Here is a 72,089-nt window from a genome sequence, read left to right as displayed (position 1 = left end):
GAATGCACAGGTGCTTTTATAGTAGTACAAGCATCAGTAGCTTGTATTTCAATTACCTTCCTCGAGCAAAAGTAATATGAACTTGTTGTGCTTAATCCAGTGCGTACTAAAGTTGTTTCTTTTGCACTGGGCAAGTAACTTGATGACTGAAACGTCCATATGGGAGCATCCAAATTTCCCTTGCATCCTTTCCGTAGGCAACAGGCGTTCATAGCAACGCGAAACACCAAAAAAATGCCGAAGAGGTTCAATATAATATTAAATAAATTAGACTTTTTATCTTGGAAATGCAGTTATCATGCACTAAACAACAGTCTACGTTTTTATAGAACTAGTGCCCTAAAGCTTCTATGAAAAATTTCGCGATAATCGATTGATTATATCAGTCTGATTTTGTATTGACATAGGGCTACTGCGGTATTGGCATAAAACGAAAAGTGAACCAAGCATAGATAGTGCTAAAGTTCAGATTATTCGTTTTTAGAAGGGATCTAGAACTTGAAACTTGCGACAAATTCAAGCGGTTTTTGTCTATTTTTTGGAGAAAATAAAACGAATGATACATTTCTGGCTATCATCGTATATCGTTTTGGACTCGACAAAATTCGTGTATTGCGCCCTCTTAAAGTTCGTGACCGTTTAAGAAATCCACTTACCCGCTCAACTGATGCACCTATGACCATATGGCTTTTCGTAATCCGCAATCGCTCAGTCCTGTCTCTCTCGTGTTCCGCCAGACACAGGAGCTCGAGAAACAGCTCGCGGTATTTAAAAAACTCATAACCTCTAAAAATAGCCTTTGTCCTTCATGCGACCTGTAATTAGCCCAAAAAATCTCGAAACATAAGGGAACAGATGAAATTTAATAAAGAACTACCATAGGGAGCAGAAGCAATCCATGCGCACCGCAGTACTCTTTAGGAGGCCACTTTTTTGTGTGGGAAAGTTTACGGCACCCTTGGGTATAGTCCGTGGTTCACCCATCCGCCTAGAACCCGTCTTTAGAGTGGGGCGCAATCCCCAGCGAGAATAAATTCCACGGGGGACAAAGGTGGCATGTTTCACACTCCAGCGATTTTTGTACGCGGTCCGTAACGCCAAAAGACCAATATAGCTATGGCGATATTACATGGCGACAGCATTAGCGGTACTAAGGGAAGCACGGAAAGGTCAACATGTTAATTAGAGCTTAAATGCATATTGTCTCGGCATCATTCTGCTCGAAGGATATATTCAGCAGAAGGAATTAGCTTCGATTGTTTAATGTAATAGTAATCACTACTACGAAAAAATGATGGACAAGAAAGGTAAGTGTGACTGCAAGGGTACGGTAAACTAAACAGTGTTCGTGGTCACGGAATATTGGATGGCTTTAATTGTTTGTGACTACAAAGACAAATTTCTCAATTGCATCGTACTTGTTTATTCTGAAAAAAAAGACGTTCTTTTCACAAGGGGTACAACAATTTCCATTCGGCAAAAGAACGTTTGCTAATTTTCACTGGTGAAATCCCTGAGCAGTCAAATATAACTGGACTTTTGAACTTAAAATTCTGGAATCCCGCTCCTACATGGCATAATAATAAGAAGAAAATAGTACTTATTGACTATTTAGCTCACCGCTCACACTGTTTAACGGCATTTTTAATCTATCATTCATAGTTTCGTGCAACGTTGGTTTAACCAGTTACCACTACGTTTTTAGACATCAAAACTATGATCACAACTCGGATACCGATTCTTTGATTTGTAAATTAATAGGCATTGATGCCTCTGAAAATAGCAAACGATTTCTGACAATTTTTAAAGAAAATTAGCCATATCCATCCTATCCCGCACCTCTTATAATTAGGATTACAGTCTCATATACGTGTGCTCTATTTTTCAATTTCGATGAATTACGACAATATTTCTTCTTCTTCATCGTCTTTCAGACGGTGTCAGTTATCTATCTATTTACTGTACCTAGGCTCTATTTTCCTACGCGCTATTCGGTCCCCACACACACTCGCATAAATCAGCTGAAACAAAAACATTCTCTTGAACAAATTGATAGGCACATGCATTCTTGCGTACATTAACGCACGCACCCAACTATCTCGCCAATCTTTTCAATAGGAAATATCCCTGAGGCTAGGTTGTGCCGTCCCATGTGCGGGATATGAGCAAGAAGCTGGTCACGGCATGAGTAGGGCAAGCCGCTTACTCAAATGAAGTCCACGTGCTGGCGGAGACATCCGTTTTACCAGCAAAACTGACCCGTCACACTCAGACAAATGACCGTCCGCTGAGGGGTTTGGTTTGTCGTTTCCACAGACGATAGTTGCGGCCAAAAGAGACAGAATAAGGACAAAGAAAAAAAGACTTTTTTTTGTTGAGATGCCAACTTCGAGCGTTTGTACCACACCAGGCTACTGTTGCTAGTGCCGCTCCTGAAACAGCAGACTTTTACCGACGAGTGGCGGCTCTCGCAGGACGGACAAAAAACGTCCACCGGCAAACGGGAAAGCACAAAGCGCATGGCAAAGTAGACGACGACGACGACGACGACGACGCACAAGCACGAATGAATGCACAGCGGCCGCAGACCTCTGGTTAAAGAATGCCAGTGTAAGTTGGGCTATGGTCAGGACCAAATGTAGCCTGCAGAGCATTTCCCCTGCCTGCGCGATTAAGGCCTTTTCTCGCTGCATAACACAACGAAATGTAGCGCACCGAGCCTTGCCGTACTTACCCATGGTGACAGCCGCGACAGCGACAGCAACAATGCTAGGTCAGAAGCGACCGTAAAAGTTGGCTCTGAAAAAGGTCAAAAAGAGGAACCGTTATGCATTTATCGTCAGTAGATTATAGTAGGGTAGACTGGCCAAGCCGAGCCTATCCAGGGTGACCCCTAGGCAAACAGGAAAGATCTTGAAAGAACACTGCCGTTGCGGAGGAAAGGTCTTCAGTTATCTATACGTTGGCAAAACTAGACATCAGTGACTTGTAAAGGATAAAAAGAGACTAACCTTTTAACAGTTTCCTTTGTGGAAATCTCTTTAGGGGCACGGCATACAATCAGCTAGCAAAACGAAGGCGAGAACAGAGAAAAAAGCAACGGAAGTAAAAATCAAGTGGCGTAACAGGCTTAGTAGAATAAGTAGGCCAAAAGAAAAGAGAACAAAGGCTAAATCAATTACTCATATAAAGACATCGCAATATTTGCACGACATAAGACAATGCTTTTGTCATAGAAATGCGTTGTAGTATCCGTCTATGTTGTATAATGGAAAAGCTGTCAGGTAGGACTAACGAATAACAATAGATTTTTTTTCAGTGTTGTTAAGCTAGTCACGGTTAGACACCATTTTTTGTAAGGAGTCAATTATTGTACTACTTTTGTATGTCATAACGGTATATGCTGCCATCTGTTAGTGATTGAGACTTCCGCGATACGCGATTACGTGTTTAGAGGCATTCCGACCCATCAATAGTCCGTCCTAACAGCAGTAGATTACGACGCGCCTTTATAAAACGCGAAACGTAAGTTACACTCATAGACACGTGAAGGACAATGCGTAATAATAGCAATACGATTTATTCCATTTGATTATATGTTCTAATTGGTATCATATCTGGATAACGCGTGTTACATGTCTAACAGAACCGATAATTAATGACAAGCGTATAGCACTTTATGCCTCAACTGGTCCTAACAATCAATCAGCCAAAACACGATGACTGACAAACTGCCCCTGGTGCCAATATTTCAATACAATTTTTCTAGATAACGACTTTATTTAGCTTACACCAGGGCTGATGTCTGCTCAACAATCCTTCGATCGAAGCTAAGAATTTTCTTGGCTATTGATACGACAAGGCGACATATTAGATTGCGCTAATTTTATTTTCGAATGAGCTTCTCCCCAATTCTCGAACATAGATCGAGATCGTCCACCATGTTTGGTTTCCATTATACCATACGTGAGCGACTCCAATTCGAAAATTTTGCTTTTGGTCACGAAAGCAACTCTTGACCAGCCACCGACGGTGTTTATGTCCTTCGATCATTATAGTGCTCTCATATATTTGCAATTTATAGCAAGTGCTATAATCTTCTTCAATACTTAACCGAGTTAGGATATGATTATACGCATATTGCCCCCCGCATAATACTTGCGGGCGACTGCGTCTAAACGATTGATAAGCTTTGTCGGAGGAAAAGTGTCGAATCACTATTAATTTTTTAGAAGATTTCTATATCAATTGCCCTTACGACCACTACGACTCGGCTAACATTTTTTACTTATTCCGTTCAGTCTGCGATGAAGATATATATATATACATGTGTGTATGTAGATAGATGTCTTCTTTGGTGTAAGGACGGTTGCAGAATTTAGAAAAGACGAATGCGAAATGCGACAAACGAGAAAACTATTAGCATAAAGATCTCGAAATTCGGCGCAGTCACCGAATGATTCATAACGTTTTGTCTGCCATACTGTCGTAACAAAAGGGGATGGGAGACGGGCGATGCAAAAAAAAAGATACAAATTGAAAAAAGCTGCTTGAAATAATGATAGTACCTCACTAACAACCGAACATTATAGTAAAATATATGCCAAAAAAGATCAAAGTAATCGGAAGATGCCATCTTCATGCAGGACATTTTCATCTTCAGGTAGAAGATCTACCAAACATAGTAATTTTGTTTGTGGTAAGCATCGGCAAGCCGACAGAGACACATTGGCTACAGGGTATGTTTAACATACAAAAGGCAGTCACATCCAAAAATAGTCGCAAGCGTAACTGAATCCAGTACGGAGCAAGTTGCAGCCAAAAGTCTCAAAACAACATCCCCTAAAGAAAGAGTGCTGCAGTGCAGTGCTATCAAATTTATAATGTCCGGCCTTAGACAAGGGATTTGGCTACTGCTGCATTGATCTCTATAAATATGCGTCAGTTTTCAATTACCTCGCCGTCTAATGTATCCCTGGCGTAATCTGTGCCCAGTGCAATGCCGTAATGAGGTCGAACGGCCGTGATGAGTTACGACACGTTTACGATATTTAGGCTTCAAGCAACTGCCACCTATCTATAAAAGATATTGGTTTTATGAAAAATAATTCGCAATGGTATATAAAATATTAAATAGGGTGCTTAAAGTAATCACAACTGCATGCAACAAGCTTCCGAATTCGTTCAAAGTAGTCTTGAAGCAAGCCTCTGTGATATATAAGGTTTAGAATAGTGTTGCTATCTGTCTCTTCAATCGCAGTCGTCAATTACCCTAACGGGTAAATCGAAATTTACCTGCGTGACTTCACAATATCTAGATTTAAGCAAACTTTTTGGGCTTAAAGGTAAATTGTAGCTGATGTGCAAGTATGCCGCCTGCATATACTGTACATCTACGCGCAAGGTGACTGCCTAAGACGTGCGCAATATGTACCTATGTGCTTGGGCTTATCTGTCACAAAAAGATAGATATCTTTTTGTAAGATTTATTTAATTTAATAGATAACAATAATAAATAATTTAATAGAAATATATATATAATTGAGCACGTCAATGTAAATTCTAAACACGGCTATATACTTGCGGCTAATAGAGTCGAAATAAGATAGCAAGGACGTCCCGTACTGGATTGCGATACTATGATAAGCAAAGCAACTAGCTTGTCTGAAACGCAGTGCAACCATCAATGATTAAATCTTTACTACACCACGAAAATATCTATTGATAACCGGAGGTTAATAACTAAGGGCATCCTTAAATCAAACACGACAGCAGCTGAGTTTCGTGCAAAAGATAGCGCATGAAATAATATCGGGTGTACGACTACGTTAAAAAAACGACACTCAATCAGTCGCGTTCTGCTAGTTTTTGAAGAGGCTAAAGCTCTTCTTCGTGTACAAAACAACATTATCACGACCTGTCAGGTAAACGCCGCCCCACTTTCGACGGTAACAGGCTTTTAGCAGGGCACGATGTGCTATCGTGGTTTCTCGAATAGACGACCCGCACAGACAAACTATCCTTATATGAAATACTTGTGTCCCCAGCAGGTCGGCAATGGTCTGTGCTAAAATCCCTATTTAAACAAGCACGATTAGTACTAGACCGATACTATACATCTAATGTATAGCCTGACATACAGAGAAACTGGGCAGGTAGCACTTGGACGCGAGGCTGACGGGCCACCAGCGTGTCCGAAAGACGCCTAGATCCTAAAATTTACGTCAAATATTCCACGTAATGCTAACATTTGCGGTAGGCGAAAAAGACGCCAGAACAGAATCAAGGTAAAATACGCATTGAGGTATTTCACGATATCTCTGCTATGCACTTAGATAATAAATAAGTTAGGTCGGTCTTGCAACGATTGCAAAGCTACACCTAAGTCGTACCGCACTTCTAACAAGCAAATTTAATTCGTTTGTTAGAAGTGCTATAAAGCTAAAAACGGAGAGAAATTCGTGTAACGCATGTGGAAGACGTAGCAATATTGGGGGGTAGTTTGCCAACGTTTGAGGGTCATAATTTAAAGGTTAAGAAAGTGGAAGAAACTGTCCGCTAAGGTGGCATATGTTGGTTGAAGTCCAGCTACTTTTCGAACAAAGAACAACTCTAAAAAGAAAGATCGCTGGGCTTTTTTAAATGCTGGATCCGATCAAATTAGGTTTGAATTTGACAATTTTGTTTTCGAACATTGATTCTTACGCCTAAAGCTTGATTGAACTGGTCCATAACTAACCTGAATTCGCGCCCGTGGTATAATGCAAGTTACAAACTATCGGCTGTTATACTGCGCCAGATGCAACAATTACTCGAGCGTCTTGGCCGGCTATGGAGCCATTCTATCGTCTTTTAAAAAGCTGATATTTTGTACTCCAGGAAGACAAGTTAGTGATATAAGTGGAAAAGGAATCATATCGTTAAATGCGAATAGAGGAGAAATCAACAGTGTTCTCCAAGCCCTTCAAAACGAATATTATCCCACAAGTTGTATCTTTACGAGCTGGTACATTAGAATGAACAGAGATTTAAGATGCACGAGAAGATCATTCTTAGTGTTTGAAGTACAGAGCTTTTTGAAACGACGCCAGCTAAACAAGAAAGCAGGACAAGGTCTAATCCGCAATGAGCACTTAAAATGACATGTCCGCTCATGACACGCCTACTTAATGCCTGCTTACGGCACACCAACAAACAAGATAGAGTCATACCCCCCTAAGCGACATATTGAAGATAAAAACAATCGACTTGATTAATCTTTAGAGAGCAGGATTACAAAGAGAGGCAGCTGCTCTGTCTCATTGCATCATGCATTGGCTGACGAGGTTCTTGGAAGTTTGTTTATACATTTTAGCATCAGACGCTATTCACTGTGTTCGTAGATTTCGACTCGACGTTTGACGTGACTCCGAGAAATAAAATTTAAGTAAAGATTACAGATCAAAGCTATTCACACAATAGGAAAACTCACAGAGCGTAGATGCTGGAATGACCAATTTAACAATCCAATCAACTGACGTTACTCAAGGTGAGAACCTGGGCCCTCTGCTGCCATTCCGTGTTCCGTATACGGCGAAGACGTAAAAACATTGCTGAATGCCGATCGTTTTTTAGTGTCCTGAAATAATCGACCTTGTGTCAGGCGGGCTTTCACTAGGCTGTTTTGCTACGTGCATGTAGCTGGATTGTTGATTAACATGGATAACATAGATCACATGAAGTTTCACGGTAGACGCCACTATCCTGTTCCGTGAATAGCTTCAAGTACCTGAGAGTGATTTTGCCCCCGAGCATTTGTGAGCGGTGGTTGCACACATGCGCTCTCGAGACTTTCCTGCGCATGCTGCTAGTCTTGTCGGAAATAAAGGTGGCCCCAAATGCTTTCGATAGAACCGAAGTTTCTGAAGTGCGCCATGAGCCTGCACCGTTTATCGCTTAACAGGTATGTCTACCTTCTAAATAACATACCGTATTTTATGGGGGAAGGGAAAGAAAGATTCAGGCTCTCCATTATTTTTGCCTACTCGGAATTCATCAACACATGCGAGGAAAGGATGGCGGAGATTGATCCTGACTGATTAATGAGGCCTGGAAAGGGTCGGACGAAACAAGCCTTTACATGTTTTGCCGTGTATCAATTTGATCACATCGTATGTGGGATAGCGAATTTTCATTTATTATAAAAGATCTGGCATAATATGCCTCAAATACTACGCGACATCAGCAGTACCATCGTTGGCCAGTCTCACCAGCCTTAAAATTAGACGTTCCTCATGAGACGCAATCGTATTTTCTTAACACGAATAAATTTAGACATAAGTATGAATAATGTTCATAGTTTGGTAGGGACCAATTGTTACTTGGACTAAACAGGAACTTTAACCTTCCCCTAGCATTTCTTAAGCGTTAAGCTGTGACCAAGGGTCACACTGCGCGTACCTGTGTTCTGTTAAAAGAGACCGTGTCTAATACAGCGAATCTAATGTTACGTACCGCTTTTGCGTGCTGCACGCGCAGCAAGTAAAGGTAATGGTCAACGAACGAGATGTCGAATGGCTATCGCAAGATTTAAATCTATATTTTGGGCTACTAAAGCGATAAAGACTGGGTTACATCGATTCTCAGCTTCTCTTTTCAGTATTAAGAACCTGAAGGGAGGTACATACTATAAGAACATCGTACATGCGTTTGTAGATAGTGTTTTTATTACGGACAATATTAAACTTAACTTTGTTAAGATAGAAAAACAATGTATTCGACGTCCCTTAGAGGCCAGAGGTATAATCTGCGTTAAGGCTAGGAAACTGTGGCTACCAGAACATGTATGATGCTATATAGCATGTGCTACTAGATAGATAATACGCGTTCCCCTGCTTGCTTTGTTACTAGCTCATCCTCGTGTTCTGTTTTTAATCGGAAGGGTCTTGCTGGTATATGGGTCTTGGCTGATGTAAGAATCTCCTGTCGTTTTCACTACTATGCTCAATCGTAGCACTAGAATGAACCTGTGATACTCGTTTAGGCGTATACCTTTGATATAAATGAAACGTTCTTATTATGTATATTAGGTACGGTGTGGAGTCGTGTAAATGCCAGTGTATATACCCTTCAGGTCACACCTATACCTTCTATTTATGAAAATGAACAGCTCTAGCAAACTACAATCAAGTGCCCTTCAAATGAGAGTACACACTACTTAGACCAAATACGTCGAGCTCGATTTCAAACAGGTGTTAGCGATGTGTAATTCTGAAAATTAAGATAACTTGTAATATGCAGAAGTTATATGAACGCATATTGTAAAATTGTAGGTACATCTAAGCAGTAGATTTGGAAGTTTGCGCACATCTCGCAGTGTCTAGTCCTAGAAGCAGTGGCGTACGTATGCTAATCTCGACAATGTACCTGCGTAAGTCTGGTTTTAAAAAGTGCGCATTGAACTTCCTTGCGGTAAAAGAGTAGATAATTCAGCAGCTTTTTGAATCTGTACAAACGTAATATATTAAGTCGATGCAATTGATGTTTATTTTAATGCACGTATTAGATACATACTAAAAATAATTCACCATTTATTCACAGAATATAGAAAACACCTATTTGCCGTAGCTGATTTAGGCCGAGCACGTTCTGCGTCTTGGGGAGGAGAGAATCACAGTTGGGCCCAACAATTGTTATTTATAACTTAGTATTTCACTCATAAACCTTGCAGGCAGCAACACTCTGCCTGAAGAAATATAGAAATAAAATTCACAAAAAACCACACACAGAGAATACGTTTTTCTACCTATAGAAACATTAAGGAAATAAACAAAATGTCCTCACGCAATTACCGCTCGCCAAGATTTTTCAAATTTTTTTTATTTATCCTAGGAGAACGACAAAAGAAATAGGTCTACAAAGGTGAGCTATCCTCGGTGGTTCTACTTCTACAGCTTGCCTGTTGTGTTTTGCACTCCTTTTTACGGCCTAAATGCGGCTAGAGCAAAAGAAACAAGTGGAGTAGGGTTTTTTGAGCCTGCATTTTTTCATCTACCTGCAACAGTCAATTCATAAAACAACTGTATTCGATATACAATAATAGCAGAATGACATTTCAGTAATTTATAGCAAATAACACAATTACTTGAATGTTACTGGTCTCACAGATTGTCTCGTAAATATAGTGAGGGTACTAAAATACGTGGTACAGATCGAATTTAATACATTTGCCTTCTCAGATAAGATTTGGCTAATTTTTTTTGCTACTTTTATTTGCTGCTATTTTGCTATTTTTTTTTTTGAAAATCGATTTACTACATCTATCCATGATGTCTAGATTTTCAAAAGCCTTGCCAAGATACGACGCCGAGTTACCATACATGTTATATGTACATTTTGCAACGCGTTTAATTATTGCAAAAAAAAATGCCACTGAAAGATACCGAGCAGAGTAACGGAGAATACATATACACGAACTTTCAAAAACTAAAGAATACAGTCTTGAATCGAGCCCACAAATCCAATATACAACTTTGTCTTGTGAGCCCCCCTCACATGGTTGTCATGGCGTTGAAACGCGCATTAGTATCGCTATCGCTGTTCGGTATTCTACTTACTTTTAACATATTCAGAAATTGTAATTGTTAATTAAATAGACGAGCGAAAACACTGTGCGATAAATATTCGACAAACTTGCAGAACACGAATCACTCATAGCTATTTACGGTCCATGAATAGTTGATCAGAAAAAAAAAAATACACAAATGTGAAAAGGATTAGTCTAACTAAAACGTAGAAACCAACACTAAAAGGGAGGTTTTAAGACGAACACAATATGTTCATTTACACTCAGTCATCAGGCAGCGTTTGGCGGAATTTTTAAAAATAGCTGGCAAACCTGTGAGACTATCTCTTATCGATTCCCTGTGCGTCTGCTCTATGCCAGTATTAAAAACATTTCGTCCGTCCTGCGGGGTAATATGCAAGTAGAAAGCATGCTTTAACTCATTATGGCAAAAGTCGAAAGTTGGTACCATAAAAACGTAGAAAGGCCTGACTGTGTCAAGCATTATCAACCGTATTAGGATTAGGGTGAAAAAAAAATTAACACTGAAGGCAAATCATGTTGCCAAAATTTTGGTGGGTATCAAATGAAGAGGGTAATAGCGGGAGAAAATGGGTGTGGGCCTTTACCGATTTCGAAATACGAACATCTGGAACAATATAAAAACTCTTTTAGATGATCGATACGCTCTAAGATAAACAACACTATCATTTAAACCCTGCGCATCATTTCGCAGCATCGTAAACAAAACAAATATGAATATTTTTTTATTGATTTTAGAGTCACAATACTTTTGAGTATGCACTCATGCCATCGCCAGTTCGGGACATACCTACCCAGAACTTAAAAAATTAAAACAAGAAGCTGTTTATATCTCACATACATGTTATATTCTATCCATGTACGTACATGCGTTCTCCATAATGGTAGCTCTTTTGTACTGTTCTAATTCTGCTTTTCTTTTATTCACCTACAGTAGCCTGTTAAGTAATTCAGTCGACAGAGATAACGATATAACACAAGCCTTTTTCTGTAGGAACTTCGATTCTGTATTTTGATCCTATTTACCATCTACCTGCTAGATCGGTCAGAAAGTAACTTCAGCGTACGCATATCATTGCTTGTATGAGTCCCGTACAAAGCTCAACCTGGGCAACCGTAGGATTCGAGAGAATTTAAGACGCGTGCTTTACTCTGAACTTTCACAGTACAAATGCATAGTGCGATTGAACGTAGCCTATAAACTGAAAAAAAATTGAAGGAACGAGCGAGCGACCGACCGAGCAAAGTGAGCTTGCCGTGAGTTTACGAAACTTTGACGACCTATAAAATTCTGACAGATCTTCAACTGAAACTCCTGGACTGTAAAACAGAAATGCCGCGCTATCGGATCCACGCTGTACGGCGTGGAGAACAGACCATCTAAAGCGAAAATACGAAAATGGGTCCCTTGATGGATTGCTTTCATCAATGTCTCCGAGATTAAGCCAGAGACTCATCTGATGCTACGATATCGGCCTTTTCTAACAGATAGCATCGCATGAAGTTAACAGAGAAAATAAAATTATTTTATGATGGATCGATTATTACCTAAGTATGTATAGATAATAAAAAAAGAATATCTTTTGACATCTGGGGATAAAATAAGATGACGACAGCGCTTAGATTCGCATAAACGCAACAAGATACCTTGATATACCAATTTATTTTGATACAGTTGCATGTATCTGAGACTGATTTGTTCATTATCTGAGTTTTACCAGCAATTACCCACATAGTTTCAGTCACACTTTGTTTTAATTTAAATGTTCCTTAGGAGCTGACAACAGCGTCGTCAGAACGTCTAACTTGGATTAGAGCGGTAACTTAAGCCATTTAAATGTTTTCAATTTTACCAGTTGAAACTACCAGTTAAACCAGTGGTGATCTATCAGTTCAGCACGGTAGGTCTAGTGGTATCACTTACATCTTAATTATAATTCTGCTAGCTCAAAATGGCAAAACCGGACTGGCCTAAGTTAGACTTTCAGACGGTATTATTATACGGAAAGCTTAAATAATGTATGTTGCTATGGGCTTCTGTATGAGCTTTTTTTAGTAAAGAAGTTATACTGCATTAGAAACAGAATCCAACATTATTTTATGAAAACGCATCATTTGAAACCTTTTTCTCTAGTTTTATTTATCATTCATGTATACTGTACATGTTACAGATATGTATAAGATATACCATGTCATAAATTCGTAGACCTCGTATTATTTGGGATTTTTTTATAGGATAGTATGTAATCTAAAACGAAAGGTCTCTTTTAGAGCACCCAACTTCGGGGTTCCTTAATTTTTTGCGAGAATGATCTTATGAAAACAAGCCGCACATCTACCAACCCCCTGGAAACGTATAGGCTAAGTAGCAGCTCGCCATTGTGAGTCGCATTGCGCAATATATTGTGCAAGTGCGGAGTCTCCGAAGTAAAGATTTTCAATTAAACTAAAATGGTCTTCATTAGGTAATATTTGAACAGGTATAGGCAGGCATCTTCTAACCTGGAGGGAGCTGGCAAGATCCTGCGCCTGCTTGTGGAATTCTGGCGCATCGAATTGCCCCACAATAATGTGAATATTTGCCTTGGTATAACAGCTGTCAAGCGGCGGCACAGAAAACCTCCGAGCCTATATCAAATGAACAAATCGAGCAACGATGGGATAAATAAATACATTGGTTTTGTTATTAATGTAAAGTAATATCATTTTAGAAAATTATCATATGAAAATGGTGTAGTTTTCCGAATTCACTCAGCCACAGCTAAAACTAGCGCCAACTTCTATATTATGAATGATCTTTATTTTTTTCGAAAATCTTCGTTAACCATCAGCTTGAAAACATTTCGATAGTAACTTAACAGCAGGCTCTGGGTTTAAACAAGGACATAACGCGATTGGAATGATCAAAGCCAGAGTTGGTACACAGGTATGTTATTGCTTTTGTTATATAGTGCCTAATGAGAAGAATTTTCTCTATCAACTAGTGCTCCTTGGATCTCAACAAACAAAAGAGGACACCTCGAGCCTGTGTGGTGTTAAGTCACATTAAAATTATAAACAAATTTAGGCCAAATGAAGAATTCACGGACGTACCTGATCTTCATCAAGCTGAAGCTTAATCCCAACTGAGGTGTTAACAATATTCTGTAATGAATATATACCCGATACACAGAATACAATACAGATTCCTTCTAGTGTCGTAAGCTTCCTCAAAGCATTGAGTATTAAGTGGGCTCCTGCGCTATGTCCTATAGTAGTCAATGTAAATGAACAAGAAAAAGGAGATGCTTCTTGTAGATAGGCGTGCGTCTAATAATGAACCTTGCACTCTGTCAGATTTGCTTTGCGATCAATTTATTTCTTCCTTTATATTGACGTAGCGATTCGGTCAGCTTGACTACTTTTGGTAGTCATTACCAAATTCAGATCAGCGAAATGTGTAGTACCCATAAACTTTGGAAATATAATAATATATGTACGCATGATTTTTCAGGCCTGCTGCTCGGACGATGCGTCGGTGATTTCTAACGCGGCAAGAAATGCGGGTATTCTTAAGGCAACAAGCGAAGTTTGGGTAAACTTTCAAGGCGCCAAATGACCACAGAAAGGACAAACCGCTATCCAGACCCTCATGAGGAACCCTTGAGAACAGCGCCCGAAGAACATTTTCAAGGTCGTGCATAGATTGTCCACATATTGCCATGTGTATTTTATTTGTATACTTTCAGACAGCAGCACTTCAATCAAATGATTTTTACTAAACTTAAAGGGCTAGAATATTTCGTTTTTTTTTTGCTTGTCATGGCTGATATTTCAAATTCGTACCGTACTCATGTTTGCCTTTCACTAAGCAAGTGCCTTACCAGCAAGATATATCCGACTTGTGGGAAAAGTCTTTTGTACTTTTTGGATACCAGCTACCACGTCATCGATGCAGCACGCAAGGTCCTCTGCTTTACCGGCCAGTCGGTAACCCAGTGAAACCACGCTTATTCCATGGCTATGCAGTCCGTTAGCGATGAAATTATACATGTGCCGGTCGCCTTTTACATAGTTGTCAAATGTAAGCAAAAAATGTATCGGCAGTTAGTTATTTGTTAATTCAACCTAACTTAAGAAGCTGACCATCATAACTTGTTTGCCTAGTACAAAAGCAAAATCAACGATGCCACAAAAGTTAACGCACGGGGATCAAGTAGAAGTCACACTGTTAGATAGTAGAATACAAAATTTTATTGGTAGAACACACATTCAAACTTTCTAGTACAAAGAAATAAGTGTTGTCAAGCATTGCTTCAGACGTTTGGTTCCCAACGTAAAACGAGGTGTGTCTAAGTAAGCCTAATATATATAATATATAAGAAATAGGCTAGATGATATCCCAAGACTTACTGCTTCCTGTAACTTTTTTCGTTAGCGGGGTGGCCTAAACGGTTAAATCTGTAAAAGAGCAAACCGGAGATGGCTTGCACAAACCCCGCCAGTGACATATAGTACACGACTCGTAAGAATAAATAAAAAAAGTGAAGCCATTTTTGTAAGAACCTTTTTCAGACGAGTCAGCCGAACTAATAGCAAAGCTTTTCCTCATGTATATTTAATAAGTATTTTGATTCTTAGGGGCGAAGCTATTGCCGTCAGGCATTACTTCATCTAATGGACGCCCGCTTTTAGTACTAAGCGAAGTGTTCCAGATGGCCTCACATGTTTAAAACCCTGATGGGCAAAGCCGTAACCACTGCGCCATTACAGGGTCAATATAGTGTTTCGGAAAACATACAGACGTTTCAAAAACAGAGATATGGTTTTCTTTAACCTTAATGTTGTCCATTCGCTGCCAGAATATTGAAATAAATCACTGCTCTTCCACCTCGTTGACAACAAAAAGAAATTTGCGTCCACAATAGGCGCATGATATCAACAAACATAAGGCCCGTGGCGAAAAAATACGTCAACGATCCATACGAATACTGGCCCTATATAAGTCAAACACCGAAAAGACAAACTTCACTGGCCTGCTAACAAGTCATAGGCTGTTAACGTAAGCTATAGTGCGAGCTCATTTCGAAAATTACAAAAGATCAATTTCTTCTAATTGTTTTGTATGTAAAACCGCAAATACACCATAATTTCAAAGTAAGAGGATCTATGAGTGGTTCATACGGCTCTCTAGTGGACAAAAAGTCCCTGCTCAAAAGTCGCGGGGCTTCGTAATGTACTGCGCTAAATGAAAGAACTATTTTTCGTAAGCTTAATTCATATTACAAATTATCGGATTTTCGTGTGTCATATATAGCCAAATAAAGCGATACCAATTTACTTATAGGATAATTTGATATTATAGAAAAGATATCTCCCATATGTCAGTTAGGAGCGAGATCAAGAAACGTACCATTTTGTCGGCATATGAGCAAAGGACGGACACAGCCTTATTTTCTTCTATTTTAGAACATTTTCCAGCCGATTTCGCCCATATTCCTCGCTATCAGAGCTGTGTTAGCACCCGTATAGTGGACTCAAACGCTATGGTGAAATTCGAACACCTTCGCTGCCTAGTTGTTTGTGCGGTTATTAAAAAAATTTACTATCCGCTAAAGGAGTACAAGCTTTGACTAAGGAAAGCTCTGTGAATTTGATGTTATTACGTAGTGCAATATCCTGAAATGGCCAATAGCTCAATACGACCACAGCTGCTTTAGTTCGCATATTGAATACGAAATAATATCTAGTCTATGCGAATGTATGTGACCATTAATGTAATAAAAAAAATCCCAGTTAAGCGAACCTCTTATTACGCGGACAGCTTTGTAGTAGTAACAGTAGACTCCACGTATGATTATAGTCCACTTAACTACGTAAACTTAACAGTTAAAACTTAACAGCTATATAACTAACACCTTCTATGAAGTAACAGCAAAAAAACATTTTGCATGATAAATATATTAATATGTGGGTTTCGTTTGCAAAAAGTTTGTCCTCGGAAACCTAGGCGCGGAAGTTTGGTACGCCGCCTAAATTATAGCTTCGCGGCGGCCGAGGTGCGCCTCGCTGATTGATGCGCACGTTTATCAACAGGGTTTTACTATGTATATTCCTGGAATCGATACTTTTAACATACGAGAACTTCGGCGTGCCAGTTTTAATTTATAGGTGGACGAGAAAATCCATAGTATGTAAGTCTTTTATGCCGAATCACATTGGGAACCCAATCAGTTCCTCAATCGGTCAAAGGACGCAATTATTTGATGAACTGCCGAAAATGCTCGAGTATATACGGTAGTAAAAGAAAAAAACGTATAAGACATAAATGCTTTCCTATATTATCAGAGCTTTTAAAAAGGTATCGAATAAATATTGTATACATAATTTAAGAAAAAAAAAAAAGCTTTTTTCAAAGGGTAAGCAACAGTACTCTCGAATTGAGTAACTTTGTCTGTGACAGAAGAAGAATAGAAATTGTAGAATGGTCTTTCTGGTCAAACGTGACCGCGCCATATGCAGCTTTTAAACCAAACAATTAATTAAATCAAATAGAAATGTAATTAAATATCTTATAGAGATTACTGAACTAGAACTGAGGGCTGAACAATGATTTTGGCTAACTGTCCACTGTGCCGTTACTGCAGTATTTATCCGAGAGAAAATATTCTATCACTCCTATACGAGTCCATTGCATTCCCCGAGAATGTAATATAATTACTAATTTTTTTTACCACTTTAATATGAGATAGTTGTATAGCAAAGTTCACATACAAATCTCTAGGTAGTTACTATCAAATGCAACCTTTGTTCTTTTTTGAAATAATTCTTTCGGCAAAACAGGTCCGACTTAAACAATAGGAAACATCCTACCTTCGATCCAATACCCTCCGTGAACAAACACAAGTATTGCATTTCGGTCTTCATGGGGTTGTATGCTCCGCATTATATTCAACCCCTGCCTTTCGTCTTCGCTGTAGGAGACGTACTCCACTGAGTATGAACGGTTGGCCTGCTTATACTGAACATCGCACAAATGCAGATATCTGCCAGCATATGTGAGCCGAGTCAGGACTATGTTAGAAGTATGGCAATAACCTAGAAAACACTAGAATCCTCAAAATTTTATTCAGTATACCGATCGCTACTTTTCTTAATTGATATTGAGCGTGATTAGCGCTCTCTTTCTCTTGGCGTAAGGAAAAGTACGGTATTTTCCGTCTTGTAAATCGTTGAAGACTAAATTTATAATACGCTCTACCAAATATGCTGAGATAAATGTCCTAGCAGATTATTAGCTTTTGCGGTCTCGGCAAGAACAATTGTAGACGGACCTAGTATTATTGAAGGCATATTCTAATGTAGGTCAATCAATAAGAGCATTTGAAAACTTATTATGGAAGGAAATTGAGCCTACCTTTGGATTCTGCTATCACCCTTTAAATTGAATCCCCACCTCGAAGGCATACATCGCTCCTCGGCGCTAGCATCAAACCCTGTCGAACTCATCTAAAATTAAACCGTTTATAGCATGTTACGTTGACATAATATTTAATGGTGAATCGGATGAACACGCACGGATAGGATCTGAGAAAGCCTTTCATTAAGAACGATTCGAGTCGTTACCGATGTATGCGAACCAGCAATAAGTTCTCCAAATGAAAGCGCTCTCCGTATCATTTTTACGCAAGGCAACTGCGATAAATGTTGAAAAAAGCTCGTGAGGTAAGAGGTTATGGGTGAGTTAGGTATAGCTTTCAGATAGGCTAACGTAAGCACACGAAGTGACCTGGTAATATCTATTATGTGTCAAGGTACTCTGCTTAGACTTCGTCCGAACGACGTAACCAAACTGAACATAGTGGGCGTATATTATACCTAATTTTAGATATTTTTAGTTGTGCGCCGTTCGATGATGGCAACCCTTCGAATCTTGCCAGATCTGCGTTTGGGAAAATCAAAACAAACATACTGAATTTTACGGCCGCTGTTTCTTGGTACGGCATTTTGCCGATGGCCGATCGCTTTGAGCACGAAGCGAAATATGTTTGCTCCTAGTTTCAAGCCTGATTTGCCTTCTTGGTTGTTACTTTAGTAGGCAAGCACTTTGAACTATAACAATTCGCTTATTGCTATCCGTTGTATACAGACATGTGTATTCCGAAGGCGCCATCAGAGGGTACATGATTTGTAACTAAGCGATAAAGTAGCGAAAAGTTAGGAACGTTATTCGTTCTTGATGTACCTAGCCGCAGATGCGGACCCGCCTTGTCCCAAGACAGCAGACAGACCATATGTGGTCGTTAACGAGTCGGAGCGATTCTGCAAATCTCATGGCCTTAACTAGAACACGGGCGTATTGTGTGTGAGCTATTCTAATCATAGTGAATCGCAAATGATTTCAACTCGTGCAAAGCTCCTATTCTCATTTAAGGACAAAAAGTGATTTCCTAACAAGTGGGACGGAACATCAGTTGGTCCGAAGAGCGAACGACCTGGTTAAGTTTCAATCAATCTACAAACAGACGTTTGTACACAATTTCAATTAGGGCATATTAGTAATTCTCGCCCATTACACTTTTCAGAAAAAAAAAACAAAAGCTTCTTTTTCTGATCCTCTCCACGCAAGTATTTCACACACATACATATTTACATTCTAATTATAGTTACTATTAATAGTACGCGGTTGAAAGGCTTTTTTTTTCTATCGCTTGCGTTACTTTGAAGAACATTGCTCAACATATAAGCCGTGTAGTATGAAATATAACAAGCATTAATATTGTCATATTTCAAGATGGCGTCATTTTATAACAATGTGGCATTTCGCTATCCTTTTTTTTTCGCTTTGTCCTCCTTGTGAAGCCTGAGGCCGTTCATTTGGATGTCATCACTTAAATGTCGAGCACGCAGGTCGTAGTGAGCTATGGCAAGTTTGAAGACTCGAGCGGCTTACGAATATCAGCTTCATCTAGGAACTGCAGAGCCAGAAACAGCCGTGTAAACTTTGTATTAGGTGAAAATTTTACCTTAAGACTAAGAACACAGTGGTAAGAGTCGAATTGGAAAATGTCGCTTCTGTGAAGATGACTAACCAAGTGTTGACAGCTGTGGTGCTGGAACCGAGGCTTGGTATGTCTAAAAATACCATACTTGTTCAGCCTGGTCAAACTGAGAAGGTAAAGAATTCCTCCTTCTATTGATAAACCGGTGGTGGATGATTTGAGCGAACATCAAAAAGATATACGTAGAGATGCCTGCTTCTCGTTGCTGCTGCATAGCAACGATCCTTTCTTTACTGAATGTATGATTATAACAAAAAAAAGAAAACGTATCGCTGACGATAATCATCAATGGTCAGGTTGAGGTAAGTGGATGCAAACCGGCAGGACATGATCAAATGTAGCTCATGGCACCTATTTGATGGTCTAATACAGGTGTTATCTACAACAGCTTCACGTGTTTTGATTTTCCGACTCCAGCTGGAAGAGATGGTAAAAAATCCAGCCAGAACCAGTAAACAGAGGCAAATCGACTCCCTTTTGTAAAACAACGTTCGATTTTATATAGTAAAGATTACGGTGGCGAAATTGTAGGAATTACAGATGGAAGCCCTTTGCCGTCCTCCAGATATTCGACAGATACTGCGTCCATAGATAATGCTTGTTTCGAAATCTTGACAACTTCCTAACCTGGAAAGTTAATCAAATTTCAATATGATGTCGGAATAGTTTTTCGAGGCTTCCTAGTGTCTCGTACCTCAGACCTGCTATTTAAATCACAGAAAATCGTCGGTAATAATAATAACAATGTACGATTCAGCTGAGACTGAAGGCGCTGAGAAAAATTCGAAAAGTTAAGAATTCGCCTCGCTGAGTTTGGTATCACTGTATTTGTCGGAAAAGCGAATACGAGAGTGTCAAAGTAAAGCTAGCTTTCTAGCAATGCCTCACCTACCTGCCAATGAAGCATGCTAGTGAGACTGACGCGATGCTAAATATTCCTTCACACCGTCTGGCTTATCTCACGCTGATGTAACAGCGCGGCGAAAAGGCAACCTATTTCCAGCAACTATCCGACGGTTTTCTACAAAAAGCTATACCTTTCCTTGCGTAGGAAACCTTGCAGCGTAATGGTTTCTAGTTTGTGCAACATTGGATTAGTGTGATTTTTTCTTCTGGGTGGTACAGATGAAGAGCACCTCGGATCCGTGGTATTATGACCGTTTGTTGGACAGAGTCGACGCAAGGAAACGCCGCGCCTGCCAGCGATAGGCAAGGCCCAAAAGAGACCGTATGTTTACTTGATTGTGGCAGGATCACACTCTAACGTCTTGTCACTGGTAGGACTGTACAAACTGAAGTCACTGAAAAGCAACATTAAATCGACACCGGAAGATTGATTTGTCGACGCGACAGCTTACAGAACCGACCGCGCTTATTTTTCAAACTAGTTTTGCTGGTGACATAGCTCAGCTTACAAACATTGTTCAAATTATGTGTACTATCGTACATGTCGGTGATTATTCGATGCTTGCGGTGAAGACACCAAAGAGCAGATCTAGTGATATTTACATTACACTGACAAACATCATGTCACCAAGCTTCACTAGGATCACTTTGCTAGAATTTCTTATTATTAGAAGAAATGTAAAGAGTCCTCTGGAGTGCTGACGGCAGAAAATGGAACATTGACCGCGAAGTTTATGATCCAATCGAATAGTAGAACGATACCTGTGCATGTATCATACTTGAGAGAATAGAAGCTTACGGTGATTTTATCTAATATGAGCAGCTGAGATGACTGTATGAGAAAAACGTTTCATATAGATTTACTGTATTGGACGATGTGTATATCGATGCACACGTCAATGCGTGCATCTTCGATGGATAGTACAAAATGCATGGATAAATTTCGAGGATAGAACACATCCGCAGTATTCAACCACATGTCTAACTTATCTTTCCACTGAAGAAATTAAACGCCGACTGCACAAGGAGGCGCCTTCGTATCTGTCATCCCTTTCAACCAGATCATCTGCTAAGCTGGGCCTTGAACGGCCAATCTTCAACGATTTTTTACCTGCGGATTCGAGCTCAAGCTGCAACAATGGCACGCAACTACTCGTCCATGCCGAAAACACCTTCAATCTTCTTCCTTCTCGGAATAAAACTCACAGAAGATTTAGCGTTGAAGAACATATAGCATTATCGAATTACGGATAAAACACATCTGACCTGATGATACTTGTTGCATGAAAGACCACTTTTCGTATTAGAAGTTGTTGTACTTACATCGGCGATTATCAATAGGAGAAGTCTCGGCGTGGTTCGCGATGGGGAACGTAAGCTGGCGACGGGGTTTTCGTCTCAACGACTTGCGAGGCAATCAGTTCCTTTTGTTATCGTCTAGAAGCTTATCTCCGGACTTTTATGACATTAATAGCACCATCGTAGCAAAAACACTATTGCCCTCTACCGAGACAGCTCATTCGATACACCCGTTTAGAAAAACCGAAAGTACGTTAGTGCGAGTGATTACTACGAAGTAAATAATTACGGTTATAGCCATTGACTGCAGTAGGAGGTCTGTTCGAAATATGCTTTTGCAGGCTCCACCTGACGCGAGTGGCGCCCAGCTTTTTCTCGATATATTTTGCATGAAAAAGTTAACTGCACCTATTGATAATGAATGACGTAATAATAGTGTAAAATTGCAAAGGTGCGAGTCACCTATGTTTTATTGCATTCAGTGAAAGCGATATGTAATCAGGTAGGACAAAATCAGGATAACAGACTGATTATGGGAAAACATTTTTATCATATCCTCTGTTTCTTCGTTGGATTTTAACAGCCTTCGACACGCGTGACCTTTATGTATCACCAAATAGCGGGTCCTACCCGATCCCTTGTTGATAGCCTCATAATAATATTTCAAATATTTAATAGCAGTCTTTTTCGTTATATAGTTTTACTATAAGGACTGGAGTTCAAGGTACATTTGTGTTCTTTCCAAGGTTGTGTAGAAGCGCACAACGTTTGTTCTATCGGAAAATCTCCCTGTTAAAAACATCTTCTAAGCCATGAACGTCGTCTGCAAAGTCAGTTTTTTTAAAAATGCTGCTTCTTTAATAAACACTGCTCGGTATGATACGCAGATGAAGCCGCCCATATGTCAGCGGCGTGTTTGCAGTTTATGGAAACACTGTGAGGTAATCAATCGATTGGCAATATCTGATGCGAGATAGCCATTGTTTATGTTAAGTCACACGAATTAAACACTATTCATACGGTAATGAGTAGCCGCGCCGCGTGAGCAGTGAAATTATTAGAATATGGGAACGAAAATACAGTTTTTTTACGTCAGACGCTCTGGGTTTTATTTTCAGGTTGATTTCACCAAGACTATTTTGCTTCACATACCAACAAGTGTGCCGTTGAAATTAATTTATCGACTCGTTTGGTACTGAGTACAGGCTATGTTAAACACTCGTCAGAGAATCGATTATCCGGGTGGTCTCGAACAATCATATCCCATGGATTTTTAACTGGGACTGACATTGGTCGGATAATGATCATCGACAGATATTTACATTGCAAAAGGTACCATCGAGCGCGAATCAGAGAAATGAAATATGTCTAACTATATTACACTTTGTTCTATCTATTTGGTCGCTGACGTTTTCTAGAGACGCCTGATTTGGTTGAGTGGACATATTTATTTGAATTTCTTTAGCTAAATAAGCAGTGTTTTCCTTTACCAGGAATTAATTCGGAACGGATGCTGTTTGAGAACGAGTTTCAACGCTCTTTCGGTAATGTTTAGTTGAACGAGGAGTCGGAGATAAACTTGCTTGACATTTATAGGTCTATCAGGTACTAGCCTTCGACTGATTGCTAGTGCCGCCTAGAGTTGTCGGTACTGAAGCAGGTTTTATAGACGCTCCGTCTGATAACTGGCTGCCCTATGCATATTAAGACCATAAATAACAAGTCTTCAAGTTATGCCAGTGTCTCGTGTTGAACAATTTCTTAGGGTGTTTTTGGAGACTAATGATAGGCCATTTGTTGACAACGGACTCCGAAAGGGTACGGCATATAGAAGGTGCGACTTTATCGACTCGAAGAAAAACATTTCTTTTACTGCTGGTCCTATAACATGCGAAAAAAAATACATTGCCATGTTTTTATTAGATGTTTACATCGTCCAAATAACTTTATAGGGGGAACCGGTTTGTGACATGCATTCGAAAATAGCGTTGTTACTTCTACTTGCTAAAAGTTGTGACTTATTGTATTGAGAGGACACTATCGATTCGAGGTACAGGAATATGGTCAATACAAGAATATGTACTTTACTCGTAATATAAAAATATAGTCGACATCATTACGTCGTATTTTACTCTGCTCAATGTAAACGCAAACGTGAACGTCGGGCACAGTTTCTCGAACACACATGAGCGCTAATAAGATGGCTGATTTAATCCGATAGATTTTATTTAAAGCGGGCTTATTCTACTCAGTTGTATAGAGTGATCAAATCTCGAGCGTATGTAGCTTCTGATTAAATTGCTTTGTTTATATACGAAGCCTTCCACTTTCTGATTGGACTCGTAACACAGTGAAGTAAGTGGAAGAAAATTCGCAGTAAGTAAGTTCGGCCGACAGCCCATACTGGAAACAGTACAGTTTATTAGGGCTCGAACTGAAAAACTACTAAAAAATTGCTATTTCGGCAATAGACGTGTGCTACAGAGACTAGGAACGCGTGGCAAGGAAACGCCGCATCGACCCTTGACGACATCAGATGGCAGAAGAATAATTGAATCTTATCGTCGAATGCATCAAAAACGAGATGAGCTATTCCGGACTGCCTGACGTTGATGCGGTAGGACTATGTCCTGCCAGCGTCATTTTAATCCGGCCGTAAGACGTAAGTCTTATTTTGAAAGGCATATATCGCTAAAGTGACAGCACCTAGTGCCGAAACAAATCCAGTCGCGCGAGAATGACCCGTGTGTCCCGTAACGGTGAGACCAGCTGCGTATGGGCTCCCTAACGAAGCTGGGATGCGTGTTCAAGAGCTTCTGACGAGCATCCTCCAGGGAATGCCGCGGTGCCTAAACACACAACGTTAAACGCATATTCATGTTCCTAGTTATTATAATACTATAGGAAGATGTTCGGCGCGACTTGCACTCCTAGGCTACCGTCTTTTACCAGAGTTAAGCTTTCGTGTTCTTTTTTTTCTCATTTGATTAGTACTTTTTGGCGGTTTTGTCCTGGTTTGCACAACACTCGGCCCAACCGAAGCGCCCAGCAAAAGAATAATACCTGGGTCAAATCAAGTCTCCCCGTCAAATGACCATGTCGTATCCATTTGTTGTACGAGCACTCCGCGTATCTACATATCGGCCTCATAGACTAGCCTGCTGCGTGCCCTATACACACTGCACGTTGGTAAGTGACTAAGTAGGGCATCGAGCATCGGCAAAACTTTTCAACGAACTGTTGCAGCTACGAAGAGTCTGCGACATTGAAAGTATAATGCGACGCGCACTAGCGCCATATTCAAATAAGCCCGCCTCGCTCGAGTCCCCCCATCGCCGTTCCGCTGCTGAATAAACACGATGTATTTTAGTACTGGTTGGAGTATTTCTCTCGGTACAGTTGTTATCGTTTGCTCAGATCGTTGTGTTGCCTGAGGCCGTTTTGCCTCACGTATGTGTTTGCGAATTTATATGCATAAATAGTCTATAATCCAAAGGTGTCTCGACAACAAAAACGCTGTGCTCGACTGCCCACGGCTATTTAAAGGCAGCCCTAAGAGTGCGTTGTATGTAGAATTGTCATAATCCGCTGTACAGCCAGTTGACACATTGTGTACGTGGCGAATCTATGGGTTAGTGGACGTGTCCGTCTGAGACTAAACGGTATTCGTTTCTTGATTTCCATCGAGCATGAAATAATAAATTCTATAGGCTGTCATTAAGTGTCAACATTCATACATCAGTTATTAAAAATCAAACAACGCAACAGTTAGGGCCTATTGTCGACCAGTAAGATTCTGGCTTTTATTACACAGTATCGCATTATCGAAGCAAAAAACTTACGAACGGTTTCTTTGGGATCGGCAGTTGGCAATTATTCTATATATAGATTATTGTATAGAATTCTATTTAGACTAGATGTTTGTTAAAAAACTTCCTATTCTTTGATATCAACAGATAATTTAAGAATGATTGATTCGTGGACAGCTGATTGGAGTGCACATATCTATAGTCACACGTACTTATGCAAACCAGCTGAATTGTCGTGGCTGATTCTTTTCGTAGACGTTCGGCGCCTTCCGTAAAGAAGGTGTGCAATCCGTAAAACCCAATTAAGTTAGCACCTAAAAGCGACTTTAAGGGTAGATCTATCGGGTACGCCGCTAGCGATATAGATGGCGCTTCCAACAACAGACGGATCAGAAGTTGAATGTCCAGCAGAACAATCACTGTCCACAGGAGGGCAAAATGCCTGCATGAGATTACAGAGATCCAGGGACCAATACGATTATTGCCATCAACGATCAAACGTGTAAGTTATATATACTTGAAGCTCAAATCAGGCTGAGATTAAATATTGCCTAAAAAAAAATGTTCCTCCTACTGATCTTTTGGTCTCGTTTGGTATCGCACCTGTACAACCTATTGATGGTCCTTTGAAAGATAATGCAGTGTAGAAAAATCTGTTTAGCCTCGCGGAGTTCTTCTTCAATGCTGCCACAGTTACCAGCTGGTTCTGATTCGTTTGCGCCCTTTACGAATGTCGCTTTAAGACTTTGATTGAGTGCTAGCAAACGTCCACGTGCTGCCCAGCCAAAACATGTCCAATATCTTATTGGGAAAACAAATAGTTCCTTTTTTTTCCAAGTCAAAACGCAAATTTGAATGTGATATTAGTTATACCGTGTTTTTATTCACAGTCATCATCGATTTATCGCTTTAGGTTGCCTTGGAGGATTCTAGGCAAAGGTCTGAATCAGAACTTCACATGTCAATTAGATTTTTGTGCCTATTTTACAGGTACTGAGTTCATCAATGTGTCTACTCAAATATTCGACTCTCAAAAGTACATTCCCTGATGACGCGCTCACGTAAAATATGTATTAGCCAATTAACGCTATCTATATTAACGATGTATCATTGGAGAAAATAAGCGACAAATGTTCTATACATGTGACATATAAACGACAACCTACGACAGAAGAACGAAGTTCCTTAAAATGACCCATCGCGTAAAACTGATGATGTTTGCGCGGGCGCGCAGCACGCCTAAGACGCGATACGACGTTGAATTTTGCACTTCGTCCTCTGTGACAGGAACTAAGTCGCGCTTATGATGAGTATGTAGCTAAAATCTCCATAGTTGTTAGCAACGAGACATGTGTATACTATATCCATCACTTTGAACCGAAGGTATAAACTACTTCTATAAAATGTCATATTCTATGATGGTTAGTCTTTACGAAACAAGACTGATCAAATCGCGAGTCAGTATACTAATGTTTCCTATTCGGGAAAAGCGGCCGTAAACCCTACCTAGATGTTTAAGACGGTTTTTTTTCTTGCTGGTATCATCTTCTTTGTTTCCTGCTTCTAACGCTTCCATTGGATTATGCTCTTGGAACAATTCAGCAGACTTCAACCGTTGACTCATAGAGTAAACTCTTCGATTGTCGCTATTAGCAGCAGCGCCATATTTCTGGTCGTAATCAAAATCCTTGGACTCATCTTGATTGTATTTATTCGAATCATGGCTGTCCGGTTCATAATTAACGTGTTCGCTGTTTTCTGCACGATCGTTTGCCCCTTATTTTTCATTATTGTGTTGATGAGAGCCCGCAGTACGTGAAAGGATAGCATTAGTCATATGAATTAACTCTTAATTTCGTCAGCATTTTGTTCATGTCTAGAAGTATTCTCGCCTGAAATGCGCACCCTCAGGTTGTCGCTTACCGGGAAATCCTGCAGCTTCTCTCGCTTTAGGTTCGGCTCCGTCGGTAATGTGCACTCTGCGGTTTTCCAGCAATTCTGTATATTCATCAATTGGGTCGGTGTCAACACTGGAAAGATCTTTAAAAAATTCATTACTTTTTTCCTTACTCTTACGTTTTGTTTGGACAAAGTCATCACTTGGCTCTTTCTGAGCTCCAGGTTGTCCTTGCTCGACATTGCTATCTCCGCTTTCAAGTTTCTGAACAAGCTTACCATCGGCAATGTCTCTGGAGCCATAAAAGCTTTTGCCCGCAGCAATGTTTTCAAGGAAGTTTTCTCTGATCTCGACGGTATCATCATGGCTTAGAGAGTTCGTCACAGATCCAGTTTTACCTTTTTGTTTTCCTGCTCCTAGCAAAGGTCCTTTACTTGCTGAAGCACCGCCGCCTGAGGATTTCCCATGTCTATTATGACCACCTCCTCTCAGGCCATCCCCACTTCCAAAGCGACTCGCACCAAAACCTCCTCCAAGTGAGTCTAAACCTTTTTCTCCCATCCCTGCACCTCCTCTAACACCATCTTCGCCGAAACCCCCAAAACCACGTTCTCCTGGACTGCCAACATCCGGTGGGCCACTTCTACTAGCGGTTATATTATTTCGTTTTGTCGGCGTCGCTTCCGTCGTGGTAACATATCGCGGAGCCGGCGGCGGAAGGAACAAATCAACATCGGAATAGAAGAACATCATCGAACACGATGAAAGCAATGTAAAAAGTAGGAACAGACGGAACACAATATTGCGTATACGTCTTTTGATGGGCTGACGTCGGCGATCGCTTGACAGGGCATTGATCCGGTCGTCCAGCTGCACTGTTGGGTAACCTTGTAAGAAAAGTATAAGACAGCACGCTATGTGCGCCGCATCATTGAATCCGTCAAGGGACAGTACTCGAATCGGGCCTATTAGGATATGCAACGGATAAAATAGGATCATCGTATGGTTACGGGATGAACGATGCAGAAAGGAATGTTAATCGCCACAGATCAGATAAGCAATTGAGCTATTTTTTACATAAAACCATCGGATCGGTATTGATGTCAATCATATATGTAAATAGTTTGCGTCTAACTTTAGAGTGTACTTCTGTAGCAACGCATATAGGCAATGAAACAGGACGTTGTGTTACTTCATAGCATATGCTACGAGCAAGTTAATAATATATACCTGAGTAACTGAGCAGAAACAGGAAATATGTTGTTCTAATTAGCGCGTAGCCGAACACGATGGTCCAAAGCAATGTCCTGAACAGACGCGCCAGATAGCGTCTAAGATACGAGCAGCTATATGAAGCCACGCCGACTGAGAAAAACGTTAGATAGCTTACGCACGCCTTAACGAGTCCTGAGTCGTAGGCCACATTATTTTCACATCCAAATGTCGTGCAGTTCGTTTGTCTGGATTTGAATTTTCGTTGACGTGGAAAATTCATTTTAAAATAGTCTCGAACAAACTAAATCGAAAAGCAGCGTAAATTGTCACACATTTCATCATTGTTTCATTTTTCTCAAACGGTCAGCTCTGGCATTTTGCTGCTATATCGTTGAGTCGCACAGCTGTCACTCTATAGTGTGCACCCCGGCATAATCCAGCTTTGGCTTGGTCAGACTGCTATCTTCATAGAGATTTGCATATCTGCCGTAGTTACGCTAAAAGCCCATATCATATCAACAATGCTATTAAAAAAAATAAGTAAACAACGCTGGATATTTGCGTTCGTTTTGGCGCTTGCTATGTACACGTTATATAGCGACGCGGTCGGAATATATTTATCCTCACCGAAGTCGGATGCCAGGTCTGTGACACAAGCCCGTATACATCCCACGAATAGAATTCGATCCAACTTGTCAATGGGAGAAATTTGTTAGTGCCGTTGAATACACTTAGACAAACGGGTACTGAACAAAGTAAGTGTTATTAGGTGGTATTTACTTCATTGATTTTACTGTACTGATGACATAGCCAACTATTACATATATTTGCGAGGTAATCTACCTGTCGGATAGCTTCTTATTCACATCGTTTTCACTATCTATTCGACAGTTAATTGTGTTTTACATTTTACATGACCGATAACTGAAGGCAAAATGAAACCTTTCGTAACTCTTCAGCTGCCCGCATACTAGCATGTACGGTGTAACTTCAGACCACATACGCCTTTAGCTACCTGGAAAAAATTAAGGGGACTTCGATGAACGTTCGGATGCATCCACCGTATAGCCCGAATCTTACACTATCAGACAATCACCTAATTCAGTTTGCGCAGTAATTTCTAACTTGTTTAATGGAGGAAAAGATTACCACAATTATCCGTTCAGGTGGCAACCGAAATGGTGCATATATGTATACATGTATGACCCATTCGTTTTTCTGTCTACTATTAATATCTAACAATACTAATACATCAGTCAAAAATTACTCGAACAAATAAAGAGCTGCTGCAAGGGGCAGCAAAATGACGACTTCTACTTAGATAAATATTACTTATTTGTCGTTTAACATGCCCCACAACATACAAAAGGGAAAACGTCTGTTTTTGAGTGTGCTAAGGTGTTTTCTAAACTAATATCGTTCTTGCTGCAGGGCAAGCTTTATCTTTATCATATTGATTGCTCAGAAGGAATTGTTTAAAAGTAATTCAAGTTTTTTCTTTTACTAATGTAAATTAAAATGTATTCTGTATAAAGAAGTCGAACAACAAGTTTTATGTTTGTTGTCTTATATTGTAACAGTCGAAATTGTCATTTTTCATAGGCTACAATTACGTACTAATCTATAGGCTTTATTACAAGTATCTAATACGCAGATTATCCTCTGATCTACGTTTCAGTTCATATTATAGTAAGCCCGATCTGTTTAAGTCCATTAATTATAATTAATCAGACGTAAACATTTACGATTGCGTATAATGTATTTCAAATAGTTAGCCTTCAGTAACTCGATAAAAATTTGGCCTTCTCCCTAGACCCTCCTTTACTTATGGTTTCAGTTGGGCAGAAGGTAACTATAGCAATCGTAATATATAATGGTATAGCTATGTGTGTTAGATTTTTATGAATAGCCTATACTATTGCTTATGCAATAGATGTTTCTTGTATTTTCTTGATTTTGCCGGTGGTCTATGTCAGCACTGAAGTGCCGTTTTATAGCTCACGCCTGCTATCTGATTAACTTAAGGCTGGAAACCAATCAAGTAAAAATCAAAAGAAATCGTATAAAACTATGATGCTTCCTTGGGGCCAATCGATGATTTGAGGCTGAACTCCATGAGAACGGAGGGCGCTCAGAGCACGGGCACTTGCGCCTGGGTCCAGATCCACACTTTTGCTCTTGCCAACATCATCAACGTTCATTGAACTCGCTGCGGAACGAATCTATTCAAAAATGGGAATAGAAAAAAAGTAAAAAAGCGTTACTTTAATTTTACTTGATTGATTTTGCGTTGTACTAACATATGGATTTCTAACTGTCTCCGGCCTTGTCCTTACAGGAGGCCGTTCTGTCACAATCCTGCTGCTGGCGGCAGCCATATAACTATTGACCATAACGTTTCGTGTGTTTATCACTAAGCGTTTAAGAACAATGTAAGTCTAGGCGTGTTTGTTTGGTTTCGACCGTAGGATAACTAGTACAGACAAGGCAAGAAGACTACATTTATCTCAATCAAAATAATACTGAAATAGACGCGACAAATTACCTCCATCGCTGTGTTCTATTCCACAGCCTTTAAAGATAATGTGAGTATAGCAGCCCCTTATTTACCTTGCCTCTGAAGAATGGTTCCGAACACAGTACGCCATTTTCCGTCCCGTAGAAATTGAATGTGGGCAAGGACCACAATGTAGGCGATGCCAAGGATCGAGTACCCAAGAGTGCGACTATACGAAACTATATCCCATGCTGTAAGCCCTGGATCCTGAATGGTCGCGATTGACACCAGCAATTCAGCCTGCTGATGAGCTTTAATCCGATTTGGTGGAACGCTAGCTATTCCTGAATATAATGGTCAGTATAGATATTTTAACTTAGAACTCGTATATACCTCTACCAGCGTCATACGTTCTGCTGAACTCGGGTAAAGTCAACCACCACTTGATGTTGTTACTGAGGCGAGACGCGTACATTGGCGAAAATCGAATATAGGTCAAATAAAAATAAATATGGTTACTTAGATAATTATTTTTGATGTACACGTTCCGCAACAGTTTCTGGCATTTGTCAACACGGACAAGGAGTGTAAATATAGGTTTTCCGCTGCATGTTGCCAGCAGCTGCATGCCAGGCAGCCACAGTGACTACGGTAAGCTTTTCATATGGAGAGGTCTGGTTTAAGTCACACAGGCTATTTATTCTCTAGCTGACGGCTATCGATCGATTAAACCTGTCATCATTCAATGCGGAAAAGTAATAGCGCCGAGGTTACATATAACCCTTCTACAAAGCTAACTTCAGGTATGTAAAGATATTAAATTACTGAAATAGCAGAAAACCCCCCTTTCGCTTTTCGTAGAGCTTTTCTTCGATGGAAGAACATATATATATATATATATATTCTTTCTTTGTTCGTAAATAAAAAGAAAAACGTGTCAAAGACCTTTTTCAATACAAAAAGTTACTAACATGAGTTCTTTTGAAATAAATTTCCGATGCCTTAATAATATGGATCCAGTATAAGCAATGGCCACACCACGACTACTGTGCACGGTATTATGAGAATAGCGTACGTCAGCATGACGATACGGCGTTATGATCATAAGATCTTATCCTGTAATGATCAATTGGCCTGCCAAAGTAACGTTGATTATCGTAACTAATGATGCAGACAAGAAATAGTTACCGACAGTCACTAGATCGACAGTTTGTAGGGCCTGCATACGCGCTGATGCGGCGGCCTCGGTAAGGATCGTCTGAAAGGCCAGGGTTAAAACGAGGTTGAGCACCAGCACTATACTGTGAAACGTCGTCCAGAGTACCGTGTTAGATGTTGGCAGCTCGTACAAGCTTGTCGCGTTTATCTCATAAAGCATACGGCTGATATGGAGAGTTTCTAGAAAAACCAGCCAGTTCCAAAGGAAGCAAAAGAAACTAAAAGCACAAACGGGCGTGTAATATAGGTTAACCCACAACGAGCACGAACGGCTCTATTGTATTCTACATAAAACTCGCTAGCTATGCAGTTACTTGCTATCCAAGAGTTGTTTAAATCAACATATGAATGAAAAGATTTTCGCAATTTAAAAATCGTATATATCCAATATGTAAATTCAAAATCTCTCGATATCTAGCAATAGAAAAACATGGTTCAAACGGACCTCAACTTGAACTTGATAACTGCCAACAGAGATAAATTCAGCGTAGCCAAAGGTAAATGCATTTAGTAAATAAAAATGAAACATTCATTTAATAGACTGGAGTCTTACCTGAAGTTACGTTCAACGTTTCCCAGTAGTGAGATACACTGCGCGTATGCCTGGCGGATGTCTGCCAAAAGCTCGGTTGAGAGTTTCGCTACTATTATCTTGTGGCTCAACTGTTGATTGATCTATGATACGTTTGAAGAATTTATTATATTGATAAGTAACCAAGTAGCCAGCCTTGGATTGTCCATCATTGAATCATCAGTGTATTTGCATTTATTACGTCCGCCTAATTATATGTAAATATAGTACTTACAATTAAATACGTAGTACAACGTGATCGCCTTTTTACACAAATTATCTTCAGCTTATGGCACTTCTGGATAAATGTATTGGTAATATTACTGTTACCTATCCATGTGAAAAGAATTGGATGCAGTATAAAATTTTCAAACTTACCTGAATCAATGTCTGACATATAATCACACAAAAGCAGCTTACAAGTATGGCGCTGTAATCGTGGACAAGCAAACAGTTTTGTGTTAGGTTTGATACGATAAAGCTTATTGACACGAAAATAACTTAAAAATATCTTGCCGACTAACTTGAATCTTCCAATTCTTGCTCGTTGTGCCAAAGACCACTGCGTACTTACGTACAATACGACCGCATACTCACAATACATCATCGTTTTAAAAGGCAACGTAACTGCTAGCTTCCTGGACTAAACACAACTACGTGTCTTTCTCTTACTAGCTTATGTATGTAACGAACATAATCACACGTACCTTAAATATATGATATTTTTGATGAGCAGATATCTGATACCATTAATGATGAGCGAAAATGGTTTAAACAACTCAATAAAATTGATGTCATCGTTATCAATGGAATCGTCGATGGCCGTATCAATCAATCCGCGTCGAGCCCGAGACAATCGATTGCCTCTAACGATCGATAGCTTGTGACGTGAAACGGATAAATCATTTTACCAACATATATAGAAAATATCTAACTCAAGAGAAGATTGGTTACCTCGAATATAAGCGTAGTAAAAAAAAAATAGAATCGTCCGACAGCTAGGGTAAACCTAACATAGTTCCCACAGTCAATCTCCCAAAATTTAAAGCAATCGCTTTAACTATTAATATTAAAAATTATCGAGTCAATCACGCACCACGTTCCCGTTATTGGCAGCCTGTCTACTGTTTGGAAGTATTTCATCGTCATCCGTTAAAGCGAAACTGAGCGGAAAGCTTTCTTGTTCATCTTCTTCGATTGTCTGAGCAGTAATTGACATTTCAATGACGGCTGCCGGACGCGCGAGCTCGACCACATCGTCCGGATAATCTCGTTTGCGTCGTCGTTGCCGGCCGAATTCATCGGATTTATCTTTTACAGCATATTCATCGCCCATACCATCGATATCTATGCTAGACTTCATTTGTGCGCCTGGGTCATCTTCTGCTGGGCGGTTATCATGAGCATCACTATTCTTCATTGAGCTAAAGTCGAGAGGAGAATCCTGTATCTTGTCATCATTTTTTACATTCAGACTACCTGAATTTAAGTCGTTCTCCGTAAGAACACTAAATCCTCCTACCTCGGGCTCGCTTTCTAGTCCAGGGCCCACGTTGGAATCAGGCAAAATATCTAGTCCCGTATTCTTTATGCCTATTACGTCACCATTCTGTAAACGGTCGTCAGCGCCACCAATTGGTGGGGCGCCGCCCGCAGCCGCCGCGACCTTTTCTTCTCCGGCGCCCGCGTTTCCGGCAGGTAATGAAATAACTTTTTTCTCCGAAGCGATAACTTTATATTGTAGCATTGATGTTGTGAACGTGAGGCACGCTGAGTGAATAAATAACAATGTCAGTAGCACGTACAATAGAACTCTATAGACTCTCAAAACAGGTAGCTCCTTTGATCGAGTTGATTTTTCTAAGCGAATCAAATACTCATTCATACGTTGCCGACGCCGAAGCGAGAATATTCGTCCCAAGAGGACAATGACAGTCTCATAGGCAACGATCATGTGTAACCCTTCGGACGACAGTAATGTTGTACCTAACAAAGATGAACAGAAGTTATAATACTGTCGACTTACCGCAAGTCACTAGGCTAAACTTAAGGGTTTGATGCATTGTTAAAATAAGTATAAGGTTTTGACTGTCCCTCCTTACAACAGCGTACTGCATCACCCCCCAAAAACCAAATGGCAAATTAAGGCCCTATTGTCATTTTGGAGTCGCTTAGAATAACACTCGCCTTTGTTGAGTTACTGTCTTTCACAGAGGCATCCATCTACTATCTTAGCACGTTTGTTACTAACCCTTGTTATTGAAATGCTTACAACAACATATCTAGTCTAAAAAAGCCTAAAGAATGCGAAAACGTACCCCAATCTACTGTTAAAAATAAAACGTGTAACCCACCTTTTTTTGCATGAGCGAACAACGTAAATAGGCTGAGAACTCCAACAGCTCCATAGAACAGTAAAGCCAGCCACAGAATTATGCGGATAGACCATTCCAGACATGTGTATAACGATTTTTCTTTTTGTGACGTTAGTTTAATTGCATAGAGACGCAGGAAATGCATGCAGGGCAACAGAATCAAGAAGATACCCGATCCATCGACACTCTTGTTTAGAGGCCGAATGAATCGAAGATGGACTCTCTGTCGGTTTTCCGAACGCATCATCTAATGAAATGTCGTACGAAACAATAACGTAATACGGAAAAACAGAGTATGGCCAGTAATAGGTTAGTACAGGCTGAGAATTTCTCATGAATTTCTTTCGCTAAATTGTTTAAAATAAGTATGCATATCGAGCAGGCTGGTCGACTAATAAGAAATACCCACACACATGTTCACTGGCTTCTACACTCGTCCCTGTGTAAGGAAAAACGGTAAACAAAATAAAGCTTCACTGCTACTCACTGATTCATTATAAACACGTTCCTGAAATAGGCTGAATCTTCGCGTGAACTTAACGTTGTATTAGTTGCTTCCATACATTTGTTAAGGTGATACGCAACTGAGCGTAACAAGATTGATAGAAGATTCACCTGTGACAGGGGAATCTTAGCTACAGTTGAAGGGAATGGATGTTAAAAAGGCAAGCCTGAGTGAACAATAAGCTAGTCAGTCTAAGGGCCGATATCAACGCAAATAATGGTCCACTCCGGTAAGTAGAGAGTCCTGTTGCCGCTCGTGGCGAGAGGAAATCACTGAATTAAGGACTGTCCCAGTTGGCGGACCGCCAACGATTACAACGGCCTTCACAGGTGTCATATACTATACTCGCGTGAATGTTGGCCCTGGGGAGCCGTGGATAAATTTAGCCCGTTTAATGCGTCCTACGATGATGTCACCAGATCGTATACCCGAGGTTGGAAACAGATGGCCTGTCTCATCTCGTCGTATGCTCGCTGTCATTGTTAACCGCAGGCTGACATCGGCGACGATCTCGATGACGATAGCAATAGTAGCCGTTGTCATCGTCGTCGCGAAGCACTTCGTCGAGAGACGGGCGGCAAGGCAGAAAATGTCCCGCCTCGTGGATGGATAAGGGCTATTAGAAAGGCTAGATGCGTCGATCCATCAGGGGAGAGGTAGGACTTGTTTGAGCCATGTAGGGTCTAGGCGACTGCTCGGAATGCTCGTATCCACTTGTAATGAGGGAATAAACGGTACAACGAGGCTGCGACAGCTTAACTGTAACGTATATATATATATATATATATATATATATGAATAAATAGGACAAGTGAGTCCGCCTGTGGCAGAAAATGAACGCAAGGCTGGAGATACATTTAATTGCGTTGCCTTGGAAATATTTATAGTTTATAGCTCTGGGTACATATCCATACAAGTAGATGTAGTCAAAAGTATATAATAGACACGTCCCTCCACCTCGTGACCGTAGAACAGAGGCAACTGAGCTTAAATTTTCGCCCAATTCACGACTTGATAAGGCATACGTAAGTAGACAGGGCACACCCATATATACAAGCACGTGTTTTCTGTCAAAAAAGAAAATAGGTTTCTATGTACCTATTCATTCGTATTTATTATTTTTGTGTGTATGCAGATAACATATTGCTATATGCACTATACATAAGGCAGTTATTGTAGAAGCAGTGTCGCTGCAGATGTTCCTTTGCAATAAACACTGAATAGCAAAAGATATGTGAATAACAATTAGAAATTTTTGGCGAACGCGAGTTGTTATAGTCCTAAAAAACAAAGACGTTTTATATATAAATCTTTCAAAAATCAAAAATGTATTTATATATCGTCGAATCCATCACGGGTAGTGCTGTTAAAAATTAGCAAGTTTCACAATAAACAGAATGACAATGACGAGTATCAAAAGCAGGCTAAACCCAATATGTAATTAAAATCTGTTAACGGAGCCACCCATTTCACTATACGAGGTTTCCTATGACGTAAGCGAGTTGAGGCTGTATAGAACAGACGTCCGCAACAACCGTTTTGAGCAGGATGAACATCGTCTATACTTGTCTACCTAAGGAAGATGTTCTAAGATGATTATTGTTTAATGTCAGTGCCTTAGAGCCATTTGGTACAAGGGTACATCTATTTATTATAGTTTAGATAGACTAACCGCCGACGGCGTTTGTTACCATTTTTGTTTCTAACGCTAAACCAATGAACTTGTTTACATCGGTTCCTTATTCTAAGTAAATATTATCCAATTAAAACAAACAATCAAAGATAACTAATCTAATGTTATCATTCGACGAACCGTTTCGTGCACAGATGTCAATATCCGACCTGTAGCGTGCCCGCTAATACATACCATCTGTTTATCGAGCATAATTTTGTAGAAGTATATATATATAGCCAATGGCTTAATACAGGAATAACTGGCTGCGTACTTTTTACTGCAGGACATAATAAGGCGCGCACTTGTTTTACATTCCGGTCAATTTGTCTTGACAAATTACCGTTACATTGAATTTCGAGGAGTCTTTCTTTGAAAATCTGCGTTTGCAGGTGTCGTGCCCGATTTACGTATATGAATAATCGCGTATACAATTGATATACGGTCTACATGATTGGACACAGGCCATCTATGATCTCGGCGAGGGTGCAGGCCTGCTATCATAAATAGCCTGCCACTTTATATATTCCACCTGATCGGGCCCATCCGGCACATATCTGTTGATTATTCCGTGCTCCTACTGCAATAAAACGACCAATATTCCACGTATTATGTGCTACGTCTTACGACTATTCCGCTAACTGGCCTTGACTTTCAAAACCTTGTGTGAAAATTAGGCCTTTTAAGAAAGCTAGCGAGTTGCCAGTGTAAAAATACAGACACTTCGCACAAGCAACTGAGCCACTTCAGAAATGATTTTTTCCAAGAACTTTATTCTACAAAACCTTATTTAAATAACGATAGTAATAATAATAGTTTAATAATAATAAATAAATAAATTATAACTTCAATTTACAATAAAGTTCATAGAAAGATTTTTGGAAATTTTCAGTGAATATGTCGTTTTCGGCACAATATTTTTGTGCCAAGACATCCACGTGTCGAATTTTTACGTCCGACGTCGACGTTAAACATCCCATCAGATGGATGGTATTTGCCATGCAACGAAGTGTCCCTATGCCCGGATTCGAACCTAGGCCAAAAACATACCCCTAGAGACAAACGATCACACAGATGTAGATGTATGCATCAAGCTGAAATGCTTCGCTACCTTAACTCCTTCGAATAACAAAGACGTTGTTATTAGTGCACGAATCGGAAAGTGCGATCCTTTAAAATGTATCTAACCGAATCCACAAACGCAAGCATTTTCATAGTATGTAAGTTAACAATTTCTCTTGATTTTTATTCTAGTGATTTTCGAAATCAAGTTTTACATCTTGACTACATTGTTGCTGGGGTATCGTTGGAGAGCTGAGTTACTCAGCTTGGTCAATTTTTTGATTAAGAACATGCATTGTCGTCGCAAGCTCTTCTGGAGCTGGTAATATTTACCATTCATTGCAAACTAACAATAGTACATTATTTTAATTGTATATCATGAAAGTTTTCTATGCATAATTTTCTCTAAAATTAATTCAGTCTGTACTAAGCGAAAGCCAAATAAAACCACTTGTTGATATCTACTATTACATTAGGCCCTTTGCTATGACCTTTGACCATTATAGCAGGATTCTACTAGGGATCTTCTGATTCTGCTATCATTACTCAATTAAGTGTAAATATAAACGACGCGGTTGAAAATGAGCGAAGTTTTAGAAGATGTGTTCCGCAGTCACTTCCTTAAATCTGTACTTCTCAGCAGAAAAGATTTTTATCGCAGCTACCTCCTTTGAAAGTCCTACGCCTGAATTGAAACCCGATTTAGTAATGTGCCGATCTCTGTTATCTTCTGTTGTTTTTACTATAGATAACATAGATTTTCTGGAAGCTCTTCAACTGCGCTTACATAATAAGTTAACTCTGACATACATCTTGCATAGACAGTATAAAAGAGAATCCTAATTAGTATCAGAATTGAATGTTCCGTTTTGGGGCTTGAAATGTGCTATTACCTTTAGTATTAATTATGGAAAGGTAAGATAGAAACAATTTTTTTTTATTTTTTATATCGAAATCTCATGAACCACCGTGAAGTCTTTATTTTATATTGCTACTATACGAATTCACGCAATGTCCCAATAAACGACCAGAAATACGCGAACATTTGGTGTCTTTGTTGACTTTTTAACCAAGCAATTTTTACCTAAGTTCAGCCGCTAACACGTACTTAGTGGACCATTATGGTTACATGATTTCGCAAAGTATATGTTTCCATAGAACGGTCGGGTTGGTTTTCTTTAATGCATATATAAAGTTGCTAAATTTGAATCATAACATTACAATCGGTCTCTTTAGTTAAAGGACATAAACATTTGAGAATCTTCGCTTTCGGTGAAATATAGGGCTATTTTGTAGTCGTGCAAGCAAAAATAAAGATTGAATGCTTTACTTTATTTAAAATATAAGCGATTCAAAATATAAGTTCATGTCAGGTCCTGTATAAGTGTAGGACGAGTAGCCTTAGAACATTAGGTTCTACCTGGCGGCGACAAAAGCTGAATCAACTCACTCAATTTCAATAGCAGCGATGAAATGACAGGCAATGAAAGCGCTGGACTGGTAAAATCCTTGATTAAATGAGCGAGCCCCCTTTGGTCTTTAAAGCAGCCAGGCCGAACGCATAAATGCTGGAATACTAGCGTCTGGCCAAAAGGAGCTAGTGGCCAGCTAATGAGGCAGTGAAAGCGCATGTATATTCAAAGGGCTTCCGACATTTAATTTGATTTGACGACCACGGATGGAGAAATGTAGAAGAGCTTTAACGAAACGCTAAAATATTCTTGTTTCACAACGGCTTTTTTACAACGGCACATGTATTGGCGTATTTCTAAACGATGTGTTGGATAGGTCGAACTGATAACTATAAAGTCCAATGCCATTGAAACAATCCTGCTTCGGTAGTTTCTATTGTATAAGAATTCGAAGCAGTGGCTAAAATGCCCCATTGGGTCGTGTGGACTGTACGCACAGTTAGTTGAAATCTTGATGTCTACAACTTTAAGTTAACCATTCCGGCCCCAAGAAGGCCGTATGTCAATTAAAGGACAAATATCTCATAAGCAAAATAGTCTAGAATCGCCAGCAGTTGCAACATTTACTAGTGAGCAGGAGACAGCAAGCAAAATCGACTCCGTCAAACGCGAGTGGATTCGTCACGGCCTCCATGAGGAAGTGCCAGACATATTCTCGAAGTCGGTACCTGAGTCGTGTATCAAGTGGCCATACGGTACCAAATTATGTAGCGCGTCTCCTGATTTGTGCCACAGACGGCCCGCGGACTACTAGAACGTTCACGTCTAAGATTTGGGCTTTAACCAAGATCGATGGCCGGGCAGCAAATTACTCCAAAACGAAGACAGACAGCATTGCAATCGATACGATATTCGAGGTGAAGACATTCCGTTTGATGCTTCATTGAAATTCGTCGTTTCGATTGTGTACCTTATCCCTGGTGATGGCTTAGGTGATGAATAACGTATTTGCCAATCTTAAGGATATTTTGTGGTGCAGGATCAAGCCCAGGCATTGATACAGCTACTTTTATGCTGAAAGACAGTTGTGTGTCTGATGAAATGATGCAGGACATGACACTCGAAACATAGAGGGATGTTTACCATAGCAGGAACTCGCCCGTTTGCTATTCTTTACATAAGAAAGAAACCACTTCTTTTTTAAAGCAAGTACAAATTGGATTTGAAAAAAAGTAGAAAATCCTCGTTCGCAACATGAACGGACATCGTTTATTTTAGAATGTCTTCACACAAGGCAAACCGCGCTAAGAGTAAAAGCTCAATTTTTACCCGAAATCAATTATCTACGATATTTCTAGTTTCCGATTTGCAAAAAATCCACAAAAAGCCGTAAACGTACATTATATATATATATATATATATATATATATAGAAAGATAGTTTTTCAATCAAGTCGTTTAAATGAGCTCATTTAGCTTTTAAACATTTTCGACCCATGTATTTTTCGGGCTTTCAGTCTGCTATCAGTCCAGAATTTATTTCTGCTAAATCTTGTTTTTTATGAAGCAATTTTGAGCGAGGCTATATTTACTAATATCGGTTGGCGCATTACACTTAATCCACTGAGTTATTTTCAGATGAGGAACGTGAATACTTGAATAATAACTAGTTAGTGGTTTAAACCCTAATTGAAGTTGAAATGAAAAGAAAGTGGCGTTATACCTGAAAAGTGTGGTTCACTGAGATAATACTTTTAGCACATGCCTTATATTGAAATATATGTTTTAGATACAGTCTTCAAAACGAATCATAGGTAAGCTTTTGAGTTTGTACGGATCATCCCATATTCCAGAACGAAGCATATGTATAAACTTTAGTGCCAAACGTGAAATAGTGAACTTCCAAACTTTTTTATGGGTTTGGTTCTTTCACTTTCAACATAAACTACCAAAACATTATATGTGACTTTCTGTGTTTTAGATGGTACCTTGTTCATTTCGCTGCTGTAGAGTTTGAGGGACTATGAAATGTCAAGAAGCAGCCTTATTGTCATAATAGTTTCTCTATCAAGAAGTACTTGAGATTTAGAGCAGAAAAGGTAATTTTTGACGATGGGGAACACAGAAGACAACAGCGAGTTTTGAACTGCAACTCTTGTATTTTTTGAGGTGTGTGGGTTCAAGCAGTGTCGTGATATAGGAAGAAGTGTCTTCTCTATATTCATTAATCTTGACTCCTTAATAGGATTTTTCTTCCAAATCTTCTTGAACTGTTCATAGTAAACGTCAGTCATAATTGACGGACCAGAATTCGTGAACCTAGAGTGAATAATACCAGATTTAGGTCACCAAACAGGTACCATAAGCTTTCGCAGTTGTGCATTTGCTTTAATGTCAGTTTAGTTGCATCCACCCACTAATATTACCGTTTGCGAAAATCGTCAATTGCTCATGAAGAGTTAGATTTCGATGCAATAATGGATGATTGTTGTTACGTGAAAAAAAAAAGCCAAGAAAAGTAAGCATCTTTAAGTTTGCTTTCGATCTTCGCTGTAATAATGCAACGCTAATTTATCCAACTTTTCTATTTTATGAAGCAGTACGGTTTTTTTATATACACCTGAGTGCTAACATCCGTGCGCTTTGAGGCTTCCAGTATTCCTCTCAGTCTCTTGTTAGTCATCTTCACAGGAAATCTTCTACTAGACTAATTTTCGAGCACAATTTTTTTCCGAAATTTTTGGAATCGGCTCTTCATGGTACTTCTAGCAGCTCAACCTCCACCAAATACAAGATGTGTAGACGAGCTGTCTCTGAAGAGTAGCTCTAAGGTGCCACTCGTATCGGTAAACCAGTCAAACTTTTTGTATTCCGTGGTGTGCTAGAATTCCGACTGACGGTATCCGAAATGACTGATCTTAAATTTCAAAGGCTACAACTGTATTTCGAATACAAAAAAAAACGCATCGCGAAATGTCGCGCAGTGATTTTATAACTTGCGTTATTTCATAATTCAGCGCTGCTGAACTGAAAGATGCTGCTGAAGAATGAGATGAAGGTTTGTTACATTTTAGACTTAATTATTTAGTATATACGTAATCTAAAATCAGTCAGTATATGCACATGTTGACTAGTTTGGATTTTATCATCGCCTAGCAGGAGTGAGTGATGTAAGACCATACGTAAATAGTATATATTCAGTTCTTTAGATGTAAGATCGGGCATCCTACTTTATCATAGAATATCAGGAGGGCCAAGAAAACTCATTGCACCGTCCGGGTAGAAGAGCTACCCTCTATCTGTCTACCTAACAAGATATGAAGACGAAGTAGAAGCCCAGCGTGTGCTGCCGCATCCCATACCGTCCCCTTCAATATACGTCGCTGTTCTATTTTCTTGCAAATGTATCGAAGTTCCTTATTCCCACACAGCTCCGGGCAGCCCCGTTCGATTCAGTGCCTCGTTGACACCGAGTCGCTCCCAGTGTGATAGTATTATAGAGGTCTCCGGCCGGGCTCTATGGAATGAACGTTCATATGTTGTAATCCTCTGCGGACTTCGTTGCCCGACCCCAATTCATACATACATATATGGATCGACACAGGCTACACTGCCTCACGTTGTTGCCAGACCCGTCCTTCATTACAATATGAATGCGAGATGACACATGTTTTATCCCTTGCATACGTTGTGCAGGGAATTATTTGGCAAATGAGCGGATGCAGAAATCAGAAAAGGTTGGGATGATTGCGGGACAGTGACCCCGTTTGAAAGAGGACTGTTTGAAGGAGAACAATATCTTCGCAGTGACAAAATTTCGATCCGCAGAAGATCCGCCCTGTGGAATTATAAGACTCTGCTGCGAAAGCGAAATAGAAGGCTTCGTCGTCCAATAAAGTATACGCCTTCCTCGTGTCGATAAAGGAAAAATTGCACATGGACCATCGTGAGTTTCTGGACTATTGTGTCCTTTTTTCGCCTACTGTAAATCGAACATGTACTAATAAAGCATACGTCTTGTCTTGATAGCTATGAAGTGCTTTTTTTGTAAATCAGACAACAATATAACTTCGAAGTATCGACTGTTACATAGTTTTTAGCGGAGTGGATCAATATTTGTGTGCTAAATTGGGCAACTTGTATAAGCTTGTTTGTAGTTTTCTATAAATCAGCACGTAGACATCACAGTAAGCTTCAATTTAGGCTATTCTATCGTCAGTCAAGGTAGAAGGTCGTAATGCAAATGGGGCGGTGCCCAAACTTTGCATAAATGTAGTAATTTGAATATTATTACACCCCTACGCAATTTTACGTGTGTGCTGTACGAGCGCTGCATTGAGTAGAATGTGTAGATACAACAGGAATCTTATTGGTAGCTTCTTTGAATCCGCTGCCGTAGAAGAATACCCGTTTGTTAAGACGTAGCTATTTTATTGCCGCTTAGGGCAAAGGTTTCGGTTGCGTACTTGTTCCACTTTTGTTCTTTTGTCTGTCCTTATGAGTGCCTGTCGTATCTTCATTGAATCTCTTTTGCGTCATATTTTAGGCTAGAATGGTTCTAACAGGAAGGTCATTTTGAGCACGGGTTGCCCTTGACCGTTCAGGACCACTTCTTGGGCATAACCAAATGTGACATTTGTCTGTTCATACATCTGTATTTGATCAACATTGCTTAAACATTTTCAGCTGTAATAGTATGGAACTGCCTTGCATTGTCGATCATGAACTTAGACAATTCCATTGAACTCAGAGATAAGGTCAAGGTCCCTTATCTGAAGTTGTAATGTTCACTTGTACTATATATCAACTATCAAGCTGCGTAGGCAATATGATAAGAAAAAGTGTCTTTTATGGCTTTGTATTTTCCCACTAAATAAGGCGCATGTTTTAAACGAACGTAGATAATTTATAGATTTTCAGATTTACAAGTTTTTAATAACCTTATAGAAGTTGAGGTATTATGATCACAGTGAACTTGCGATAATTGACTTGGGAATAATTTTGCAACAAGCTTATAGAAAAATATGTTTTATGTTTCTCCTCAAGCTAAGAAAATGCGAGTATTGAAAAGGAATGTTCGATTATCGTAAAAAAAGCAGCTGGATGCCATTAAGCCTTGACATGTAGCACTAATACACTGATAGGTTTTAAAATTTTTATTTAGGGGCTTTTTGGCGGATTGCACCGGATGATGGAGGATAAGATGTACATCCTAAATTACTAGTGTAGTCCCGAAGCAAGTAACTCTTAAGTTGTAAGTAGAACTTTGTAAGTAGCATCACCGCATAGCAATACCAGACTACTTGGGTAAAAAATAGTTGTAAGGATATGCATAATATAAAAGGGGTATCGTTGTGTTACCCAAAGGACGTCTAATTACAAACATGGAAACAAAATTTGCCTTTCACCATTAGTAAACTGTTATATCTATATTGTTACATTGCGCTTTTCCGGCGTGTGCTTGTTTACTTCTGGGTATTTTGATTTGTTTCGCCAACATATCAACCGAAACCCCATTTCGTTGTAATTCTCTAAGAATATTTTGAACCAGCTTTGTTTGGCCATTGAATATTTCTAGTTAATTAATTGTGTCTTAGCTAGCCAGCGCAATTTTTCTACACGTCAGATATCCAGCATGTTTAAATAAACCTCTTGCTACGGCATTCGGTGTGGAACGGTGTTTCAACAGGTATAATCTAGGATATTGATTTTCCTAAAACTCGGATAACTATAAAGGGCCTAGAATTTTTCACGTTGCATATACGGTTGCGTATGAAAGAACGGAACGCAAAGCCGGGTGTTTGTTTATCATGGTAAGATAAACGACTGCCTAATAAAATCTGAACCTCATAAAGAATCAAAATGGTACTCTGTAGATTCTCCCTCTGACTCATTCAAGTGTGAAACTCATTCATCTGCAGGATCTTCCTGTCGTAACTGATATATCACAAACAATGTAATGTTATTCGTTAAGCGCCGCTTAGCCATATTGTTATAAATGTCTATGTTATCATATATGCATGGGATTACTTTGAATAGCATGTCATCATTGCAGTCAATACGTGGATCTGCGAAACGTAAGGCATGTCATTCTGCACTAACGTCAAGATTCGCCAGGTGGCGTTTTGTGCAAAAGTGCTTACAAAAATTTGGCGGTTAAAGAGAAGTGTAAGCATTTTTACGATGAGGAGAAAAATGACATTTTTGTTTTAGTGCGTTACCCTGAAAATCCAAACAAGTCCACCCTACACATTAGCGGCTACATTATATAGCGGGCTACATTAGCGCTAAGTCCCTTGGCTAGATGGTCTCACTTCTACATTTCTACTACTACTAATTATGAAAACTCTGAGGATATGGAATTATTTCTATAGGTTGAACCTCTTTTTTGAGAGAAAAAAGAAAGCGTTTACTACAAATACTTTTCAAGTCAATACGTGCCTACGTCCTGATCCTGCACCGCATCAAGGTCATGACAAGACTGGTTCGGTGATTGCCAACATGCTTCACTGGCCACAATTGCACGTATGAACAACGAACTCTGTACCCTTAAGATTTGGTCTGTCAGCCTAGAGTAATATGTCGTCTGTGCTCTGGGGAGGGGAAAGGCGACCTTCATCTGGATCTGTGGCTTGTTCTGAATTCGTAGGTACGCTCTGCTTATACGTAGCGACACGCATGTGTGTAAGTTTGGAGAGCCTTTACTAAAGTTGAACATACAAATTTAGTAGCATCGGCAGGCACCGCATCGGATCGACCCCAGTAGGGAACTAGACGCAGAACGGGGAGAAGCGCTTTGTTCAACTCAGCTCTGCTGCTGACTGCTTCCGTAGTCCTATTGTATTTGAAAATGCGGGCCACGCGGAAAGTCCAACCAATCAGCAGGCAGTGCAAAGCTCAAACAACTCGCTCAGAGAGCCGGCAAAGAGGAGACGGCCACGCCAATTCTGGCTAGAGGAACGACCATGCCTCCGACCATAACGTTCGCACACTTCAGTCGAGGTCTCTGTCTTTTCATGGACGGTGCTGAAGAGTGGTGAGTTTGACGGCGAAGGAGAGAAAACTAAAAAGAGAGAGAAATGCTGGAGATCGACGCGGCTGACTTTACACAGCCGACAGACTTAACGAGATCAAGCGTACTCGAATGACGCCGGCAATGGTGCTGTCCGGGCGCACTCGGCTGTACACATGCGATAACAGCCTGGCAGACATAGCCCATGCGGAAAGGCGGCTTGTGCCTCGACTACACGTCTGTCTACTAACCCTGTGCCGGCCTACTATACTACCGTGTTCGATAGACGTACAGACCTACTAACCAACCAGCCAATAAACGAACAACTTGACGACGAAGTAGCGTATGTATGTGTAATATGTGGATGTTTGTCCTGGAACTTCCTGGAAGTCTCAAACAGCCCATGGAACAGAATTGCTCGCTCTGCACGACATGTCCTCATGCACCAACGTAATTTCTTCCCTCACCGTTTTTTTTTTTCAATATACTGTAGCTTAGCTTCCCTGAGTCGATCTCCGACTCGTGATTCCGCACTGGCCGTATACCTTGCACAGTGGCTACAGAAGGGGAGTTAGACCTGCAAATATTACTTTGGAGAACCGATGGCGATGAAACACAGGCACTTCGAGGACTTCATTAATAGTGGTTAGGAGAAGGCGTGGACGGTAGGGGCCAAGAGGAGAACAAAGCCATATCGGATGAAAGCAAAGTCGCCTTATCATTTCGCTTTGCGTTTCCTTTGAAACTGGCTATAGCAGCGATCACGCTAAGGAAAGATCATGTTTTACATCTGCCTGACATTGATTAGTTACAGTTTATGTTCCGCCGGTCGCGGTAAATATATATACTATGTCCTGGACAGTGGGACGGATTGGGAGAAAGCTGAGGTCGATGTATGCCTCGACAAGTCTCGGCTAAAATTGTCGTTGAGATCCTTTTCAGAACATTCGATAAAAGTCTATTTAATACCTATTCGCAGGAAGGAACTTAGCTGATTAACGGAAAGGAGACGATTAGAAGGCGATGAAGAAAAATTGCATCTAGACTCATTTAAATGGCTGTGATGATTTGTTTCTCTCGCTGGGTCACTACGACTACTAACTAGAAACGTACAAACATCAATTGAATACATTGCTTACAAAGTACAAAAATAGCTTGCACTGGCTTTAGATTTTGAGACTTGTTCGCACATTAGCTAGCTGAAATAACCCACGAAAAAATAAAGCATTGTTACATTAAGCGTCTGACCACTCAAGTGGTAAGCTAAAAAGCCCTCATCGCATATCCTATTCAAGTATGGTACCGTATACATGGCTTCGTAATTCCGATCTAATTTCAGTTACGCACGGATTGCTGTGCAGATCTAAGCATGAATCTATAGACAACCGTTATGTCGATCGAACGTTCCTTTACCTACTTCCGGCGATGTGTTACAATGTGACATAAGATTGAATAGATCAGGAAACTGAGTCGGTTTGGCTCTGATCGGAGCCGACGGTCGGGGGGAACGTATGAGCTCATTAATATAAACGGAATAATAAGCGGCCTTTGCTCACCCATTTCGTATCCCTTCATCACGTTGTGACGCAACGCACTTTGTAGCTGACGGCTGAGCAGATATCGCTAATGCTGTGGCCGGATGGCAGGCTCAGGTCCATGCACTACTACCTGCTTTCCGTTTTTTTAACCACCTGTTCATAGCTAACAGACAAAAATGTCAACTAGTTGCTAGTGAAAGAACGAACAGACCATAAACATGTCGTCAGCAAGCAAAGTTAATTTGGAGCAGGGTGATTAGGGTCGGGATTTTGCGTCGGTCGTTTTGCGGTTGCGAAACCCACGGGTTTGACGAGAAAAGAACTGCCGAGTCAGGAATCTTACGGCTGCTGGTGTTGAAAGTAAGGCAGTCACGACTGGAAATCATCCGAGCAACCATCATTGTAGCGGGACCGATGATGACTAAAGCCATTGTAGCAGAAGCAGCAATCGTATTTTTAGAAAAAAAATATATATATATGATTATTGATTAATTACGAGGAAGGACCGGAAAAGTGGAGGTCAAGTTCTGTCGAATATGTATCACTAACGAGCGAGGTACAGGGAGTATGTAGAAGCAACAAAAAATAAAGGAAGGAATTGTCAATCGCTTGTGTTTCTCGTAAGGATACAGCATAGGCAAACTACGACCACGATATGTAAATGACCCAGCGTGATCCGTAATGTGTACTTATTCATTTTTACCTCATCTTCGAAACAGTTTGGGTGTAGACGAAAGGTATTTCGAGAATGATTAGAAACGAGTGTAAAAGGTATGAAACATGCATGTGATGCTTGGTGCTATACTCTTAAGGACATGATGCTCGCATACCCCATAACAACCTCAATCGATTTCACCTATCAGTAAACGTTTCATTGGGACCTTTACATTATGTATATGTCATATATGAGAGTTGAACATTGTGTTAAATGTCAACTATCATATGTTACTATAACCCTATGTGGCTGTTACGGGGCTCATTGTTTGAGAATAATGTGTATTTGCATCACGATTGTGTACCATCTAGTAACTGGATGTTTTTAAATACGTTATCTTTAACATTCAACTTTTCCTATGCCTGGGCGATGCAACGCTATGGAATGGCGACAATCCAAACTAACCTAATTAAAAACGCGTTTAAATAAAACAAAAACATTTTACACAGTACTACTGTTATTACACACGCTTCGTAACTTCGATCGATAGGTTCTACGCATGATACGTCAAGACCCACCATGCTACAAAAAATAGAAATTTATTTTCGGAGTTCAACAATGATTTTGCCTTACAACGTGGCTATAGGTTAGTTCGTGAGGCAAATTTCGGAACAGATGGAAAAACGATGCTAACTAAAACCTATTAATAGTGTGCGGGGAACGATGCGTTAGCAGTTCGTAGTTTGAAATTAATTCGACGGTGGCTGCTAGTTGAGTCTATAAAAATATCCCGCTAAACCCAGGGGGGCGCTCAATCAACATCTTAAGTATGGAGTGTTAGTATACCGTGTGACCTATAGAGATTTGTCGCACCGCAAGATCTCGCAACGCTGAAGGGGTTTTCGGACAACAATCTTATGCTGTTCGTGGTAAGTATTTGTACGTGACGCGAGCTTCAGTAAGAATAGAATTTGATATTGTAGATTAATTAGCCTTCTTGTACTGTAGTCCGAGGCATCTGTTTGTCTAGAGTAACCGTGGTATCCAAGTTTAATCCATGACTTCGAAATAATATTTTACCCCGTACGGTCGTTCACTAGAAGCGAGTCCAAGAATAATTTGTTGAATCCGTTGTATTAACCACAGTTTCAGTTACACTTACCTCTTTTTGCAAATCTATGGAACATCTCTAGTTTTCTCTTTTTTGAATCGAGTCTAATTTTTATATCTGCGAAGCAAATACGACTTCAGCCGTCTGCAGACATTGGTTCCGAAGCCGGCGTACTGAGAAATTTTAACGCACATTTGGAAGCGATATATTGCCAAGGGCATTCCCCATACCGAGCTACACAGATATCAAATTAGATTTGCTTCAACCTGGAACTACTGTTTTAGTGTGCACCTATGTTTCGGTGTATTATTAAAAGCCGCGAAGTTCCGAATGTATCACAAAAGGAAAGAGTACTCTCGCGAATCTTCCTGATCTCGTATCCAGCAATATGACATTGGCGTATTGCCTTGTGGGAAGATCGGCATAAATAACAGTCGTTTGGCTTAGATCCTTGAATATCCGGGTAGCACTGAACACTTGACATCATGCTTTTGGAGGGTATGGTGTGAGAAATATGGGCAGATCGCAAGTAGGCTCGCAACTCACTTCGTTTAGACTCTCAACTCTGTCTGTAGGCGGAGCCTTCGTTAGCGAATTGAGGCCTATTCAATTAGTTTCTGATTTCATGTTCATACTCAATGCGTTGCTAGGAACAGTAAGCATAAACATTAGACAGTAAAATAATAAACACAACTAGAATATGTGTTTTGTCCCTCATAATATAATAACTAAAAGGTGATATCGTTATTTCTTAGGTTTGCCACCTGAGTGTGATTTAGGTCAAAATCGGCTGAAACATTAGGCATACTTGCAATAAAGTCGATGAAGGGGAACATTGGAGTCACATACATAGCGAATTTTGCCTTCCGTTGCAGTTCCTATTGCGGGAAGGGAAAAAAAAATTAAAATTTCTATCGTTATTGATCATTGCGATCTAAGCCGAACTACAGCGAACAGCAACGGTCATTGTTTGCAGATATTATGAGCTAGCTGAATGTATAAATACCTACAACTGTCTTTCGCTAATCAGTACTTTAAATAGAGCCGCATCTTGTAGAACGCTAACTAGGATTTCCGCTCTGTGCAAGGCTCAGGATCTGACTAAGTAATTCGTCATGCGGATGGCAGGCAGGTCTATTGGCACAGGCGATAATTCACATGTTCCAAGTCGTGGCGCTTTGTGCTACCGATCCTCACCGAATATTATAACGACCGCTGTCCTATCCACGGACCGCGATCGGGTGCGAAATCTGCTCCTCTGCGTAACATTTCTGTAGCGATAACATCGAAAAGCCAATCAAAAGAGGACACACCGTTAGGTTCACAAGTAGCAGCGATTCTGAAACTACGCATATTTGTAATGGGCTGGGGGTAGTGCGCTTGCTCGAGAGGCGTACGGCGGCAGCTGGCCACCCTCCGCCCCCAACCGAATCTTGAATGAGTTCTTGGACAGTAAACGTCGCTATGCGCTGCATAAGTTGTTTTCATACTCAAGATATGTCAAACTGATTGGTGAACATATAGAACGCGTTCAAGTCACAGACATGAGGTCATTTCAGGGAGGATTTCTCTCGAATCGATTATATCGTCGGCAAAGGCTCCGTGTGAAATACAAAATAGTACATGTCGAACGAGACAACAATTTTGGTAGGAAGAACACTTCTCGCAGCGGTCGTCGTCAAGCTTCTCGTCAACTTAGTTACTGAAAATATTTAAACTGGAAGACTATTAACACAAGATATTTGACCAAGGTTCTAGGCTGTTTCACACACCTTTCAACATGTCATGCAAGTAGGCAAAATTTCTGTTATTAGACAAACTCCGTCGATACGATGGATATTTGGTACTATCCTTTGAACATAGAGTGAGCAGCCAATAACTTCACGCTTGATGTTAAGGTCGAATTGTTCCTTTCAGGAGGTTTGTAAAGAGTGCCTTTTCATAGGGCACATAAGTCTCCAGGGCTCCATCCCCTCACGTCAGGGGTCGGGAGACGAGCATTTTTAGTGATTGCAGATGTTCCTCACTACCCGATTTTCATGTGCACTTTAGAGATTTCAATTCCAACTTCGTAAGCAGGCTTAGAAGGACCTATTTTGAAAAAAGGCCTAGCTTTCCTTAACCTGTCGTGTACTTTATCAGCCTTTGATTTAATGTCAACGTCATCATCATATTTTTCAAATGCAGTACAAAGGAATCGCATTGATTGTGGTTTTACGGAAAGTGATCAAAGACTAAATAAACGACGGTCTGACATTAAATCAAAAGCCCTGTTTCTGACATTTTATAATACAGTTGGATCTTCGTAGCAAATGCCTGTTCGCCTTTAATAAATTACGTTGTCGTTTTTTTCGTATTTTTTTATGCATTCACTTTTAGATGACCATTCTTGTGAAACATGTATTAGAGCTACATAGAACTGAATAGCATTCTGCATTATTTAGGGTAATATTGAAGGTGTATGTTAGGAATAAATACAAATTTGCCAGACGAAGTATCAAAGTGGAATTTATTTTCCTTCGAAAATAAATTACACTTCGAAAGGATGGTATATGAATAAGTTTAGGTGGCTTCACCCAACGTGATTACACGTATCGGCGAAGTTTAGGTGACTAATGTGTAGCTCTTTAAGTCTTGGCCTTGATAACCATAACTAAAGTATATCGGAAGTGTTGGGAAGAATGACTGTGAGAAATTATTAATCAGGATAATAACAATCTATTATTAAGATTGTAAGTTGCTTGTATGGTTGCTATGTCGTTCCGTAGGCCTATTTGAGCAACCTTAGGTAAGTCCAGTAAGACTTTCCTTGGTTAGACCTTTAATCCCTGATGCTATACATAAAAATGAGTAAGTTCGAAAACTTGTCCACATGGAGAAGATAGCTAAGGCCTAAAAAAAAATTAAGAAAACGCCTTGGCGTTGACGCCATCATAAATATTCCATTTCTTCTGTAATTGCATGATACGCCGATTGGTTTCAAGGAAGATCTATTTCAGGTTTGCTCAGTACCAAGTAGAGGTCGTATTTACTACCTCGAATGACCTTTGTAAAGCGATTAATTTAAACTTACGTTTATGGGCATTAACAATAACTAGATTCAGGTCTCAGTCTGCAGACAACTTCAATGCCGCGCAACTTAATCTGTTACATATATATACATATATATGTATATATAATTTTATGACTTCTTGTCGGTGATACCCTATAAGTTGGTCTGGGATAAAGAACATAAATATCGTGACTTAGCTTTTTTAGCTAATTCATACCGGTATGTTCCACCCAGAAAACATAATGCAACAGTGCGTTGACAAAAATATAATTCCTAGATTGGAGGAGACGCTGACTTATATTGGAGGTAAATTCATCACTCTTAAATTATCTTTTGAAGGCGGATTATAACGTATTAGGGGTTGCAAATCAAAACCATGTTTTTTTTCATTTTATGGTATGATTCGACTCACCGAGTAGCGCCCTATATAGTTTTAAGGTTTGCTTGAGCTTAATTAAAAGTGAAGGATTAACATATCGTTTACCTTCCAAGTTATTATTTTCATCATCATTATGTAGACATTCCACAAAAAAAACGTTATAATCAGGGAACCTAGTTGGATGCCATTCCTATAAAATGAAGTTTTTCTCTGTGTGAACTTCGTCGATTAAAAATCAATTCAATTTTGTTTACAACTTTCCGAAGCTTGTTTTATCTTTTGGGTGAACAAGTGACCTGTCTCTAATTTCTTGGCTGATTTCACAGGCACACTTGAACTCGACGGGACCAATGCACAGTTACGTTCCCGCTATCACTCGAGTGCTGCTTTCGCACGAGATTACAGGCCCTCCCGTACAGCCCGTCCTTCCCTGTTCGTTAGTAATAGGTGGTAAGGACATACGAAGCTTAAAATACGATTTGCCTGACGGCACTAATCGAAAAGGGATGCAGTATTGAGTCTGCATTATTATTTTCGTGTCAAATTTTTACGAAACACTAAGCGAATGATCTGGCGTGTGCGCGATGACGTATGCTACATATTTTAACAACATCGTTTAATTATTAAGTACAAAAACAAGAAAAGATTTGTTCCCATTAGATGATTCATTTAACCTATATTGTAGGTACTAAATATTATGCTAAAAAAAAATCCTCGACTAGCCTGCATCCTCTATTTGCTCAGTGACGCTCGACAGCGAACTAAGGAGCTTAGTAATGGCTGCGGGTTAAACGCCTTTACAGAGCGGAAGGTTTTATCAAATCAGTGAAATGGTAATATACTGATTCGGGCTTGTAAAATCGAATACGACATATAACCTGTTTAAGGCTAGCGGAAGATGTAAATTTACTAGTAGAAGAATTTGCTACGGCCTCGTGGTATCTAGCAATCTACCCCATAGCCGATCTAATTGAGGGCATACCACTTGTTGCATTTCAGAATACGCTTGAAGAACCCAATGATCATATTGAACCGTCATGTTTCGAATTTATGCGCAAGGTACATGTTTTTCTTAAGTAATATATGGAGCTGTCTGCTAAATACGGCCAGCTCTATAAATTTTTAAGCCTTTGTTTCAGCATTCGGAGAATGCCGAGAAAGCATTATTTTTCAGACGACTAGACGGATATCTTTTAATGCATTTATAAAATTATGTTTTATAATGTGAATAGCCAGTGAATACCGTGCAGGGGAAAGCAACGCTGAACTCATAGAAAAATCAGTTATATCATTTGTTTGATTGCACACGATACTCTATTCGAGTGCACGAGATACTCTAAATAATCTTTGTAGAACTATAAAAACAAAAAATAGCCCTCCGGCAAGATAAACGCAGAAGCATGGTCCACTGCTATAAGTTAACTGAAGGTGGTTTTGAGACCTGGCCTAATCGTTCGGCCTAAGCAGTTGCCTACACTCTAATAAACATGCTCAAATATGCCTATCGTGGGTTATTGAACTACAGCTGTACACTTCTGTGCGATTGATGCATTTATCATCCTGAAATTTGGCACACCGTTACCAGGGTCGTCTGACAGAAATGTATCTAGCAATTGCCGATGTAGAAGGACTCTCCAGGGCCTTGGGGCAGAAACGGGGCTCGACGTCTTAACAGCACGAATGAGTTCCAAGCAGTATGATGACTTTTGCTGTATTTGATACATTCGCGCCGGTTTTGCAGCTGCGCGTTCGGCCACTCTTTTAATCAGTCGGTTCATCCGCGCTTAGCTACGTGAATTATTAAAAAGCAGGGGGCCTTTTTTGATCTCGGCAGTGCTCGTGATAGATCTATTTACTTTCTCGTGTTCTTACGACCCACCGTACGAGGAATAACACAAGACGAACCTGAAACTACATTAATTAAACCGGCAAATGACAAGTCCTTCAGGGAGCCCGAGGGTTCGCAAAAGCAGTAGTCGTTAGCTTGCTATGATATAAATTCTTGTGAATGGCGATCGTAGTCTTACTGTAGCCGCTTTAGTTAACTCGATCCTCACGTTTAGAAAAGAATTAGGCCATTACATCACTGTATGCCAAGATACCAGCTATTATAACTACAATAGCACCCTATTCCTAGACGCTCAAGGTCTCTAAAAGATACTATGCTGAGTGAGAAATATTAATGAACCTAAACTATTTCCTTAAATTATATAACTTTCGCCTCACTGTGTACAATGTCAAATAATATTATGTATTATATAGGCTATGAAGTTAACCTAAGCGCATCTCATTGTAAAATTATTATTATTATTATTCTCACTAGCCAAACGATGTTGGTTAGCAGTTTTTTTTTCTTTAATTCAGCATGGAATCGTGTACTGTCTTCAGCTTGAATTACAATCGATCGGTGTCGCAGCAAAAGATCAGTCAATAGAAATCCAACGGAAAGTAAGCCAAGACCAAATTCAAAGCTGAATGGTAACGGTAAAATAGTACATTAACATGATTAAGCGCTTGTCAGGTCCACCCTTGGAGTCACACGCGCCAGCCAATCGGTTCATAGTGACCTAGACTAAAACAAACCAAAACGAATGAACGCATTTGCACCATCGACGAACTGTGACGCCGTCATAGTCAACAATGACTTTATGCTGTGAAATAAGATAAATTAAAAATCATTGCTTGTCTCTCGTACTTAATTTACGTTGGAAAATCTTGTCTTTTTACAATGTTTAGAAGAAATTAATTTCGGCAATGCAAAACAACATAGAAATCGTTCGTTCATAAGTTAATGAAATAGTTCATAAGCTATTATGATTGCTATATACACAAACATTAATCGGCTTGCTTCGGAATTGTAGGTCTAACAAGCTTTTCGGTAAAGCGCTCTAAAAAAGGCATAGGTGCTAGAAAAGGTCTTTTTGCACCTTGTCAAGTGGCTCAGTTGTTCCTAATGTAGTAAAATGTCTGACAAATGAACGGACCACTGCACGTTAACGCAAACGGAGAATGCACGTTACGACTCTGTGCAGTTATAAATGTTGCAATGTTTGAGGTTGGACTTGATACGCAGTACATCGAGCCATACCTGAAACAGATCTCAAGTGCACCGTGACGAGGCGGGCTCCCGTATAAATCATTCTAACTTTAATTTATTACAAATATTCCACAGGAACTATAATTCAAGCGTAATTATAAAATTTTTTGAAGAACTGAGCAAAAGTATCGGAATTGGAGTTTCGGTTATTCTTTCTATATTAGTGAGTTAGTCCTGTGAATCACGCTGTTACTTGTCGCTTGTGTGACTCTAGAGACTGCTTTCTCGTAATACTCCAAAGTTGATCTCCGTTTAAAGGAAGCAAAATCGCTCATTGAAATTCCAGCCTACGCGAGATCTAGATGATTAAGATAACATCTATTACGATTAAGTCCCACAGGATTTAAATGAAGTCATTGCCATCCTACGAGTTATTTCTATCACACATACAGACGTTAAAGGACCTTATAGAGCGATCGCGATGTAGGTCAAGATTACCTCAAGTAAAACGAAATACGACAAACCTAATTTCCCTGTAAGCTGTTTCAGATATAGAACAGACACTGGAAATATTTGCGCACTGATAGAGATTGTCAGTCTTTTGGTGCTTGCTGAGTAAATTTATCATTAAGTCAGACACTTTTATACGCACAAAAATAGTAGGTCGGCTGTTCGATGGCTTTAGTGTATTCATTTTGTTGCAACCTGGAAAATACTAGGTACTCGGAAAAAAGAACGGATAACCTGTGGCATCTCTGGAAGTTGCCACACGCGATCAATCACCGAGTCACAATTTGTCTGATCAGGCTTTGTATCGACAGCCTCTCTGAAACAACAGAGTGAGAAAATAGGCTACATATTGAGCAATCTAAATTCCAAATGAACCGCTGGTCAAATACAAAAGTGATACAATAATGGGCATGGCAGTCTTAATTTGTTCTTGGTTTGCTTATCAATGATAACTACGCTTATCAAATGAGAGGCCGGAGATATTCGTATTCTCGATGGCAACTGTGCATTACAGAAACACAAAAAGCTTGCTGAAACTCAAACGTCGAAGTCTATCTGTACCGTTCAATACTTTCTAACGTCTTTTGATGAAATTATTCCAGTAATAGTCGAGAAAGCGTAACAGTAACATACGAAGCAGAACCTTGCATCTGCAGAAGTAGCTCATCTGTGGAAAACCGATAAGCAAAATTACTATTCTATTATTCGGTACTTCAGTCCACACGTTCAAGTTCACGGGACAGCTCTAATCAAATATCGATGATCACACAGTTTCAACTAGGATTTTTTCAACAGTACAAGCGTACCTCCGAAATGTCCGGACGGTACCGCGTTTGTTCGTTACGACCAGTCAGTAAACTTCGGTTAAATAAAGGATTAGCTCATATATCGGCTACAAGGGCGGCCTCTACGCTATATTTACTGTATCTGTGTATCAGTAATACGCCTGGCGATAATGTCTATCAAAGGCGATCTGTCGATTCGTTGATCAAACCATATTTTTAATATGATCAGCGTAAAATGTTATAATGAATGCACCAAAATAAGGTCTGTCCACCCAACATTTTATTGGCAAGGTCTTATTGAGAGAATATTTAGCACGCAAAAAATCACCATTATACCGGTTAAGTACCTCAGCGCATATAGCAGACGTATCAGACACAGCCGAAAAAGCAAAAAAAAAATATCGATATGTTTCTTCAGAAATGTCGCCCATCTTCCCCTTACTTAATGGACCTAAGCGCGCTCCGCTGACGTTGGTCAATCAAGACAGATTTAAAGCGTTGAGACAACTCTGTAGCCATGGCTCTAACTAATTCCGATCTTTTCAACTAGCCGACATCGTATATCCACAAAATAGGAATCACCGAGAGGACCCGGCAACGCACGCAGAGGCGATCCATGTCGGAGTGGTAGCACTATCTGAGCAAGCAGGTATCTATAACGACTTCAATGGTAATACCATATTTCATCTTATGATACATTCCTAGTACTTGTGTATGGCAAACATTGAGATATTAAAGGATTATGATTCTACAAGTATAGAAGACACAATTACAAATCGTCTAACGATTCTATTGATTTATCCCATCTAAAACCCCATCGATGGTTCATAGCACAGACGTGCTTTTCTGACTCACAGAACAATCGCAGTAATACACAAAGAGATTTTGACATAAATCCCAATTTTTGGCGTAGAATACTTGAAGTAGCGGTAGTCAGTCCTGTTTGGGTACAATAAGTTTACTTAAATATTAATCGGATCCTAGAGTTTTAAACTGTGAATGTACTTCATCATGTATGTAAAGCTTAAGAGACGACTGCGCTTCAATCTCCGCATCTACATATTTTGCCATACAACTCTGACCAGCGTCTCTCTAATGATGCCGCCTTAGTTCATGCTAAGCACCATCGCTGGTAGGAAGTCATAGCAAATTCACCAGTAAGAAAACTTTTCACCACACGTACAAAAACTCTGCGGAGAAAACACAACAATGAGTAAAAACAATTTCAAAAACATGAAGCACATTTAATCTCTAACACAAACAGTCGCTTTCTATTTCCCATTATCTTCTGTTTAGCGAGCGCCGCAAAAGCTTCGCCATGTAATTTAAGTATAGACGACAAAACGTTTCTTGAAAAGTTTCTAGAGGAGAGTGTTATGCCTGCATGTGGCATCTGATTACAGACGAGGCGTCATCAATCCTTGTCATTGCTCCATGTGAAGAGGCGCTGTACAGAGGCCCCCCCCCCTCCCGAGTAGCGATAAGCGCTTTTTGCCCGCTAAAACCGCTGAAGCAGAGCTTCTCGTGTGGACGAAAAAGACACCAAACTGGCTATCCAAACTACGTTTTTGATATGTTTGCGTCGTCGCCAACCTCCAGAAACTTGATGCCGACACTTTGGCACTTCTACGTTAAGGTAATATGAAGCGTAAAACCTCCAAACAGGGGGCTCCTTTACATCTGTTTGAGGGAAAACCGAAGTCAAGAAAAACACATACCATCTTAACTTCGCTGCTATTCCTTTTATATAGAACAAAAACAGGAATATATTTTCCCTATCGATTTAAATAAATAATACGAATAATCTATGAAAATACTATTTGCGAATTAGGTTAATTTAATATTAAAGCACCGTCGAATGATGTGTACAGTTGTAGAATTTTCTAGAGACAGCAGTATTTTTTGGAAGAGTGAAGATAGTGCATTATATGAAAGCTGAAGTATGCATCAAACCTATCTATTTCTGAAGCTCAAAATACTGTAAATAATTATCTAATTCAAAACTAGTTAACCGAAATTAACTAGCAAGGGCTTTCGTGAGAAGTGTTTTTTCATTAACAATGAATTTCGCTTTGGGATTTATCATTGGTGTACAATTACCGTTATTCCATGTAGATTTACGGTAAACCATATGGGCCGACAACCTGTTGCGCGTGAACGGTTTTCTCGTTTATTCGGATTAGCTTGAATTTGAAATCAGACGGAAGTGTGACAACTCAACAAAACGGTCACCAGTTTCTATTTTCATGGAATGGAATATCGCCAAGGGATCTAATGTGTTTAGCCGGCAAACATAGGAAGGTGAAAGTGATTCACGGAAACAGTATCCTTCATAAAACTCGTATTCAAGGTAAACCTTCAGAATCCTTCTGATCCTGCCTAAATTATGGTGAGGTCGTCTAGAGATGTATAATTATGGAGCTTCGGGCGATATTCTCTAATCCTGCCATATTGCCTTGCCTGTGTGTAATGCTGTTAGCTGTTTTACTTATACAATAGACGGCAGCTAAGTTGAAACGTTTTCTCACGCTTTGTTTTTAAGACTCGGTATAAAGAGAAACTAACCTGTTACCGAATGTTCATACCTGCACTATCCGTGCCATTCCGAACGATCGTATTTATTCAACACAATTATCCTTTGTCATGATTACATCTTCGAGTTAAAACCTGAATGACTCGTTAGTAACTTCCAAATAACTTCCTTTTTGCTTGCTATTAGAACTCGTCTGGACTATGCAATTGATAACTGATATTTTTCTTTCCAAAACGGCCCATAACTATCGTATCAAGAGGGCGAATGTACTATAAATGGCTCTGCATGAAAATCTTGCTCTTATTTTTCATAAACTGGATAGAAACTAGCAATAACGTAAACTGTCGATTTTGGGCAAAAAAAAATATTATTTCGTATTGGCTGGGGATTTGTTAAATGCCAAGAGATTGGACGATAGCCCATTTTCGTTAAAAATGCGAAAGGAAAGGATTTTTTCTACTATGATAAATTTGTCGCTGCATTCTAGAGAGAACCGCTGTTCTTCTAGCACATACAGTCTGTCAAAGTTCGTCTTAATTTTGGGTGCCGTACCCGGTACGTTCACAAAAAGTAAAATGCAACACTTGTCATGAGTGCTTGTTTCATTTTAGCTGTTTAAACATCAGTACAACTTTCATATCAAGGATAAGATACCAAAGGTATTGTCACAATGAAAGTAGATACACGGTTTATGTGCCCGAATAAAATAACTGCGGAAAGAAATAGTGTGCAGTGATGATCACATGAAAGCCATATGGATCTGGTAGATGGAACTTTCTTTATTAGATGTACAGGCTAACCCAACGATGCACGCCCCGGGTCATTCGAAATAATTTCCCTTTATATTCCATTCAATGAAGCTAATGTGATTCCCACACATCTCTCTATAGACGGATGAATAAGGCTGTAGAAAGCACCATAATACCGATACTAAACCGCTATTTGTTCTTTCTTGAGGCTTAAAACTAGGTTGAAATGTTACGTCAGATTTTCTAGAGGAAGGAAGAGGAAAGTCGCTATAGCTCTTTACTGTTCTCTTAAGTTTTACACCTACTGGCGCTCCTCCTTTATTTTCACCTCTTTCTTCAGCAAAATGGTCCTGGAAAGGACCGTTGTTTCACTCTACCTCTGTGCAGATTCAAGTATATGATCAACAACTTAATCATAGTACAAAAGGTTCTTCCGAACGTACCTTTTGGAAAACTTCATATTCAGATACAACCTAGTTGTACCCCACTGGTTCACGTGACGCGCATGTTACGCAGATGTCATGCTATCTCATCTAGGTAATTGGCACAGAAGATTCGCTAATTAGAAAACTAACAAAGTTCGCAACATGTGATATTTTTGAAATGGAAATATCGCAAAAGTGTAGTCTATCTATGGAGTATCTATAGCACACTTACTACTGGAAGTTGCGATATTAAAGTTTGTGTATACGTCTATCTAATAGTGAGCAGTGTTTAACTTGAGTTTATGTTTCCATATTCTAAAAAGCGCTCCGTCTTATTACTGTATGCACGCGTGGATCTGTTTACTACTACTAAATGTTTTCTGTGTAGAATAGTCGTATACGGCCGTATTTGTGCAATTTGCATATTGTTTTTATATATATATGTTTTCATATCCTATACTGGATTCAGAGTAGCGGAGCTTTAAATTGATGCTATGGAACATACCCAAACTTCCACATCGTATTTATACCAAATTTGTCAAAATTTTACCAAACTCTCACTGCATTTTCTGGAGAATTCGTAATTACTATACACAGAAAAATAACATACATTCGATCATTATGGGTTATATGATCAGATGTTTTTCGATAACCGTAACAAGAACACAGAGCGTATACTGTCTATCGACTTTGCAGATACTTGATGTTGAACACTTCCTACGCATTTCGCTCTCGTTGTGGTACCGTTCGCCTGCCTAAAATCCAGCCGTAACACTAGTTAATCCGGCAATGCATTTAACAACCTGCTTCGGTTATAAAGTTAGAGAAAGTTTTCAGTCGCCTTCTGGTGCCGTGTGCTTAATTCAACTACCGACCAGATCCTCTCCAGCTGACCTCGATAAATATTTTACTCCCTTTGGCCATCTGAGTTCTACAATGTAGCCATTTCTCTGTCACATCCCTTCTCCTCCTGAGTTTCAACAGAAGCGTTCGATTTACTATGCGAAACCTGCGCTAGATATCTTGCTCTCGTGAGAGTTATAATCAGCAGCCATCTTTTTCGGTAAAGACATTTTATCGTATTTTATGCCTTGCTAGTAAGTATTTTCCTAAACTTAACATTCTATCTTGATCGGAACACACGACTGCGTAGTGGCAATCAACGTTTTCCATTATTGGGAGGGTGCTAAGCATTTCACTTAGTATTAGGCACATTTTTCCTCTACGCTGTCATTTATTTGCATTTTGAATATGTCCTAATAGCATTTGTTCTTACACTTCATCATATGAAGTGTATGTATGCATGCATGCATGCGCAAGGTGAAGTAACACCTTTTCTGGGTATTTAGAGCCTTACGCTTTCAAATTCATGATGGCAGTGTAATCGTTGGATCTAGGCGTTCTGCCTCTATTAACGCATCGCTCCCTAATCAGAACTTGTTATTCAACAACGACTTGATTTTTTCTCTTTAAGAATAGCTCGAATACTGCGTAACTCTTTATTGAAGTAAGTGTTGCCATATCGATCGACTTAAGGTACTCTGAGAACCTCTCCCGTTTCGACACATGTCACAACTGTGAATTAGTTTCAATCGATAATTGGATCTATTTTTCTTAAAACCGTTCGCTTGTTACGAAATCAGTAATCGGAAAGTACGACAACGTGTGCTCCGTTACACGAAACTTTTCCCACCAGTGACAGTCTCCTGTACGGTAAATGTCCAGCAATTTGCTTCGATAGTGGCACACGCGTAGCACACGGAACTCTTATAAAATATACTATGTTTTTGATGTAGATGATATGGGAACATGTTTGATGTAGGGAAATAATCTTTCGGTCTTAGGTATGTATATTTTTGCAATACTAGTTTTGAAAACAGGTCTTTGACACCTCGCCCGCAATACCAGTGGGACATGAGTTTCACTTGAACAGATAAGATTCTTTCGGTAAGTGCTACAACCTGCGTTTAAGCGTAGCGTCCAATTCCCTGCTGCATTTCAGAGCAGAAGTTCAGAAAAGCTGACAACTTAGACTAAAATACTATCTTGCGTAAAGCATAATCTTATCAAAATTGCTTACGCAAGCCACGTAGTATCAGCAGATTATCAGTAATAGCAAAACACTTAGCCGAATAAGACCATTTGGTCGGTAGCGTTCTTTATAAACTGCGTCAGTATAATATTGGTGGGAGTTCACTTCGCGCTGAGGACCAAAAAGATTTTTCGTATAAACAGTTCTTTCCCCTCGCACTTCACTTAATACGGCGATGGCAGCGACCGTGACTGCGTGCAAATTCTACGGACTGTCGTGCATGAAATGGCTGTGGCCGTAACAACAAAACGCGGGAAATGACAACGGGTGCAACCGTTACAACAAACAGCATGTCCTGCACGTCTCTTCTTCCATAAGATGTATAGGCATCGTCGGCATATCTCACTGATGCCGGGTAATCGATGAAAGGAACATGACATATAGAGTACATCATGTTGATGGCTGACGGTCTGGTATGTAAGCCTGCTTTTCGCAGGTTTCGGCGGCAAACTGAAACGAACTAAGTCGTCGTTTGGATGATCCCCATAGTAAAATCTCATAGTTATCATTGTGGCCTATTTAATACACAAAGAAAGCAATAGCCGAAAAAAAAACTCCCAGAGCAGATTTTAGCGTGAGATGTACAGGTTTTAGAGATGAAGACATGAGACATTTCTTGTTTAATTTATCTTCGTAAGAGGACCTATTAGAGACGTAGTTTAAAGTAACTTTATTGAAAAAAAAACTTCTATTGGGTCACAACAAGAACATCGACAGTTAGTACAAACAAGTAAGCGAACAATATTTAAGCTATCTAAACGAAAATAAATCTAATATCAGCAAATCGATACGAGATGATCGCGCCATCGTTATCTTACGATTACTAAACATAACCTATTACGATGATGTAACTAGATTATTAAGCTTTCATTAACATATTGAAGCGGTCGAGACGTGCATATCCGTTCGCGACGACTTGACGCGGCGAAAATTTCCTTTAATCACCGAAAAATGAAGTGCATTACCTCGCCACAAAAAAAGGAACTTGTATGATTGCAGAAGCAATTTTCAGTTCTCTCCGAAACAAATAAGGTACACTCTACTATGTGTGGTAAACCTCGTCGTTCTCATTCATTGCCATACAGACGGACTCGATTTCAATAGCAAAACAACTTGCAGTATGACATAGGTTGCAAAATAGAAAAAATTGAAAATTATAACAGCTCTGGACACTTTGCCATCGGCGGTTAGTAAGGCAGATCCTCCATCTTGACTGCGTTTGTAAAGTGCCGAAAATTAATAGGAAAAAAAAAAAACATTATTATACGCTCAGGATATAATATACAGCATGTAGTCTGGCTCTCTTTTGTTCCAGAATGAAAACGGACGGCGGACTATTATCACAGAACTAGTAATTATGTGACCTTTCCAAATAGCTGTTTCTTCGCCATTTTAAACAATCTGTCTCTGTTCCAGCGTTACGGCCGCGTCTCATCAATTTCTCGTTTTTAGCCGTTCGCTCCACACACAAACCCGATCCTAAAACCACCTCACTTCTTGTTTCATAGTCTGCTGAGTGCCAACAACGGCTCAGCCAGTGGGACCACCAGTCGTTTTGAAGCGCGTTCGAAAGTTCAAGACCCTTGCCTTGGGCGTCACGTCGTTTAAAACGAAAGAACGAAAGTCTATCACTCGATAAAGGGTTAACGTACTTTGGAGGATCCAGACGAAGCTGGCGAAAAATATGTCGCTTAGCTGGGTTGGATTTTTTACGTATTTTGCGCAAGGTGGGCTTAAGGCTTCATAATTTTCTCATATAACGAAGGTGCGATATCCTAGTCCTTATAGTTTGCATGGATTGAATATGCTGGCGGTACCAAACAGAGTAAACCCGTCCTTCTATACTGTGTTTCGCCTAATGTAATTTGCAATAAACAGCTCCTGAGATAAATAGCTCCTGAGACCCATGTGACTGCCAACATTTACAGAATTTCATAATGGATTAAAAAATACACCCACATAAATGCCGGAACCGGCTAATGTGTGTAGCTAGTAACAACTTACGCGCGACTTTCCTTTCAAATACCTTGTAGAGCGAATAAAGCGTAGGTGCCTAACTTGTTGTATTGACGCGCGCGCTCCATTTTCTCAATATCCTGTAATGATCTGCTCTGTAATGCAGGGGATAATCCTATTTATTTTGTACAAACTCGATGTAAGTCAGATACAACGACGCCAAGTCATGTTAGCAGTAGTTCGAAAATAATCGATCAGGGTTCGGCGACAATTTAGAAAAGTTCATCTCATCAGCCAGAGACAACATCCATCGGCTCCACAAAGCAACCTAGATCGAGGTCGATCGTATCCACTTGAAAAGGATAACAGATCAAGGAAAGATTTCATTAATATGCGATTTAACAACTAACTTAATTAACTGTTGCAAACAAGGCCACGTAATAAGGCAGCGATAATTCCAATTCTATGACTCGGATATTTTTCTAATTCGAAATTAGTATTTACGCAGTTCTCCATAAAGCGTGTATGATTTGTTGGATCGGACAAATTTTTAATGGAGGGGGCGCTCATTAAATAGATCGCTGTTCTTCCTGTGCTGCAACACTGCATAAAGTACCTTTTGTGTTTGCTGTGAATTTCCTGGTGCGTAGTAGCAATGTCAGGTACTTGATATTAATGAGATGAATGAAAATTTCAATCTGGGAGCAGAATATCTAATTCAAATTAATGTTGCAAATTTTGAAAATCAGTGTATAAATATGCCTAAAAGGCTGGGATGAAGCTTTTTGTAATCCGCTCTAACTCCATACTAATCTCCTTCAACAACGTTTAAGTATATGGAATGGGCATTTTATAGCCGATAAACAAATAACTACACCATTTTATGTAAAGTAAATCTCGCGTACTTATATAACAGCAATGCTATATTAAGTCTTAAGTCCGTTCAGATAGGTTTTTGCGGGGCCTAAAAGGCCACAAAACGCTTAATATTTTACATCACCGTGCACATTAACTCCTAATCAGTGAATCTGTATTTGCGAATCGACTGACATAAAGACGGTTTTTCATATAAAGAATCATTAAGCTCTTGTTTTTTTTGCAAATGCCAAATTTCAACCTAAAGATTTATTTAGGCAATAAACATACAGTGAAGTGATATCAGCAGTTATTAGGCTATGTAGACCTTATAGATTTAAAATGCTCTACTGGACAAAGTTATGTTACCGGTAAAATGTTTTGTGTTATTTTTCTAATGAATTATCAGACATCGTTTCCAGTCTCTATGTCGAATTTTACATTAATGGCTTGGACCCAATGTGTAGCATGTTATTTTGACTGAAATTACAAGAGAACGAAGGACAGAAATAAATAAATCCTATGCGAATTGGCACTTCTACATATTTTCTAATTGAATTCCGTTGGCATATGGAATGGTTTAAATGAAGCTTGATTTTAAATATCAGATGCATTCTTTTTTTGTATCCGGTATTTGTCAATAAACTAAGTTGTAAATATTGTCGTTAATTAAAGGTAAGGACATTTAGTTCTTAAACACTTCTGCTAACAACTATCATGAGCTACATACTAGTTCGCCAAAAAACTTTTCTCTGGCTGAACTGTTTCAAGGCAACATATCTTGGGTAATATAAACCGTGACTAGTGTCATCTTTGAAGGCTGACATCTAACAGTAACGGATGGACAATGCTTTGTTCAAACATAATATAAAACATCTTAACGGAAATAAATAGCTTTTTTTTTAACTGTACTCTTCGTAGTGACGACGTATTATCGACAGGAAGAAAAAGGCCCAAAAATGGTTCCGTAACTTTCGTTCGGGAAATTCGGGAAGGTGCTCCTCGTAGTAGTCGACCGTTTGGGGTGTCACACGAATTTACACAACAAAAATCATTTTCATCGGCAAAATTCCGCGAAAAGGCAAAAAGATCGAGCTATATGCTCTCAAGCCGTTGATTACGGCTGATAAAAAGTGGGTCGCATAGGGCAATAATGTGCAATAAAAAAAATGTCTTTCCCAATCTGTAGCAAAAGCCAGACTAATTTCAACGAAGATAATGCTATATGTCCGGTGGAACCGAAAAGAAATCGTGTATTATGAGTTGCTGCGGCTCAGCGAAACGATTGATTCGAACTTCTAGCACCAATAACTAACAAAATTACAATAAAGCATTGAAAAAAGTCGACTGAAATTAAAAAACTTAGATCGGTCATTTTCGTATAGTCTGAACCTAGTGTCGTCTCTGTTTCGGCTCTACATAATTTTTAACATGAAGAAATGCAAAAATGACTTGTCACAATTGACCGCTCAAAAAGCACAGAAGTTCTACCTTGATGGGATTATGATGTTATCAGAAAAGTAGTCATTGATGAAAATGGCATATATTTAGTTTCATAGTAAAGTTACTTTAAAATATAACAAATGCACCGCGTAGTTATTTATCGATTCTTACTTTTGACCTGGAGTGTTGCGAGAAGACGAGACGACATCACTTACCTCGGTTGTGTGTGTACTCAAAAAGGACTCATTCCGAAGGACAAATAATATATCGTACTATCGTACGCAGTAATTTTTTAATAGAACAAAAATACCAAAATTTCCAATTAACTAGCGTTTGCTGTGGAGAGATTTTATTTCACGAGCCTGATAGTGCGCCTTCAACGTGCATCCTTATAAATGTATTAGGAAAAGCTGATCATAGTTTTGAGGCACTTGTCGAACGACGGGAGGGTACTCGGGACCACTGACTAAAATCTAATACATTACGTTCTTGTTTGACGGATCTACAGATTATTAACGTGGAATACACCTCGGCTGAATACATCTAGAGCAGCGATCTTCTCGCAACTGCTAGGGGACGATAGTAATGATAGCCGGTCAGCCTCTGTGCCGGAAACTGGGCAGCGCATCTGACGGCGCTGGGTTCGGGTTAACTTCCGGCACAGGGCAAAAGTGCGGCCAGATTCAAACGACAGCGCGTTGCAGGGGCAGAGAACTAAGTTCTACTAGGGATACTCCTACAACAGACAAAAGGCCGTTCCGATAAGTTCAACCAAGTAAATCTCTAACTTAATGCGGTAATTGAAAGAAGACAGTTAAATTGCCCAGTATACACAAAAACAAAACGTCTAAATAACATCTTTTTACCTCTACGCTAATTGATATGTCAGTTTATATATTTATATGGAAACATTTTTTATTGGTTAGTGCCGCGAAAATGTTGACATATGTACCTAAGCTTAACTCGATTCGCAACAAATTTAAATTATTTTCGCTAAAAGCGCACATTATGCTCTAAAAATAATGAACCTCAAATATGTGAGACATGGCAAAGCGAATTTTCTATTTACAAGCCTATCTTTTAAACAGATGTACCGCCTTGTTTCCGCGTTTCTTAGAAGATGGGAGCTACTACTATCTATTAATCTATAATATAACTTCTGTCGTAATTTAGTTGGCGGAATCATAGTATCAGAAAAAACCTAAATTGAATTGCGTTGAAGACAGGTTTCGTCTATATTATGGGAACCCTGTCTTGTTGCTAATATCTCAAAAATTTAGGCCTTTTGCTAGTCACTGGAAGAATGGCTAAGATATTAGTTGCCTTCAATGGCTTCTGTGACGACAGTGACAAAAGAGACAATCGAAATACGTGAACTTCCGCGGCTCAAATACATTGAAATGATTACGTGCTATCGAGCACAAGAACTTTTGCTCAGTTAACTTGTGCCCTAAGAGAAGCACGAAGATACCTGTAACCTGGTCATGTGAAAATGAAGACCTGACGTTCTTTACCTTCATAAAGCATAGTTGGGGTTTCACTTTTTTTTTTTTAATTCTAAATTCCACCAATTCCATTTGATATAAGTATTTTCCAAAAGACGAACCAAGACGAGCTGAGGATTACTTTTGGGACAAAACTCTATGAAACCTTATATGAACTAAGATAGAACGATTGTAATATATGCTTAATAAGTTCTGTTGCATTAGACGCATTGGTCATCTCTTGGAATTCTAAGATATCCCAACTAAGACATAGGTAGGCGTGTGAAAAGACGTCAACGATGATAACTATATCTCAAAATACAAAAGAAAAATGCGACTCTCTTGTTGCAGTTATATATATATATATATATAAGTAGTGTTTTCTGATTTAGTAAAACGACCGTTCTCCTAGGTGATGGCTTCAGACATCACTGAACCTAATAAGTAATTAATATCTTGCTAGATGCACTATCAGTTATCTTTAGTTTTTAAAACGGTTCTACTTTAACGGTACGTGTGGCTTCCAGAAACAATCATTACTTTTCGGCTAGATTGTTCTGCAAAATCGATAAAAATATTATGGGAGCAGCGGCGAGCTGTTAACTTACTGAGTAAGGACACTGAGTGTCCTTTTATGCCCGACTCAAAAATCACCCGCTGTTTTATTATGCGGCCAGCAGCTACGAATAACAACAGTAAATCTGATTAAACGACTGCTTTCTCAATGCGAGACAGGTTCATTTTTACCTGCTCAATGCGAGACAGGTTCATTTTTACCTGCTCAGTTCATATGTAATTATGTTTATACTAATAACGTTTTTCATATTGGAGACTATATTGCCTAAGAATGGATCGTTCGCCGTGCCGGTGAGGTTGAGCTAAGCTTCAGTTTCCATTCGTATTAGCAAACGAAGAGATGTTTGTCTTCATTCGTAGTGGCTGCTCTTCTCCTAAACTTCTATAACACTAAATTTTTACGTAGAGCAACATGCTTGGCTTCCCAGTCAGTATAGTCTCATATCTTATCCTATAATATAATAATATCCAATTCAATGCCTGTACATGGCTGTTCGCCAAGGAGGTAGCGTTGAAGGTTGAAGCCAGAGGGTTTTGAGTTATAATTTAGTTACGTAAATGCAAATCGATCTTGCGCTTATGAATTTGTCGATGAAGTTAATCCTTATACTTTATAACTTCCTTAAGGTCTAAGCTAATTGCGAGCCTGGTCTTTGAGCCAATCTATCATACCCGAACAACCAGCGTCAGAAAAAACAAGCATTCGGTATGAACGTGCTTTGAATTTCGGAATAGTTCATATACGCGTATGTGTAAAAGCTATCTTTCGCGAAGTTAAGATTTAAGTTCTCAAGGAAGTAGACAGCCATTTGAAACTGGTCTATTATATGATAGTTGTTTTCCCAATTTAAGCGGCTCAAAGAAATATACCTTCAGTAGAAAAAAGATACTAGTACTACTGCAAAGTTGTATGTGCAAAGAGTCTTCTATGAATGAGTGGATCTTCATGTAGGCAAATGTCTTTGGTTAAATATGATTTGTTATCTGGTGTTACCATACCTTACCATAGACTTAATCTATCCTAATCTCAACTTAATATATCGCATCATTACAACAATTTACCATTAATCACTAATCTAAAGACCCAGTATCATTCACAAAAATGCCTATATGATTTTTTGGGGTCAAAATCCTAAAACGCGGCCTTAATTCAGAAGCCTTTTCTCTGAAAAAATCTCAGCGCACTTTCGCAAGGCATTCCCATAACTCCCGCTACTATAGCTTTCTCAATTTTTTCTCATCATATCACGTATAAATGCATACATGAGCATTATTTTAGATCGGGAAAAGAAGTACGTGTAACGAGGTTCGAAACCGACGACAATATTGGTAACGTACAACAAGTTTATTGGAGCTCTTATTATTTACAATTATCTCCCGTCTACTCTGTCGTGGTTCTACTGTAGGGCTGTGACTAATTTTTGAACAGTCTTCAATTAAGCAGTTCTGCCTGTGGAAATGATCACTGTCTTATGTTGTTTGCAGGTAACGATACCTGTCTAGCAAAAATATATTTACAATTCACTATCGTAACGAAAGATCTTCTGCAGATGTCGGAAAATAAATCTATTGTACAAAACAATGTTCTTCTACATTTTCACACCCTTTAAACGCACTACGAATCCGCACGTCTCTAAAGATACCCATAAAGAATATCAGTACGGTAGTATAGCAGGTCTTTAACAGGCGTAAGGCATCGCCGACGATAGTACGAATGACAACTGTAAAAGATGTTGATAGGTACGACATGTAAGTTCCTTATACCTTCATTCTGAGATCGTGTCTAGACAGAAGCAGGCACATTAAAAACGAAACTTCTGCATGTGCTAGAAAT

At 39.6% G+C, this 72,089-nt stretch overlaps 4 protein-coding genes across 14 annotated transcripts; 1 reads left to right on the top strand and 3 right to left on the bottom strand.

Annotated features, from left to right (window-relative positions):
* Positions 1–12,699: 12,699 nt before the first annotated feature.
* LOC111264791 (kynurenine formamidase) lies at positions 12,700–22,003 on the bottom strand. Of its 5 annotated transcripts, XM_022840949.2 has the most exons (7): positions 21,856–21,948; positions 20,664–20,927; positions 17,982–18,073; positions 17,438–17,610; positions 14,449–14,628; positions 13,679–13,833; positions 12,700–13,213 (listed from the first exon to the last, which is right to left on the bottom strand). In XM_022840949.2, exons 3-7 carry the CDS (start codon positions 18,071–18,073, stop codon positions 12,947–12,949), a joined length of 867 nt encoding a protein of 288 aa, XP_022696684.1. In that variant the 5' UTR covers positions 20,664–20,927; positions 21,856–21,948; the 3' UTR covers positions 12,700–12,946. The 5 variants fall into 5 exon arrangements, with proteins under 5 accessions (XP_022696684.1, XP_022696682.1, XP_022696683.1 ...); XM_022840947.2 differs by lacking the exon at positions 20,664–20,927 and having other exon boundaries at positions 21,856–22,003; XM_022840948.2 differs by lacking the exons at positions 20,664–20,927; positions 21,856–21,948 and adding an exon at positions 21,644–21,792.
* A 4,493-nt stretch (positions 22,004–26,496) lies between these two features.
* Positions 26,497–30,159, bottom strand: LOC111264784 (uncharacterized). Its single transcript, XM_086970211.1, has 2 exons — positions 28,768–30,159; positions 26,497–28,502 (listed from the first exon to the last, which is right to left on the bottom strand). Exons 1-2 carry the CDS (start codon positions 29,030–29,032, stop codon positions 27,517–27,519), a joined length of 1,251 nt encoding a protein of 416 aa, XP_086826337.1. The 5' UTR covers positions 29,033–30,159; the 3' UTR covers positions 26,497–27,516.
* Positions 30,160–30,298: 139 nt separating this feature from the next.
* LOC111264783 (uncharacterized) lies at positions 30,299–36,364 on the bottom strand. 4 transcript variants are annotated; one of them, XM_022840928.2, is made up of 9 exons: positions 35,901–36,364; positions 35,393–35,660; positions 34,135–35,024; positions 33,746–33,918; positions 33,417–33,468; positions 33,021–33,142; positions 32,438–32,685; positions 31,363–31,593; positions 30,299–30,974 (listed from the first exon to the last, which is right to left on the bottom strand). In XM_022840928.2, the coding sequence occupies exons 2-9, from the start codon at positions 35,658–35,660 to the stop codon at positions 30,943–30,945; spliced, it is 2,016 nt and encodes a 671-aa protein (XP_022696663.1). In that variant the 5' UTR covers positions 35,901–36,364; the 3' UTR covers positions 30,299–30,942. The 4 variants fall into 4 exon arrangements, with proteins under 4 accessions (XP_022696663.1, XP_022696664.1, XP_022696665.1 ...); XM_022840929.2 differs by having other exon boundaries at positions 32,438–32,550; XM_022840930.2 differs by having other exon boundaries at positions 34,135–34,808.
* A 13,591-nt stretch (positions 36,365–49,955) lies between these two features.
* Positions 49,956–68,057, top strand: LOC111264789 (uncharacterized). Of its 4 annotated transcripts, XM_086970208.1 has the most exons (8): positions 49,956–50,197; positions 54,137–54,260; positions 54,810–54,869; positions 58,693–58,812; positions 59,546–59,778; positions 60,258–60,492; positions 65,358–65,668; positions 67,674–68,057. In XM_086970208.1, the coding sequence occupies exons 3-6, from the start codon at positions 54,848–54,850 to the stop codon at positions 60,297–60,299; spliced, it is 417 nt and encodes a 138-aa protein (XP_086826334.1). In that variant the 5' UTR covers positions 49,956–50,197; positions 54,137–54,260; positions 54,810–54,847; the 3' UTR covers positions 60,300–60,492; positions 65,358–65,668; positions 67,674–68,057. The 4 variants fall into 4 exon arrangements, with proteins under 4 accessions (XP_086826334.1, XP_086826335.1, XP_086826332.1 ...); XM_086970209.1 differs by lacking the exon at positions 65,358–65,668 and having other exon boundaries at positions 58,693–58,791; XM_086970206.1 differs by lacking the exon at positions 65,358–65,668.
* The last annotated feature ends 4,032 nt before the right edge of the window (positions 68,058–72,089 follow it).

This window comes from Varroa jacobsoni, unplaced genomic scaffold (assembly GCF_002532875.2).
Source record: "Varroa jacobsoni isolate VJ856 unplaced genomic scaffold, vjacob_1.0 scaffold_898, whole genome shotgun sequence".
In the NCBI taxonomy this organism is placed as follows: domain Eukaryota; kingdom Metazoa; phylum Arthropoda; class Arachnida; order Mesostigmata; family Varroidae; genus Varroa; species Varroa jacobsoni.
Note: the sequence above shows the minus strand (reverse complement) of the source record. Positions and strands in the feature narration are given on the sequence as shown.

Coding starts and splice junctions, on each gene's coding strand:
- LOC111264783 (XM_022840928.2), bottom strand. CDS start 35,660: ATGATGCGTTCGGAAAACCGACAGAGAGTCCATCTTCGATTCATTCGG. Junction 32,686..33,020: donor AACGTTGAACGTAACTTCAG/GTAAGACTCCAG, acceptor TTGTGCTTTTAG/TTTCTTTTGCTTCCTTTGGA. Junction 31,594..32,437: donor TGTCGATCTAGTGACTGTCG/GTAACTATTTCT, acceptor CATTATATTCAG/GAATAGCTAGCGTTCCACCA.
- LOC111264789 (XM_086970206.1), top strand. CDS start 54,848: ATGTTTCGAATTTATGCGCAAG. Junction 54,870..58,692: donor GTTTCGAATTTATGCGCAAG/GTACATGTTTTT, acceptor CTTTTCAACTAG/CCGACATCGTATATCCACAA. Junction 58,813..59,545: donor TATCTATAACGACTTCAATG/GTAATACCATAT, acceptor ATCTGATTACAG/ACGAGGCGTCATCAATCCTT.
- LOC111264784 (XM_086970211.1), bottom strand. CDS start 29,032: ATGAATTTTCCACGTCAACGAAAATTCAAATCCAGACAAACGAACTGC. Junction 28,503..28,767: donor GTTTCTGCTCAGTTACTCAG/GTATATATTATT, acceptor ATATCCTAATAG/GCCCGATTCGAGTACTGTCC.
- LOC111264791 (XM_022840944.2), bottom strand. CDS start 19,306: ATGTTGAGCAATGTTCTTCAAAGTAACGCAAGCGATAGAAAAAAAAAG. Junction 18,074..19,234: donor TCAACCGCGTACTATTAATA/GTAACTATAATT, acceptor GTTTAATTTTAG/ATGAGTTCGACAGGGTTTGA. Junction 13,834..14,448: donor AAGTCGGATATATCTTGCTG/GTAAGGCACTTG, acceptor TGACTACTATAG/GACATAGCGCAGGAGCCCAC.